Genomic DNA, 72089 nt, shown 5'->3' on the forward strand with positions numbered 1-72089 from the left:
GAAAATTGAAACAAGTGCGATCCAAAGCAACCATGCAAGAAGCAGGTGCCGCCCAAAAGGAAAAGAAATACGTGAATACAAGAAACAGTTTTGCAATAGGGAATCAACCTAAAAGGGAAGTTTCCCCAAATTCTCTCCTGCATTTTACTGAAAAAAATGCTTCAAAAATAATAATAATAATAATAAATAAATAATATTAAAAAAAACGAAAAGGAAGTGAGAAGAAAATTCAAAAAAAGAGGTTTAGTTGGAATCCCCAATATTCCTTTTAGCCAGCATTATGGCTCCAATCCCTGAGTTGAGCGTTTTTCCTTTAGCCAACATTAGGGCTCCAATCCCTGAGTTGAGCGATTTACTTTTAGCCGACATTAAGGCTCCAATCCCTGAGTTGAGCATTTTTCTTTTAGCCAGCATTAGGGCTCCAATCCCTGAGTTGAGCGATTTGCTTTTAGCCAACATTAGGGCTCCAATCCCTAAGTTGGGCGTTTTTCTTTTAGCCAGCATTAAGGCTCCAATCCCTGAGTTGAGCGATTTGCTTTTAGCCAACATTAGGGCTCCAATCCCTGAGTTGAGCAGTTTTATTTAGCCAGCATTAGGGCTCCAATCCCTGAGTTGAGCAATTTTCTTTTAGCCAGCATTAGGGCTCCAATCCCTGAGTTGAGCGATTTTATTTTAGCCGACATTAGGGCTCCAATCCCTGAGTTGAGCGATTTTCTTTTAGCCAGCATTAGGGCTCCAATCCCTGAGTTGAGCAGTTTTATTTAGCCAGCATTAGGGCTCCAATCCCTGAGTTGAGCGTTTTTCCTTTAGCCAACATTAGGGCTCCAATCCCTGAGTTGAGCGATTTTATTTTAGCCGACATTAGGGCTCCAATCCCTGAGTTGAGCGATTTTCTTTTAGCCAGCATTAGGGCTCCAATCCCTGAGTTGAGCAGTTTTATTTAGCCAGCATTAGGGCTTCAATCCCTGAGTTGAGCGTTTTTCCTTTAGCCAACATTAGGGCTCCAATCCCTGAGTTGAGCGAATTTCCCTTTAGCCGACATTAGGGCTCCAATCCCTGAGTTGAGCGTTTTCTTTTAGCCCGCATTAGGGCTCCATTACCTGAGTTGAGCGATTTGCTTTTAGCCGACATTAGGGCTCCAATCCCTGAGTTGAGCGATTTTCTTTTAGCCAGCATTAGGGCTCCAATCCCTGAGTTGAGCAGTTTTATTTAGCCAGCATTAGGGCTTCAATCCCTGAGTTGAGCGTTTTTCCTTTAGCAAACATTAGGGCTCCAAACCCTGAGTTGAGCGAATTTCCCTTTAGCCGACATTAGGGCTCCAATCCATGAGTTGAGCGTTTTCCTTTAGCCCGCATTAGGGCTCCATTCCCTGAGTTGAGCGATTTTCTTTTAGCCGACATTAGGGCTCCAATCCCTGAGTTGAGCGTTTTTCCTTTAGCCAACATTAGGGCTCCAATCCCTGAGTTGAGCAATTTTTCTTTAAGCCAGCATTAGGGCTCCAATCCCTGAGTTGAGCATTTTTACCTTTTGCGACATTAGGGCTCCAATCCCTGAGTTGCGCTTTTAGACTAGAGTTTTCCAATCCCCTCATCAATCCTATAGATTTTTATGGCAATTAACTCACGAAATTTTCCTAGTGAAACTGGGGCAGAAAATTTCGTTCGTTTGTTTTGTTGTCTCAGCAGGTCTAACCTCGAGGCGCATGGATCGAGATGACCTACGGTTTGAGTCTCAATCCAGAATAAAGAAAAGAAGAAAAGAACAAAAAGAAGATGTTCCCAAATATTGGAACAAACAAAGGACAGGTCGCTCAAAATTTGATCAAATTCCCGAGCTCCGCCAATCCCGTTTCACTTAATAATGCAGAAATAAACAAGCACCTATAACTTGCGAGCATCAAGATTCAGATCGAAGTCTACAAGCAGAATCAGCTAAGACCCAAGATCAAGTTGCAAAAGAGTTATAGATAGGAATCTTGTAACTAGCGGTTGACAGGCATAAATAGTTAGTTCAGTTTCAATTTCCTTTGGTTGTAATAAGGAGGTCGGTAAAGCAGTAGCGGCAACAGCAACAGCAGTAACAGCAAGCATTGCAATTCCATGGCAGTCCCAGCTACCAAAGTTTCCCGAACTACATTGACCCGATTCCTGTTTAGCTCAGGATATGTAGGAAATCTTTGAAGCAAAGATTCGGTCAAATCTTTCAAAAAAGGTGCTTCACACGGAGTAGTCCAACGGGCAAAAAATCGCTCATATCCGCTCACTTTATCTTTGCACGAAAACCTCGCATGTTTTCGGGCAAAGAGGGGCAGCTGTGAGCACGTGATTTTTTTTATACGACAATTACTCCAAAAGAAATCGAAAAATAAAACAAATGGTTTTGTTGTACAATTTTTTGGAGTTAACCTGGCATATTTGGCAGTTATTTGTAGTTTTGTCTGTGATTGTTTAGTTTTGTCAAATAAAAATACAAAAAAATATATGTCGCGTGTGAGTTTAGGATATCGTTCTACTATTAGGAATTAATCAAACCATAATTTGGTTTTAAAAGGAAAAATCACAAAAATATGCATCTTTTATTTTATTTGTTGTCATTGAGTGATTTTATTTTAATTAAATGTTTAATGTGTGTGATAATTGTTGTTTAAGTATTAATTAATATTTGTATAGTTTTATTTTGATTTTACAATTTAGTTAGGAATTTTATTTAAATTAGAAATTAAAAGAAGGAAAAGAAAGGAGTTTAAATTGAAGAAAACCCGGATTTGGGCTCATGTCAAACCAAAGAAAATCAGGCCCAAAGCTATACATTGACCCAGTCCTTGGCCCAGCCTCTCAGACGAAAGAAACGGCTTCGTTTCGGGAGCTTTGATCTGAGCCGTTCATCTCCCTTGATCCCACGGTCTTAAACACGCCTCATAGCCTGACCCGTTCTCGTTTGAGACCGACCCAGTCTCACATTTAAACTACACAACGTCGTTCCCATTGACGAAAGGATCTTGGCCATTTATCTCACTTGATCCAACGGCCAGGATCAAACAACCCACCCCGTATATAATTCCTCATCTCTCACCCCGCACCCCCGAGCCAGACCCCCCTCCCTCATCTTCGTCTCTTTCAGAGACTGAACCCAAACACCCTTAGAACCCTAGCGCCGCCCCTCCTTTCCCTCACCATAAGCCCGGCGGCAACGATGTCGGTGACCACCAGACTAACACCCCTTGTACACCTTGACCCCCTGGACACGGATCTACAAACCGTTGGTCTCGAACCTTCCCCCATCGTCTCGAATCTTCATTTGAAGATTCGAGCCAAACCCCAACCTATGCCAAACCCCCCCAAATACATACCAGACCCCCCCCCTGACCTCCCTCGTGACCAAACCAAGCTTGGTTTGGTCCAAATCTAACCAGAAAACCCCAAGTCCCAAATCCGCCCTAAGAACCCTAGAAATTCAGAATCTGAGGTTTTGTCCAATTAAACGAGAAGGTTGGGGTCTAATAGACCTTAATCGAAGTGTTCTCAGTTGAGAACACTTCGATTAAAGTCCGTTCAACCCCAAAAGAGGTTCGATTCAAAATCCGAGACATGGTCGTCTGATTTTCATTTCTTTAAGGTATTTTCTTTTTCTTTTCCTGGCCAGTTCATGTTGCTTGTTATGATTAAATGTTTGTTCATGTGTTCATATGTTTAGTTGATTTGTTTTTATTTTTGTGTCTACTATTCTGACCATCTTGCCCGGACCTTTTATTTGGTCAAGTTTTTCTCTATTCACTGATTGAGTGTATGTGTATTAAACTACATAACCGATTAAAATGAATTTGGTCGATCAATTAGTTTCCAGGGCAACCCTTATTTTGGGCAGTGCAATTTGAACCCCCTGTTTAATACTGTTCGATTCTGATTCATTGGGTATTGATTGAATGTATTGTAATTCGCGTAGTCGATTCGATATATGTCGTCAATTAGTTTTAGCTTTGAATGGTAATAATTTGACTCGTGTTGTTTAGTTCTCACTAAGGCATTGTTTGAATCCAACTACGAATTAAGTATAGTTGTTTATAGTATGTCAAGTTAAGTCAGAAACCACTTAAGGATTGGTTATAGCTGCAATCTTAATGGAAATTTCAGAGCTAAAGTTAAGTGGACTGCCAGTTTGAGTATGGTTGAACCATTAGAATAATCTATAGTGCAAATACACCTTGGCTGACATCTTTACAGATGAGAAGTCAGGTGTAAACTGAGTTTAATAATAAAAGGCTGAAGATGCACATGAGAATGGTAGTGGAACCTGCTGTACAGTAGGGTATCCACTGCCTTTCTGAATTTCAGCAGTTTAAAGTAGAAGAAAACCTCATGCCTAGACAATCCAAAGTGGAGATGACAGCCTTTAAGGCTTATTTTAAGCCCTGGGCAGCCTGTCTTTAAGGGCAGTTTTCTTCCCTTCTATAGAAAAAGGGGCAGACCTGGGGATCAAGAGGGGAGAACCAAAAAAGGAGTTAGAACCAAAAGGAGGATTTTTTTTGGAACTAGAAAAGAGAGCTCATTTCTGGACTTCAATCCTGGGTAGACAATAAACAAAAGAAAATCTCTGTTGCTCTATTGAAGCTGAAAATTCTGCTTTTCTTCACTTTTACTGTTTAAAATCAGCATTAACCTGCTATTGTTCTATTGAAACTTAGGTTTCTTTCTTTGAGTGTCCGAAAATCAGAAACTGTTGTTCCATTGTTGTTTCGGATTCACCTATTTCTGCCTGTGATTAACATTGGTATTTTCGGGTCTCAACTGAGCCTCCTGAGTCTGTTGTTTGGATATTGGGTACTGTTTCATTGAGTTATATCTGGTTTGTTCACTGGGGTTTATTCTGCCTTGTTGTTACTGCTGTTGTTGGCTATTGTTATTTGCTGAACATCTACTGCTGCTTCCACTGATCTTCATCTCCTTTCTTTGCTCTTCCAAATACCAGGTACACAAACTGAATACACTGGTACATCTTGTAAGCTATTCGAAGCATAAATGCGAGAAATGGGAAAGATTTGAAGCTATAGTTTAATGTAGTCTTTTCTTTCTTTTTTTATTGTCTGTATTTAAAACATTCTATGCATTGCCTATGTAAACTCTGTTTACATATTGAATCTCATTTGTATATATGTTAGCTAGTTGCATGAACTAGAATCAGTTGGTTGTTGTTTATGTATAACATGGGCTTTATCCTATAGCAGTTTAAGACGTAAACTACTTCCCCGTAGGCTTTTTGTTTAAATGGACTGACAGTGTAGTTGTAACATTCTGCTAGTTCAATTTGGTCGATTAAACAACATGTTCCAAATACGTATCAGGCCTTAGGAGATTACTCAATAGTTCAAACTATTTCATGTTAACAACTTGTTCATCTGAATTCGTAAAAATGGGTTTCATTAGGCATCACTTTCGTTTCGGATTATTAAAGTTCGAACATGTGTAGAGTCATTTAGCTAAGCCCAACATCTAAATGAGGATGGCACAGGTCCTGTTTTACCCCTTATACATCGGACTTGGGCCCATAATTGTTAACCAATTGCTCTTATTGTATCGTTTTCAGATTTAATGACTCACTTTCGAAACTCAACTATAATAACTCGTGAGCATGTAAATAAGTTAGAACTCTTTTTCTTTCATTATAGAGACGAACGAAAAAAAATAGAAAAACATAGCCACTATAGGTCATCCTTTTTGATAATGAGACGAGCCTCGCCAAATAAAAAATGCAAATTGCGGGGCCCTCAATAATTGGTCATAATAAATACTTAGAATTTGGGATGGGCCGTTTAGTGAATTTCACTGCCTTCCTCGAGGATAACAACGCGTTAGACTCTTAGGCGCGATTTTAATTAAATTACATTCTTAAATTCGGGTGCGCATCTATGTGACCCAAATCTGAATCTCAACGAAGTCAGTATGTATTAACAACCACGGGTGCATTGATTGCGACGTGGTTCGAGATGCATTTTCACGACGTTACAATTCTATTAAATAATAATAATAATAAAAGCGGTTTAAAGTTGATAAAAGCACGGGTTATAACATGTATTAAAATCAGATATTTAGCCATTATAACAATTTAAGCGACCGTGCTAGAACCACGGGATTCGGGGGTGCCTAACACCTTCCCTCGGGTCAATAGAATTCCTTACTTAGAATTTCTGGTTCGCAGACTTCATTTGGAAAGTCGAATATTTTCCTCGAATTGGGATTCAAGATAAACCGGTGACTTGGGACACCAATAGCCAAACCTTTACCAAGTGGCGACTCTGAATTAAATAAATAATCCCATTTTGAATATTGTCACTTAAAATGGAAAAACTCCCTCGCGCATTCACCCTTCGGGGCAGGCGCGCAAAAAGGAGGTGTGACAGCAGGTGATGTCAAGGGTGACACATTTTGGGATGACATTGGCGATGAAGATTTAGCTGCGCTACAGATGTCCCAAATTGTGCTTCACAAACAATTTATCATAGACGTAGAAGATGATTACATTTCTCCTGAACAGTCAGTTCGATAGAAAATACCAGGAAAATATGCCAAATCTCCATATTTGCCAGTTTTGGATTCGGGGGCATCAGGATCGGCGCACAAGCTCATTTTTTATATCAAGCATCCTTTCACGATCGAAATTGATGATTTTGATCAATTATCGCCATTGGCTAAAGAGTTTTGCGCGTTTGTTGATAATGGAATGGATACGAGGCGAAAGTATCTTCACTTTCTTTAATCTTTTATGTTCTGATTTTATACTTGTCAATGAATGTAGTTCTGATTACTTTTTATTTTTTGTGATTTTAAATGCCAAAAATATATATTCCGATGAAGTAAATAAGCTTGCGGAAGCTTTTTCTTTTGGCTTGTGTCATGTGACCACAAAGGATTGGTTCCACTCACTTGCATATTGTGGTCGACCTTTGATTGATACGGTATTTAATCAATTTCTGTTCTAATGCCTTTTTTTATTTGTTGCATATCTTTATTGTTTGAGACCCCCATAGTGTATACATAGCTTTGTATAATCACAGTATAAGATTGTATAACTTTGTATAAATATGTATACCTATGTATAATAGTGTATAAATTTCTATATTTAAAAAATCTGGTAGTGATGGTTGTTCTGTTTTATTTGTTGTCTCAGCACTTGGATGTCCTCTTTTATTATTTGAGGAAGAGGGGAAAATATGGGCTGGGTGTTGCCATACGGTTTACTACAACCAACTTTGCCTTTGATAACAAAATCAACTCCCTGTATAAAGATTTCAAAGTGAATCAAGATCCTTCAGTGATTCCTGAAGGGCATGAGATAGAAGAGTGCATTAGAGGATATTATTGTGATGCAAATGTACCGTGGCACACTGTTGACCATGTCTTATTTCCTATCTATGTGAAGCGCAGAAGAGCAAAACTGAGTCATTGGGTTTTGGGGTTGTTTACGTTCATAGATAGGTGCATCCACATTTATGACTCTAACCGTGGAGCTATTAATGATAGACTTGCTTTGGATGCTGCATTACCTTATGTAATTCTGATACCTTACTTCTTGAAGAGTTCTGATTTTTATGTCGAGAAGAAGGGCATTGATTGGAACAATGGTGCATATACCGATAAATCTCATTCTGATGCTTTGCAAATTAATCTGGTTAATAATGTGTCCCAACAGATCAAATGGTAGGTTAATCTCAATTGTTTTACTATTTTACTATTAGTGTACCTATTTGAATCTAATTTGTTTCTTTTTAATTACAGTGATTGTGGTGCTTTTGTTGCTAGCTTTGCTGAGTATTTCATCCTTGGTAAGGAAATTCGAAAAGATAATTTTGACATTGAGACACTTCGCACCAGGTGGGGATCTCTGTTGTGGGATTATGGAAGGAAAAAATAACAGTCCGGTGCAATTAGTGGTGATGAAATCACAGGGAGACTTTTCAGGAAGAGGAAGAAGGGACGACCGAGAAAGTAGTTCTGTTTTTCCCATTTAACTGTAGTTTTTCTATGTATCAGGAGTTGTTGCCTAGTTTGTCTAAGTACCATTCTGCTACTTGTGAGATAACATTAAAGGATATTATATATGTTTTTATTTTTGTGTAATTTGTGGTAGTCATTACACATTGTGGCTGTGAATAAATTACATTTTAATGAATATTTCAGTTGTTTTTGTCCTTTAACAAAGTATGTATTTTCATTATGGTTGCAGTTTTGTTAGTGTAGCAGGGTTTATATGTATACAATAATATACATAGTTATACAAACTTATACTCTCATTTATACATCTGTATACATATAATATCATTGATTGTTTGCGGTTCTGTTTTGTATTTCTACAATCTATCAATATATTTAGTACCATTAAAAACAGCAAGACACTATTATTGGATAATCAAAACATGGATAATGAAACATCTCAATTGCTTGTGAAACTTAACTACTCAACATTTGTAACTCATTAAATATGTTTCCACTTAATTCAAATTTTTTATGTTGTCTTAAAATTGCCAAATGGCTTCATTTTAGCTTGTCACTTGGCTTAACCACATGCTTCACTACTCTCCTTTTAATATAATATAGATAGATACTAGTATACATACTCGCGCGATGCGCGAAAAATATTTATTATTTTTCATACTAAATTCTACCTGCAACAAATAATAGTCTAAATAATTAGCATCGAGAAAACACTTTGGTAAGTTATACTGATCACAACTCATAAGGAAGAGGTTTTTTCCTTAAGAACTGAAAAGAAAAATTCAAAAGAAGAAAGATATAAAACTTTATTTCTATTTGGTAGTGAAATTTGTAGGAGACCAACAACTTATTCTAATAGATTGAACAAACGATACACCAAAATAAAAAACAAAAGAACGAAGTTGTCTCATACCATTCTTTCGCTGTGGCAGGCCATATAAGGTTATCACAAACTGCATGGCTCGACAAACAAATATTACTTGTGCCATTTGCTAGTATAAAACTATAAAAACATAGAATTTATTATTCTAATCAAAAAAAGTTTTCGAATACTGAATTAGTTTGAAGAGATCATAATTTTATTTACATAAATTATTCAAAGTAGACAAAAAAAGAACATAAATTATTCTACGTAGGCTTATGTTGAATGGATCTTAATCACAATATTATTTTACCATATATGTCGTTTAATTGTCAATCAATTATTCACTTCCATGTATTAAATGTGAAACTTAAAATATGAATTAATTTTCCATATTAATATTTTTCTTCAAAGTGTAAACATACTAAAAGTAATAAATGAAGTAAATACACTGATTTAATTACCTTTAGATCTAAGGCACGCGTAATCTTAATTTTCTTATGTAGCAATACTTATTATAATTTTTAAATTTCAATACGAATATACTAAAATGTTACCTTTGAATTCAAATAATTTACTAAAATGTTATACATGTACCACCAGATTATCTCAATCAAAATTTAGACTCATATATCTATATATTTTCATATAATAAGTTTTGAATGATATTTACCGTCCCAATCGAATTTAACTTTTCTATCTTTCAATTTTAATTTAAACAATAATAATTGGTTAAGAAATAATTATTTTTAAAAAAAGATATTATTGAGTTTGAATGGCATTAATTACGCTATTGATAAGCTTTAAAGGCCTGCTGATTGCTAAATATGGATAAATATAATTAGCTTTTAAATCAAAATTTAAAATTTATTTTCCTGTTAAGAAATTAATATATCAATTATGAAATATGGTAAAAACCATGAATATTGTTTGGCATATAATATTATATTTTATATGGTAATATACTTGAATTGCAATATTCTAATTTTCATATAAGGAATAATATTATATGAATATTCTTTGTCATATAATGTTATTTTTATGATAATTTTAGACTCATATATCCATATATAGTTATGTATAAATTTCAAGTGATATTTACCTTTCCATTCTAATTTAAACAAATGATTAAGGTATATATATAGATAGAGAAAGATTTTTAGTTTATGTATAAAGTTTGAATGATAATTATGTTCCCATTCGAATTCAATTAAATGAGATATTTGATTAAGAAACGGTTCTTTTAGAAAAAAGATATCATTGACTTTGAATTGCCCTATAGTTAAGGTATTGTTAAGATTTAAAAGCATGGTAAGAGCTAAATATGGATATATACAATTAGCTTTTCAATTGCCCTGTAATTATGGTATTGGTAGGGTTCATTTTTGTTAAGAAATTAATATATCAATTAAAGAATCTGATAAAAATTATCAACTATTATTTATAATAAATATCAATAATCATTCCCTTTGAATGTGGGATTTTTGTTTATCTCTCCAATCAAATCCACACCAAAATACTGAGTACATATTAACTTTATATAATGCTAATTAATATCTTTTTAAAACTAATATATATTAACTTTACATAATGTTAAGCCAAGTGACTTTTTTAAATATTTTTTGTATTTTATGTAAAAAAAAATGTGCTACTTGAATTTTTTTCAATTTTCAAAGTCATCAATCCTTAATATCTTAAATAAATTTATTTACTTTATTTATATTTTAACTTTCCCAAAGTAACAAATAGTCATAGTTATCCCAATCAACCTCTTTCTAATATTTGTATTATTTTATTATTATAACTTTCTAATTATTTTTTCACTTCTATGTTTTTAGCTAATATAGAAGGAAAATTGATGATTGGATTTATATATGATATAGATATAGATATAAATATAGATTAGATTTATTTTCTAGATTATGTCTTAAATGTGCCAAGTGGCATTTTCTCAATATGCCACTTCGCTTAACCTCATATTTCACTATCCTCCTTTTAATATAATATAGATAGATATAGATTTTGAAAGTATTTCTACTATTTGACGTTGAGTTAAAGACTATCATAATAGTGAGTAATAATTTAGTATTTATTAGAACATGTTTTCATATTTTGGTACATAAAATTTTGTAGAGGATATATTTAATTAAAGGGTAATGGACATACTATTGGATACCTAGAGAATCAAACACAAATTTTCCCAAAAAATCTTTTTATTTTATTTTTATTTTTACTAAGATAATTTAATTGTATTGAATTAATTAGTTTTAAATTTATGATGGGCTATAAATTATTTAACAAACAATAATAAAATCAAAGGTGTGTCCTTAAAATCCTAGTTAATTTTAACGTTTTAATGATTAAGCAAGAGATTTATAATTTAGATTGCTTAATATTAGGGGCTCTTACCTAAATCAAATAATTAAAAATATTTAATTGCCAAAAAACTTTTAACTACTAAATAAAGGAGGATACTTTCTTTACTTATAAATTAGAGACGTAAGTTAAGCATAGTTCTTCCATTTCAATTTGGTTATAAAAAAATCATAATAAGCGTCTAAAATTCTATAATTGAAAGGAGTTAGAAAAATTAAAGTTCTAAATATTAGGAAATTAATTAAATGGTTATTCTTTAATATAAGGAAAATAATTAAATAAATATTCCTATATATTAGGAAAATAATCAAATGATTATTTTGTTCTGTGCAAACTGTATTTTAAAGGGATAAAAAAGGCGAACGATATTTCGCTAAGGGCCTTCGTGCTTTTAATATAGTATAGATATAGATAGATATATTAATTATTAGAGTAAAATCACATTTTATGTTTAATTAAAAGTTAGATGCAATTAGTCAAATTTCATAGGGACTAAAGCTGAAATAAAATAATAATTAACTCATATTTTAAGATTTCTATTTTCCCTAATTCGACGAAGTTTCATTTGTGTTAGATTTTCATTATAATTTTAATTTTTCTTTTAATAATTATAATTTAATATAGTTAGTTACGGATAGACCTCACAGGGAATAAGAGTGTAGGATATTTATAATATAAGGGGTATAAGTGATTCATTTCTAAAAAATATATGGTGTGTATCCGAGATTGAATCATATTATAAGGGTATTGAGTTATATTATAAGGGTATTTACTATAATGGAATAATCAGTGAAGGAGGTCCTGAATAGGCAAATACGTAGCAAGATAAGATTTTACTAATTTTGTTGCGATAGTATGACTTTTTATATTTAGACTGTAATATTATTTTTTCTTTAACAGGCAAGGTGTTACAATTAGTATATAGTTGAGATAATAATAGTGCAATAACCTAAGAATTTGGGGGTGAAAAGTGCAATTATGTCACATACATCTTTTAATTGACTTTTAAAACTATATACCTTAGGACCAAATCAACGTTCGACGTTCAATTATCAAATGGACCACCCATGGGGTAGGATGAAATGTAACAACGTTCATACACTTAGGGCTCATTTGGTACGAGAGATAGGGGATAGTTAATTCCGGGATTAAATTTAAAATGGACTTATTTCACGTTTGATTGGGATAAAATCGATGTATAACTAATTTTAGAATTAATATCTTGGGATTGTAGTATTTTTTTATTCACATGGAATAAATAATTTCGGAATAACTAGTTTCCAAACCAACGACCCCTTGCATGGTAAATTTGTTTTTTTATATATAAATAAATTTGCAAAGTACTCCTTTTTTTAGGACGCTAATACAAAAGTGACAAGTCAAACAATTTTAACTATTATGATTTTTTTATTAGTTGAAAAGCACTTTTTGCGGTCAGAGATTGTGACTCATATACTTTTATGCCGTTCCTAATGTAAATAGTGATGACGGTATATAAAATGAGACGGGGAAAATATTATTTTTTGTAAACCTACCATGCAAAAAATTCATTTAAGCAAAGTTAGAATGACAGAATAATAGTGCAGTAAATCTAAAAATTCAGATGTGAAAGTGCAACATTTGTTCGGTATGTTTTAAATGAATATTCCTTAAAATATGACCCCCCCCCCCCCCCCAAAAAAAATATTCCTTAAAACCAAAGCCATATTCCGCGTTCAATTGTCAAATGGGCCACCTTTTGGGGAAGAGCGACTTCTAACAAAGTTGGTACACTTTTAAGGTAATTAGTTTTTTTAAGTTTTAGAAGACTCCTGTTGTTTAAAAAGGGGACGCTAATATTATGTAATAATTCACAAATGATCATATAATTATGTTTTTTTTTCATCAAAGTCATATGATTTTTTATTTTTTCTCACGTAAAAATCATAAAATTTTCATTAACTCACACAAAAATCATAGTGACCGAAAAACGCAATTTTCTTGTAGTATTTTCTTATTCCGTATTTTTTACTTTTTTATTTTCAGTCTAATAAATAGTAACCCCAATTAAAATAAGAGAAATATATATTTCTTAGCCGCACCCAAAAATAATAGCAAATAATCAATTAGTTTCAGCCGATTGGTTAATTTTATATTGTTCTCTTAAAATAGAAATACCCAACTCAATCGATCCAATACCCATATATATCAATTAATTTAGAATAATATTAAAAGTGAATCCCTCCCCTCCCCTCGCCCCCCCTAAAAAAAATTAGTTCGTAATGCATGAGATTCTCACAACAACAAAAAAGAAGAAGGTATAATTAGAGAGCACTTAAGACAAAAATGCTATCAATTTGAATAAAAAATAAAATAAAAGATAGAAGTATCGTGTTTTGAATGATTCACTTTTCGTATTATTTTAATTTATTATATATATATATATATATATATATATATATATATATATATATATATATATATATATACTAGTATCTATGAACATGCGATGCACGTTAATAATGACACTTGATGATTTAAATATTTATTTATATAAAGGAACAATAAAATTTAACTAATGATAGAAATTTTATGTATAATAATACAAAAATCATCTAAATGACGAAAAATATTATTACATTAGCATAATATCATGAATTTAAAATAAAAGTACATCATCAAAACTTACACAAATGATCAATTTTGCCATGTTAGTTAGATAATTATGTACTATAATTTAAAAGTATTTAATGTGATGGTATCTTAATGAACACTTCTTTGTGGACAATACTTTTTTGTGTATGTTACCTCCTAATGCTTTGGTTGTTCTGCCTTAACCAGAACTCTTGTTGTCGATCTTGATATCCCTCTTGAAAGTACAACATACAATTGTTCGTGCAAGAAAACATATTGCAGTAAATATAGTCCAATATTTAGGATGTTTGTCCTTGTGCTTTAATTATTATATTTGCAAAACATATTAAAAATTATTTTCACACAAATTTAAAGGGTATTCCTTAGTTTCGGAAGACGAAAATTGAATTCAGGGATAAGAATATACTTAGAAGCACATTAAACAGTATCATAATTTTTGCGTGTATGACGTTGTTGTCAAAATTTTTATATACCATATGTGTGCTATTACATAAGCTATTCGACGTATCTAAAATTTTCAGTAGCATGACAGACATATTTTTCTTCAAAATCAACCTATATACAATGGAAGATCAATTTTAACTTAATCTATTATATATATTGTGACACTAACATACGTAAGAAATAATAAACTTGACAACAAACATGTATGGTAGAAGGCCATTTGGTATTAAAGTATTTAAGTATTCTTCTTGGTAGTAATATTGGTATCATTTTTTGCTGAATCAAAAACAGAAAAATATTTTGTTTTTACTATAAAATTTTGCAATCAACCTTTTGTTTAATTGATCAACATATTCATTTCTGCTAGCTAAGATATTTTTTTAATTCTATCATGCAATTTGCACAAAATGCATTTTAATCTAATGATAGAAATATTTCTCTTATTAAATGCACTACTATGACCATTGAGATTGATAACCAAGTGTTTAGGAAGAACCAAATCATCTTTTATTGGATGTTCTTCTTCGTTTCCGGTACGAAGTAAGAAGACAATAAATACTGGATTTGTTCTTACTTTATATTTCTTGTCAGTTGAATCTTTTTTATTTAAGGCCAAAAGTATAACTTTGGCAAGCTAGATAAACTTGAATAAGAATTTTACTCATATAATGAATTTAAAAAATAATTGAATTGGATTCTCTTGCTAAATAATTAATTAGAAGATTTAATTATTTGATTTTAACATAAAAAATAATTTATTCTATGTTGATTCATATCTTAATATTAGTTCATCTCTTGTTTTAATTATTTAATCTTAATTATAATTCTATCCACCATAAATTTTATCTTCAAAGTATAAAAGATTGATATGACATTTCATTTTTAGATCTTTATGTCCGTAGAATCATTAATGGTATTGACTCTTACCAACCATTTCTTTTTATCTTTCTCACACATTTATATTCTTAAATATTTTCTTAGTTGTTGTTTAATAATTGGGTATTTTTAAATATTACACGAAATTAATTAAAAAAAATATTATTTGAGTAGGAAAATAGTTCAAATATAATATAAAAATATATTATCGGGGGGGGGGGTATTTTTTTCTCCTCAATTTTTACTCTTATGCAGTCCATTTAATATTACTTTTTTTTTTTCTTGGTACTGGACATTATAGAGTGGTAATGTATTCAGTGGTGTACGCAGGAATTTTTGTAAGCGGTGTCACTACTAGACGTGAAAAAAAAACAAAAACAAAATATATAATATCATATTTTAAAAAACACCAATAAAAAAATACAACTAACGGAAGCAGCCGTGTCCCTCCGATTTGAAAATTGTATTGTGCTGGTCACTTTAGTTATGACTTAGGATACTTTTTAGATGAGGCATAAAAGTATTAAAACATAAAATGAGCATGCGGAAGCCCGATCTTGCGACCTCATATAGAATTCTTCAGCCTCTGACCATTTAAGCTACAGAGGTCTTCGTGATCATTTGTGAAATTTACCCAAGATATTTGTGAAAAGTTCAAAGTGGACAACTAAAAGTGAACGGAGGGAGTATTAAATATAGGTTGTTTTTGTGCTTGCTAAAATTATTAACTTTTGACTTAAAATTATGAGAAATCAAATTTGAATTCACACGAAACGTTAATGTCTTGACTCTTGTACTCTAAATATTAATTAAACATAACACTGTTATGTGTTGGTAATAAATTTGAGTAACATAACACTATGATTAATTAAACATAACACTTTTATGTGAAGGAGTGATTTGTGTAAACAATTCCAAAAAAGCAAGTACAATGGCCTGCTTTTTGAGTAATTGTACTTCGTTATCAATGGTAAGAGCGGTTTTGAAAAATCAAACCAAAACGTCAAATTAAAGTTGTCAATTATTAGGGACCAGTGGTTGAATTTATTTGTGGAAAACCATAATTTTAGTAAATAGAAATGGTAATGCTAACTAGAATTGACGAGTGACGGCTACTTTGAGCATGCTGAAAATATCTCTCTTGGTATTTCCTTCTTCAAATTATTGTTTACTAAGAAGGTGTTTGGACATAAAAAGTGTAATTTTTGAAAAAAGTAGTAAGTGGAGTTAAAGTTGAAAATGGTATTTAGAATTTGAAATTATGTTTGGACATGTATTTTACTTAAAGAAAAATGTTGTAGTTTTGTGATTAGGATTTTTAATTTTTGATACTCATTTTCGAAAAACTTGCAAAATTTCATGGACAAATATATTTTTGAAAAATTTTTTTTATGGACAAACGGGGCCTAAGAGTAGCATTCGTTGCACTCGGTCAAAGTCAATGCTTTTATTTGAGAAATTAAATCAAGTTCATCCAGAAAATTATAAAGTATGGGTAGGTGAACTGCTTGCTTGCTTAATTTGCCAAGTGTGTTTTATTTAATCTTCTAAAACCATCTTTCTTATAAACTATTAATTGTAGTTTGTATTTAATATAATATTGCCCTTCAATTTGAAGCTTGATAATTGAGGATTTAAAAATAATAGCAAAAATCAAGATGGTTTAAAGCTTAATTTGCAGTCTTGTTGGTGATCAAGCTCCACAATTTAAATCGTAGTGTCACAAGTTGAATTTGGTGGTCTTTTTAGCTCTCTTCTTCCTCTAATATTTTTTTCTTCAAAAAAGTAAACCTTATCTCAATTGATAGCGTTTGCACTAAAATATCTAATATTATTTGCAATGACTAATATTAATTAAATATTAGTTATGACAGAAACGACGTGACCTAAAAAGAAATAAGGTTGCGGCCATTCTTGTTGCTATGATATCTCATTATTTTTTTCAAAAAGAAAAAGAACTCTTGGTTAGAACTAAGTGCAGATTAATTTTCTGAACTCATTCTGCACATCTTAGTCACATTTTCGTGACTTTATAAACTTATAATAATGAAGCGTCAAAGACTAAGAATGACTCTAGACAGAAGACTAAAATTACTCGTTTTACCGCGAAATACTATATAAGTGGTTGTTTCGTATAAGCTATAAGTAGATATAATGATACTATAAAAATTTAATACCACCTTAATATTTTGTTTGGTTAGCAAACCCGATATAAGTTATTCCGGGATTAAAATTAGTACCGGGATAACTTATACCTTGTAGAGGTAGGGATAATTAGAACCGAATATAACTTATACCTTCTTCTTAGAAATTATACAAATGTTATTTTTAATACAACATACCAAACAGTGGATAAAAAATAACACCAGGATAACTAATCCCAGCATAACCCGTATTCAAACCAAACGACCCCTAAGTGGGTAAAAATAGGGGTGGAGCTAGCTCTTCGCATACGGGTTCGGCTGAACCCAATAACTTTTGTCTAAACCTTGCATTTGTCTTTAAAAATTATTGAATTATGTACAAATTATTAATTTAGAACACAATAACTTAAAAGAACTAGAATACTGAATGCATAAGTTTCAAATCCTCGCTCTGCCTCCTTGGATAAAAACCCGAAAGGTGAAGTGTTAACCTCTGTGAAGTGGATCAGAAGGGGCATGAAGAGGTAATCATTGATTATAGTGGTTAAAAATATTTTTTTTGCACTTAATAATTATATCAACTGGTGAATACATGTTATTACGTACAATTTCATAATTTACCGTTACAAATTAGTGAGTATATTTTTTTTCTCAATTTATATTGTATCGTCATAATAAATTAATTTACGTTTAGCTAAATACATAGTTAGTGGCGGAGGCAGAATTTTCTTTAAAGGGGTTCAAAAAACAAAATTAAAAAATTAAAAGAGAATGTAGCTAGTGAAAATTAAATAAATGATCAGGTTTTGAACCCACTTAATCACTAAACTATGCTTTGGAGCTGTGTCAAGAAAATTTAAAATATAAAATATAAAGATAAAAAATAAATTTTGCATAATTTTTGACGAAGAGATAGATAAGGTCGGTGTTTCAGTGGAAAAATGTCCCTTTTCATTCTTACCACATTGATGTAAACTTCCTAACAAGAAAAAAAGAAAAAAAGGTAATAGTGACGAAAGAAACTGATATCATATGGACCAATTGAGAACTGGTGACCATTTATCTGCTTAGTCATCTTCTACTTGTCTCTTTTTATGTCATACTGTTAAAGGTCTTTTGTACTATAACTTCTATTATTCAATCTTTTTCTTTCTTTTTGCTGGTGTACATGTAACCTGTAACCTGTAACCAGTGGCAGCTACACATTTTTTAAGTTTCTAACCTAAATTCAATAATATTATTATCTCGTTTTCCACGACTCTGAATATATCTCTGTCTCTTCCTTTCTCTCTTTTCCTTGCACCATCTTCAACCATTCCCTTCATTTTCTTCTTCTCCTCCTTTTCTTTTCAATGTTTTTTATTACTAAAAATAAAGGTGGTCCTTTTGAAGCTGAGAACCAAAGAATTTTCGAAGCCATATAGATTATTCAGTTGAGAAGAAAAAAGGTGCAGTTTTTATTGTTATTTTGTTAAAGTCCCCCTTTTGTTTCCTGTTACTATTTATTTATTCTGCTAGAATCTTCTTGTGTTATCTGATTGTTGATTTATCTTTCTCTCTTTCACTGCGTATAATTCTTAATTGTTCGGTTTTGAGAAGTTTGTGCTACTACTTGTTACAGTATTAGTATCTTTTTTGTTTTTGTTTTTGGTTAGATTATATTGTGGATAATTGTTTTTATCAATTGGATTTAGATTTTGTTGCTTTTAAGTTTTGAGTTCAACTTTTGTTTTGTGAAAAAAGAAAGTTTGTTTTTGTTCTTGGTTAGATTATATTGTTGATAATTGTTTTTATCAATTGGATTAAGATTTTGTTGCTTTTAAGGTTTGAGTTCAAATTTTGTTTTGTGAAAAAAGGAAGTTTGTTTCTTGTTTTTAATTTAATGTTTGGTGTCTAAAAGTGTATCAGCCAAGTTGTCTCCTGTTTATGTAAATTGAGTTATTGTTTTTGATTTTTGCTTTTTGAGTGATTTTTTTTCAGAAATTAGTTGTTGTTAGGTCAACTTTGATGGTTGCCATGATTTGCAAGTATAACAATTTCTGAAGATCATTAGTTTTTGGCCCTTAGTTTTTTGGTGGGGTCACGTTAATAAAAAATTAAATAAATCCTTTACCTAAAAATGATATGTGAAAGAAAAGGTAAAAAGTTTCAAAGATTCTGCAGAAAGTCCCTCAAGGTTTATTCAGATTCTTCTTGTCTCTTTATCTTGAGCTGGTAATTGATAAGAGAACTTTAAGGATATTCTGTGACTTCTTCAGAAAAGGTGTCTTTTGTTATTGTTAAGCTAGCTGGATTATTTTATATCCTTATTTAAGATTCCTCTATCCAATATTCTCCTTCAAAGATGATTGATTTTCTTGCTTTGACTGTTAACTCCTCTCCTTCTACTATTACTTTTGAACGTTTAAAAAAAAAGGATAAAGAATCAAAAGGTGAACTTCTTGACTCCTTTTAGCTTGTTGTAGTGTTATCGGATTGACCGGATATGTCGCTGTAGGGGTAGACGCCAACCATCTCTTCTTTCTAGGAACACCAGTACTATTACTGGTCTTTATATACTATATGGTTACTTTTCTGTCGAGTCAGAGTATAATGTCTCTTAAGTAATGTCCCCTGCCTTGAGACCTCTCTGGTGAGTTAAAACTTGAATTGACTGGCTGATAAACAATGCTTTTTATATTGGTCCGATGTCCTTACGATGATTAAGTCATTCATAGAGGTTTTATTTTTATCTTTTCATGTTATTTGAGACAAAAGTGGGTTGCTCTAGTGGTGAGCACCCTCCACTTCCAACCAAGAGTTTGTGAGTTCGAGTCACCCCAAGAGCAAGGTGGGGAGTTCTTGGAGGGAGGGATGCCGAGGGTCTATCGGAAACAGCCTCTCTATCCTAGGGTAGGGGTAAGGTCTGTGTACACACTATCCTCTCCAGGCCCCACTTGTGGGATTATACTGGGTTGTTGTTGTTGTATGTTATTTGGTCACCAGGTAAAGATAGCTTGTAAAATGTTGTGGACTTCACTGGGGTTTTTTCTCTGATATTACCTAGCAGTAGTGTCAGGTCTCTTATCCTAAGAAATTCATTAGTAATTTGGCCGCTGCTGCATTTGCTTTTTTAGTTTGCTGCTACATTTAATTATTCATGTAGAATAGTTTCTAAGTTGGCGTTATAGTGTTCCATTGCGAGAATATTCCCTTATGATTATATTAATGTTGTTTTTCAGTTTTCTCCTGCTTGACTGGATTTGATCGATCTGCCCCTTGAATTGATTCAGAACTATCGTGATCATACTCCATGAGTAACCTCAAGCTTGGGGTTGAAGTTGTTAGTGCCCACAATCTCCTGTCTAAAGATGGGAAAGGCTCATCTAGTCCCTTTGTAGAGCTTCACTTTGATGCCCAAAAGTTTCGCACCACAATCAAAGAAAAAGATCTGGACCCTTATTGGAATGAAACTTTCTATTTCAACATTTCTGATCCTAATGACTTGTCCAGCCTCGCACTTGAAGCTCTTGTTTACAACAATAACAAATCAAGCAATTCTAAATCATCTCTTGGGAAGGTTAAGATCAATGGATCGTCCTTTGTTCCATACTCTGATGCTGTTCTGTTGCATTACCCTTTGGAAAGGGCAGGCTTTCTCTCCCGTGCCAGGGGAGAGCTTAGCCTGAAAGTCTTTATAACTGATGATCCATCAGTTAGGGTATCAAACGTGTTCCCTGCAATGGATTCTTCAACACATATCAGTTCCCTTTCAAGCCTAAGTGATGAACCTACACAACAAATTCCGGAATTCACACCTGAACCCGTTGCTAATGATAGAAAAGAGGCTAGACGCACATTCCACCACCTGCCAAACTCAAAGCACCAGCAACAGGAGCCGTATTCTTCCTTTTCAGGTTCCCATCAATCAACAAGATTTGGGTCTGATCAGATGAAATCTACCTCTCAGGGGCCGAAAGTAGTGCGGATGTACTCGGGTTCATCTTCACAGCCAGTTGAATATTCACTGAAAGAGACAAGCCCTATCCTTGGAGGAGGGCGTATAGTTGGGGGCCGAGTTATTCGAGGTGGCAGGCCATCCAGCACATATGACCTTGTTGAGCCTATGCAGTTCCTGTTTGTAAGAGTTGTGAAAGCACGAGATCTGCCTTCTAAAGATATCACGGGAAGTCTTGACCCTTATGTTGAAGTAAGAGTTGGGAACTACAAAGGAGTCACACAGCACTTCGAGAAGAATCAAGATCCAGAATGGAATACAGTTTTCGCTTTTGCTAAAGAAAGAATGCAGTCTTCTGTTCTGGATGTTGTGGTTAAGGATAAGGATATGGTAAAAGATGACTTTGTTGGGATTGTTCGAGTTGATCTGCATGAAGTTCCAACCCGAGTTCCTCCCGATAGTCCATTGGCTCCAGAGTGGTATCGCCTGGAAAACAAGAAAGGCGAGAAAAAGAAGGGGGAACTGATGCTTGCTGTGTGGATTGGTACACAAGCTGACGAAGCATTCCCTGATGCTTTCCATACAGATGTAGCTAGTCCAATAGATATGTCAGTGCCCTCCTCACAAATCCGCGGAAAAGTGTATCATTCTCCTAGGCTGTGGTATGTTCGTGTCAATGTTATTGAAGCACAGGACTTAGTTGTGTCAGAGAAAAACCATTTTCCTGATGTCTATGTGAAGGCTCATATTGGTAACCAGGTGCTGAAGACAAAACCAATTAGAACTCAAACAATGAATGCTCTGTGGAATGAGGATCTGATGTTCGTTGCTGCTGAACCATTTGATGAACATCTGATTCTATCAGTTGAGGATCGTGTTGCTTCCAATAAAGGTGAGGCCCTGGGAGTGGTCATTATCCCATTAAACACTGTTGAAAGGCGTGCAGATGATCGATTTGTTCGATCAAGATGGTATAACCTCCAAGAACCCGGTTCAGTTGAGATCGAAGAGCCAAAGAGGAAACACAAGTTTTCCAGTAGGATAAATCTTCGTGTATCACTAGATGGAGGATACCATGTACTTGATGAGTCAACTCATTACAGTAGTGATCTTCGACCGACAGCAAAGCAGCTTTGGAAGCCATCAATTGGTATATTAGAATTAGGTATCCTGAATATTGATGCACTACACCCATCAAAAACAAGAGATGGGAAGGGTACAACAGACACATATTGTGTGGCAAAGTATGGTCACAAGTGGGTGCGGACCAGGACAGTTATTGACAGCTTAAACCCGAAGTTTAATGAGCAATACACTTGGGAAGTCTATGATCCAGCTACTGTTCTCACAGTTGGGGTTTTTGACAATGGACAGCTTGGAGAAAAAGATTCAAATGGCAAAAGAGACATGAAAATTGGGAAGGTTCGTATTCGGATGTCAACACTTGAAACTGGTCGAGTATACACGCACTCTTATCCATTGCTTGTCCTTCACCCGTCAGGTGTGAAGAAGATGGGAGAATTGCATCTTGCTATACGATTTTCATGTGCATCGATTGTCAACATGATGTTTCTGTACTCTAGACCCCTTTTACCAAAAATGCATTATGTGAAACCATTGTCTGTAGCACAGCAAGATCTGCTGCGATATCAAGCTGTAAATATTGTGGCTGCACGGCTAAGCCGTGCAGAACCTCCTCTCAGGAAAGAAGTGGTTGAATACATGAGTGATGCAGATGCGCACCTCTGGAGCATGAGGCGCAGCAAAGCAAACTTTTTCAGGCTGATGTCCGTCTTCAATGGATTATTCTCTGTTGGGAAATGGTTCGGAGATGTTTGCATGTGGAAGAATCCTATCACGACATCATTAGTACATGTTCTCTTCCTTATGCTTGTCTGTTTTCCAGAATTAATCCTCCCAACAATTTTTCTGTACATGTGCCTAATAGGGCTTTGGAACTATCAGTACCGGCCGAGGTACCCTCCTCACATGGACACAAGAATTTCACATGCTGTTTCAACTCACCCTGATGAGCTTGATGAGGAATTTGACACATTTCCTACGTCACGGAGTTCAGAACTTGTTAGGATGAGGTATGATCGTCTGAGAAGTTTGGCCGGTCGAATTCAGACAGTAGTAGGAGATATGGCCACCCAAGGGGAGCGAATCCAGGCACTGCTGAGCTGGCGAGACCCACGTGCCACTATACTATTCATTATATTCTGCCTGCTTGCTGCCATTGTGCTGTATTCTACACCTTTTCAGGTGTTTGCTGTCCTGTCTGGCTTTTATGCAATGCGGCATCCCAGGTTCCGCCACAAATTGCCATCAGCACCCCTAAATTTCTTCCGCCGACTTCCAGCTAAGACTGATAGTATGCTATAGGTTGCTGGTGTTATGTCGAAAGTTTTCTGTGATACTTTCTGAAATCTGATTTTAGTCATCGTCCTTGAGGAAAATTTTGCCTTCCGGCCATGGAGTTGAACAGAGCTCGGGGCCTGAAAAATAAGACCTGGAAACCAAAGAATGGTCTAAAGTTTGATTTGTCTGTATATGTTGTGCAACAAGTTAGTTGCATTCTCAGCACATTTTGCAGCTTTGCCAAGGCTCTTGTAATGTAAGATGGATTAGGCAAAGATGCTGAGAACTGCAGTGTTTGTATATCAAATTTGTACTGTTTATTTTCTATGAAGTGCATACTGTCCTGTTGATAGTAACATCTTTTCCTTGGATCTTGATATCATTTGAGATAACATTCGTGTTTGACCATTTACCAAAGCAGTGAAATTAAGTACTGTATTTAGGATGAAAGTCCATCAATTCCAACTGGAAAAAAGGATTTTTAACTTAAACAGCACAGAGATAAGAAAATTCGACGAATTGAAGGCTTATTTTCTATTGTACTGTACTATATTTTTTTTTCCAACAGCTAAATGGGTCAGCATGCATTGAGAAACATCAGTGAGTGATGCATCACTACCATGTTTAACTTCGTCGTGATCTCCACGATTTCAGTAGTAGTATAATTGATATCACAGCAACATATGATTATTTGTAACAAGATCCAGAGATGGAGCCACGATTTGAAGTTTATGGGTTTTGAACTTATCATCGAACCCATAGCACGTCTTAGCTACTAGGTTTGCAATTAAATAGTTATACATATTTAATAGATTTTTTAATACAAATACAAGGTCTAAACAAAAGTTACTGGGTTAGTCAGAACCCGAAAGTAGTTCTCTACCTCCGCCCCTGACAAGATCAATACTAATGGTTATAAGAACATAAATGAAAAACAGATGCATATACCGGTTTCCATGTTTAGTCACCAGATGAAACGACATGTTATTCTATTACTGTGCAGAAAAATACAATATTGTTTTCAGCAACTAAGGAATCTAAGACAACAGAATAACCCTCAAGTTCTTGTCCTGTTATGTTGTGGTACAATATTGCCTTGCTACAGTAGGAAACATGATTAGGTTTAAGCCGTGGAGGTAAAGTTGCAGAGACTGAAAACTCCAATTTAGATGTCTTAACATTTGAATACAATACCAGAGAAAAGAAGAGAAAAAAGCTGTGGCCGTCGAGGAAAGTAAAGAAATTATTATCACATATGTCCAATTTTACTATAGCCTAATAACTGGAAAAAAATATATAAGAACTCCAATAGACCATTTGACTGCTAATTTCCGTAAGTGCATACTTAATCATAAGAAACCTTTCATGCCTTGAGCAGAATATTGGCATTTTGTGTGGGCAAAACACTATATAAACCAGTTAGATTATCCTAAGTCTTCACACAACTAACATTTGAATACAATACCAGAGAAAAGAAGAGAAAGAAAAACCATGAAGAACTCTAGCATGGGAACATCACTTCTGGTGTTGCTGGTTTTTGCTACTCTTACTTACTGCTCAGATGCAAGATTACAGTCTTGTCAGCCAAGTGGAAAAATCAGAGGCATAAAGCCACCTCCAGGACAATGTAATCCCGAAAATGACTCGGATTGTTGCAAACAAGGCAAGATGTACACCACTTACAAATGTTCGCCTCCTGTGATGGGTAATACCAAGGCTGTGTTAACCCTGAATAGCTTCCAAAAGGGTGGAGATGGCGGTGGACCATCGGAATGTGATAACCAATACCACTCTGATGACACTCCAGTTGTTGCCCTTTCAACCGGATGGTACAGCGGAGGAGATAGGTGCCTTAACTATATCACTATAAGTGCTAATGACAAAAGTGTGAAGGCTAAAGTTGTAGATGAGTGTGACTCTACCATGGGATGTGATGATGAACACGATTATCAGCCTCCATGCCCAAATAACATCGTTGATGCCTCTAAAGCAGTGTGGGAAGCACTGGGTATTCCTGAAGGTGACTGGGGCGAATATGACATTACTTGGTCTGATGCTTAGTGCATTATGTTGTAGTATCTATGGTATTGTAAGAATATGAGGATCGTGTATATAATTAGATTATGTGTAATATGTGTACTTAATTCTCATGTTATTGTTCTGATTTTACAGTTAATGAAATTCTGTTCATATCAACTTTTGAACTCATTGAAATATGAATTAGTTTCATGCCTATAAAAGAGACATGGTCAGTGAAATCTGAAAAACATCACCTGGTTCAGTAGCTAATCTAACCTACAACAGTTTGACCTAGATCAATCATTCAATCAATCAGTCAACTAGGCTTCAAAACCAATTTGGTTGAGCTCAGCTATACAAATCCTGTATATCATTCAATGGTTGCATCAGTTAGACTATTTTTACACTGGCTCGTACTTCATCAGTTTGATCCAGCTATACTTTGTAGATACACAGCGTTATGAATTGGCCTCAAATGGGTAAAAACTGAGCTGCTTTAACTTTTATAATGATCTCACTTCCTGGCAAAATAATGTGGAATTCAGAACTTCCAGAATGAAAATTTTCATTTAGCTCTAGAGTTGCTTTCAGGGTCCTCTGCTCCTCACATTAGTTGTGTTAACTTATGTTCGTCTTTCGAGAACAATTTGATATTTTGTAGCACTGCTGCCCATACAAATAGTCAAGACGACAACTCGACAAGCCAGTCCCATCCTACGGATAACACCTTCATGACGCTGCAGAGCAGGTCTGGACCGTTTGGTGATGATCTGAGAGAAGGTCACAAGCAGGTTTTTCAGGTTGCAGAATCTGTCGCAAGGGGCCTTTCCAATTTTGAATTGGAATACATGATTCAGGATGAATTCAACTCTGTCCAATAAAAATGGTTGCTGCCTCAAAGCTGGCTTGGTGTTCCTGAAAATGAATTGAGCAAGTTGATTATAGTTTCGCCCGATGCATAGAATCTAGAACTTGATTTTTTCATGTTGGAATTCCATCCATTTCATTTACAAAAACATATTTCTTCTATGTATGTGAAGTTTTTGGCTACAGTTCTTTGTAATAATTGATTATGATATTAACGACGAAAATTTTCTCTTTGAATCTTTGTAATAATTGATTATGATTTTCTCTTATACCCAAAAGATGAAAGTAGCAGAAATGAGGATGTTGGGGTGGATGTGCGGGCACACTAGGATAGATAAGATTAGGAATGAAGATTTTTGGGGGAAGGTGGGCGTGGCTCCTATTGATGACAAAATGCGGGAAGCGAGGCTCAGATGGTTCGGACACGTACAGAAGAGGAGCTTGGATGCCCCGGTAAGGAGGTGCGAGCGGTCGGCGTTGGTGGGTACAAGGAGAGGTAGAGGGCGGCCTAAAAAGTATTGTGGAGAGGTGATTAGGCGGGATATGGCGAGGCTTCAGATCTTCGAGGACATGACATTCGATAGGAAGTTTGTGGAGGTCAAGCATTAAGGTTGTAGGTTAGGAGGTAGTTGAGCATACTTAGTCTACCAGTGTGAGGCTAGACCGATAGGATTTAGTCTTAGACCTCTAGTGGACAGTGTTGTGTTTACACTACTCTTTCATTTTCATAGTGTCGGGCCTTATTTACTGGTTATTATTTCTGCTTTCCATCTATTCACTGGTTCTTGTGATGTTATTATTTCCATGGTTTTTTGTTGCTGGTACTGATATATTGTCTCTTTTCATCTTTTCGTCTTCTTGAGACGAGGGTCTATCGGAAACAGCCTCTCTACCCCATCGGGGTAGAGATAAGGTCTGCGTACACACTACTCTCCCCAGACCCCACTTGTAGGATTATACTGGGTCGTTGTTGTTGTTGTTGTCGATCAGTGTATTAATACTTTATGTGATTATATGAGAAATAGCACCTTAAAACCTTAACGCTTTATTCAATTTCCCTAAGCCTGTTCAACCTACGGTTTCAACTAAGTTACTGATCCATTTATGAAAGCAGTGACAAAGGTATTCAGGTGGAAATCCTCCAATAGATCAACTGGCAAAGAGGATTTGTCTTTCTGACAGCACATGAACTATCAAAAGTCGAAGAATTGAAGGCCTTTTTCTATTCTACTGTACTATGTATTCTTTAAAAACAGGCGGATGGAGCATTACAATTTTTAAATTAGTCTTAATCTCCTCTACCATTATGGACGTCACGGGAAAAGATGATTGTAACAGAATCAAGACTCTTGTTGTTGTAGTATGTTATACATACAGATGCTATAGAATACAGGTTTTCATGTTTAGCAACCAGATGAAACAATCTGTTGTCCTATACTGTTCAGAAAATACAGAAGTGTTTTCAGCAACTAAAGAATCCAAGACAATAAAATAACTCATCAAGTTCTTGTCTTATTAGGTACTGGTAGAATGCCTTTGATAGAATAGAAAAACATGATTAGGCATAAGCCGTGAAGGTAAAGTTGCTGAGACTGAAAACTCCAATTTAGATATCTATTAGTAGGAAAAAATAAGCTGTGACTGTCACAGAAAGTAAAGCAGTTCTAATCACATATGTATATATGCTTAATCATAAGAAACCTTTCATGCCTTGAGCAGAATACTGGCATTTTTTGTGACCAAAACACTATATAAACCAGTTAGATTATCCCAAGTCTTCAAACAACTAACATTTGAATACAATACCAAAGAAAAGAAGAGAAAGAAAAAACATGAAGAACTCTAGCATGGGAACATCACTTCTGGTGTTGCTGGTTTTTGCTACTCTTACTTACTGCTCAGATGCAAGATTACAGTCTTGTCAGCCGAGTGGAAAAATCAGGGGCATAAAACCGCCTCCAGGACAATGTAATCCCGAAAATGACTCAGATTGTTGCAAACAAGGCAAGATGTACACCACTTACAAATGTTCGCCTCCTGTGACGGGTAATACCAAGGCTGTTTTAACCCTGAATAGCTTCCAAAAGGGTGGAGATGGCGGTGGACCATCGGAATGTGATAACCAATACCACTCTGATGATACTCCAGTAGTTGCCCTTTCAACCGGATGGTACAGTGGAGGAGATAGGTGTTGCGGAAGCCAAATGTATATAGTGTGAATAAGTCACAACTACTATACCAAAAATTATGACAGCCACCAAATAATAAATAAGACAATAAAACAACAATAAAAGGGAACACCAGAATTTACGAGGTTCGGCTAATTTTGCCTACTCCTCGGACACAACCAATATTTTATTTCACTCCAAAAATACAAGTGAAATAATACTAAAGAGAGAAGATACAAATGCCTTAAACAGATGAGAAGGCAAATGAGAGGTGTGTTTAAATCCTAAACATTAAGCCTTCTTTTATAGGGGGAAAATCCCCCCAACTTTTGTTTTCCCACCGATGTGGGACAAATAGTTTTGCCCAAATTCAACAAATCTCCACCTTGGCAAAATTCCACATCTTCAATTTTCTCTCAATAACAAATTTTGATTGTGTCTTCATCTTCAATCTTCAGTTTTCAACAATGTTGATCAAATCCAAACAATGTTGAAACTTGACCGCAGTCACCACCTTTGTCAGCATATCAGCAGGATTATCCGTAGTATGAATTTTCTTCACTGTGACTCCACCTTCTTCTATGATTTCTCGTACGAAATGATACCGAACATCAATGTGCTTCGTCCTTGCATGATAAACTTGGTTCTTCGCTAATTGAATAGCACTTTGACTATCACAAAAAATTGTGATACCTTTTTGTTCAACACCAAGCTCCTTTAGCAATCCTTGAAGCCAAACTGCCTCTTTCACAGCCTCTGTAATAGCCATGTACTCTGCCTCTGTTGTAGACAAAGCAACTGTTGACTGCAAAGTAGACTTCCAACTAACTGGTGCCTTTGCAAAAGTAAACACATAACCAGTAGTTGATCTTCGTTTGTCCATATCACCCGCAAAATCTGAGTCACAATATCCAACTACAGACTGATTGTCTTCCTGCTCAAAAACTAACCCGACATCTACAGTATTATGAATATACCGTAGAATCCACTTCACAGCTTGCCAATGCTCCTTCCCTGGATTGTGCATATATCTGCTAATAACTCCAACAGCTTGTGAAATGTCAGGCCTTGTGCAAACCATTGCATACATCAAGCTACCAACAACATTTGCGTATGGTACCTTTGACATATACTCTCGTTCAGCTTCATCCATTGGCGACATAGTAGTACTTAGCTTAAAATGGGAAGCAAGTGGAGTACTAACTGGCTTAGTCTTGTCATCTATGCCAAAACGTTGAAGTACTCTCTTCAAATATTCCTTTTGAGATAAACAGAGTTTCTTTGAACGTCTATCTCTAATTATCTCCATGCCAAGAATTTTCTTTGCCTCACCCAAATCCTTCATCTCGAACTCCTTCTTCAGTTGAATCTTCAACTTATCAATTTCTTCCAAATTCTTGGAAGCTATCAACATATCATCAACATATAGGAGAAGATATACAAAGGAACCATCTTTAAGCTTGTGCAAATACACACAATGATCGTATTTGCTTCTCTTGTACCCTTGCCGCAACATAAACTCGTCAAATCGCTTGTACCATTGTCTAGAAGATTGTTTCAATCCGTACAACGATTTTTCAAGTTTGCACACCATATTTTCTTTTCCAGCAACTTTGAATCCTTCTGGCTGAGTCATGTAGATTTCCTCCTCCAAGTTTCCATGTAAAAACGCAGTTTTTACATCCATCTGAACTAGTTCCAAATCCAATTGTGCTACCAAAGCCAACATAATTCTAATGGAGGAATGTTTTACAACTGGAGAAAACACTTCATTGTAATCAATTCCCTCCTTTTGAGCATATCCTTTGGCCACCAATCTTGCTTTGTAGCGAACATCTAATTGGTTAGGAAATCCTTCTTTCTTTGCAAATACCCATTTGCACCCAATTGCTTTCTTTCCCTTCGGGAGATTGGCCAATCTCCATGTATGATTCTGATGAAGGGACTGTATTTCATCATTCATGGCAATCCTCCACTTATCTTCTTCTGAACTTTGGACAGCGTCTTTATAAGTGGTAGGAACATCATCAGCTACAATTGAGGTTGCACAAGCAACCGTCTCAATGAGACGAACAGGTTTCGTTATTGTTCTTTTTGGCCTGCTGGTTGCTATTGATTCAAGTTGTTGTTGAGATTCCTGAGTTGGAATCTCCTCTACTGGCTCTCCTTCCAGAGGGTAATCTTCATTTGTTTCCTCCTCTGCTTCTTGTGTAGGAAAAATAAATTTTCCCTCAAACTCCACCTGCTTAGAAGCACCTTCATTTTGTTTGGTATCTTCTGTTACCTTATTTACCATAGCAAATTCATCAAAGGTAACATCTCTGCTGAATATTACTTTCTTTGTCATAGGACACCATAAGCGATATCCTTTGACTCCAGAAGTAATTCCCATAAAAATAGCCTTCTTTGCCCTTGGATCCAATTTTGACTCCGTCACATGATAATATGCAGTTGAGCCAAACACGTGCAAAGAGTTATAATCTACAGCAGGTTTTCCATACCATTTTTCAAATGGTGTTTTGCCATCAATAGCAGCAGATGGTAGACGATTAATGAGGTGGCATGCATATGTAATTGCCTCAGCCCAAAATTCTTTGCCCAAGCCAGCATTGGACAACATACACCGTACCTTCTCCAGCAAGGTCCGGTTCATACGTTCTGCCACTCCATTCTGTTGTGGTGTATGTCTAACAGTGAAGTGTCGGACGATGCCATCATTTTCACAGACCTTATTGAAATGATCATTTTTGTATTCACCTCCATTGTCTGTGCGAATACACTTGATCCTCCTGCCTGTTTGATTTTCCACCATCGTCTTCCATTTGAGAAAAATTCCTAGCACTTCATCTTTGTTTTTCATTGTATACACCCACACTCTTCGAGAAAAATCATCAACAAAGGTTACAAAATAGTGTTTCCCACCCAATGAAGGTGTTTTGGAAGGACCCCAAACATCAGAGTGTACATAATCCAAAATGCCTTTAGTATTATGGATCGCTGTACCAAATTTAACCCTTGTCTGTTTCCCTTTGACACAATGCTCACAAAACTCCAAGTTGCAAGCCTTTACTCCTTTTAACAATCCTTGATCTGATAGAGTTTTCAAGGATTTTCCTCCAGCATGTCCCAAGCGCATGTGCCATAGCTTGGTTGCTTCTGCCTCTTTGTCGTCACTGGATGTCACTGTCGCTGTCCCAATAACTGTACTGCCACGATAGCGGTACATATTATTATTCTTCCGATTAGCCTTCATTACCACTAGTGCACCGGAGCATACTCTCATCACTCCATTTTCTGCAATGATTTTGAACCCTTTTGATTCTAGGGCTCCCACAGAGATGAGATTCTTCTTCAAATCCGGTACATATCGAACATCTGTTAATGTTCTGATCATTCCATCATGGTTCCTTAATCGTATTGAACCAATGCCATATGAGGTAAGAGGGCTGTTATCCGCTGTGTGGATGACTCCATATTCTCCTTCTTGAAATTCCACGAACCAGTCCCTATTGGGACACATATGATAGCTACAAGCCGAGTCCATCAACCATATGTCTGATGATGTTGATGACTCTGTTGTAACTAATGAGAAGTCTGAATCATCACAATCAGCTACATTTGAATCCATAATGGCCTTTCCATTGTTATGTTTGGCCTTATTCTTCAACTTCGGACAGTCTTTCTTCCAGTGCCCTTTTTCTCGACAAAAGGCACATTCATCTTTGCTGGGTCTGGATCTTGACTTGGATCTTCCCTTCTTTGTCCTCGTTTGATTTTGAGGACGACCCCTCACAAACAGTGCTTCTCCTTCTCCGCCCTTCTGTTTTTCTCGCTTTCTTTGTTCATAGCTGTACAAAGCTGAACAAACTTCTCTGAGAGAAATTTCGTCATTTCCATGGAGTAGAGTAGTTTCAAGGTGCTCGTACTCATCAGGAAGTGACGCCAACAACATTAAGGCCAAGTCACCATCATCATAAGTTGTATCCATATTTTGCAAATCTGTGACCAACTTATTGAAACTGGTGATATGTTCATTCATCGTGGTACCAGGAACATAGGTGAAGTGAAACAGTCTCTTCTTCATGTACAATTTATTTTGACTGTTTTTCTTCAAAAATTTATCCTCCAGTGCTTTCCATAATTTACTTGCAGAAGTTTCCTTTGTGTATGGATATTTCTGCTCTCTAGCAAGGTAGGATCGAATGGTACCGCAAGCAACACGGTTGATAATTCTCCAATCTTCTTCTCCAATAACATCTGGTTTCTTTTCTTCAATGGCCAGATCTAGCCCTTGTTGAAAAAGGACATCTAGAACCTCGCCTTGCCACATCCCAAAATGTCCGGACCCGTCAAATATTTCGACCGCAAATTTCGCATTTGACACAATTCTTGTCATAAGCGAAGATGCCAATGATGACGTATTGTTGACACTTGATGTAGATTCTTCTTGTTTATTGTCTCCCATCTTTGACACAAATATTATTTAATAGCTGACGACACAAATCAAGATTATTTCCTTTCTGATGTAGAAGATCAGACTAAGCTGCAACTACAGAGCATACTCAGACAGAACCTTGACTCAGTTACCAAGATAAATCTTTTCTGATGTGGAAGATCAGACTATGCTGCAACCACAGAGCATACTTAGACAGTACCTTGGCTCTGATACCAATTGTTGCGGAAGCCAAATGTATATAGTGTGAATAAGTCACAACTACTATACCAAAAATTATGACAGCCACCAAATAATAAATAAGACAATAAAACAACAATAAAAGGGAACACCAGAATTTACGAGGTTCGGCTAATTTTGCCTACTCCTCGGACACAACCAATATTTTATTTCACTCCAAAAATACAAGTGAAATAATACTAAAGAGAGAAGATACAAATGCCTTAAACAGATGAGAAGGCAAATGAGAGGTGTGTTTAAATCCTAAACATTAAGCCTTCTTTTATAGGGGGAAAACCCCCCCAACCCTTCTTTTCCCACCGATGTGGGACAAATAGTTTTGCCCAAATTCAACAATAGGTGCCTTAACTATATCACCATAAGTGCTGATGGCAAAAGTGTGAAGGCTAAAGTTGTAGATGAGTGTGACTCTACCATGGGATGTGATGATGAACACGATTATCAGCCTCCATGCCCGAATAACATCGTTGATGCCTCTAAAGCAGTGTGGGAAGCATTGGGTATTCCTGAAGGTGACTGGGGCGACTTTGACATTACTTGGTCTGATGCTTAGTGCATCAAGTTATAGTATCTACGGTATTATAAGAATATGAGGATCGTGTATATAATTAGATTATGTGTAATATGTGGCATAAATACTAGTACTTAATTCTCATGTTATTGTTGCGAAATTACAGTTAATGAAATTATTCTCTTTATATCAACTTCTGAAGTCATTGAAATATGAATAAGTTTCATGCCTATGAAAGATATATGGTCAGTGAAATCTGAAAAACATGACTTGGTTCAGTAGCTAATTTAAACCTACAACAGTTTGAGCAAGATCAATCAACTAGGATTCAGAACCAATTTAGTTGAGCCAGCTATACAAATCTTGTATATCCTTCAGTGGTTGCATCAGTTAGACTATTTTTACACTCGTACTTTATCAGTTTGATCCCAGCTATACTTTGAACAAACACAGCGTTATGAATTGGCCTGAAATGGGTAAAAACTGAGCTGCTTTAACTTTTTTAATGATGGTCACTTCCTGAATAAGAAAAAAGAAGGAATTTGCTGATTATTACATTTATAATGCGGAATTCAGCTCTTCCAATATAAAGAATTTCATTTAGCTCTAGAGTTGCTTTCAGGGTCATCTGCTTCTCACATGAACTAGTTGTGTTAACTTATGTTCGTCTGTCGGGAACAGTTTGATAATTTGTAGCACTGCTGCCCATACAAATAGTCAAGACGACAACTCGACAAGCCAGGTTCCATCCTATGGGTAGCACCTCAGATACAACATTCTTTTGCCAGTTGACCTTCACGGCACTATATGTTGGGAAAAACCCCCTACCAAAATAATATTCACGGTAATAAAAGCGGAATAATAATGTAGCACCGAGATACGGTAATTAACAAGAATAAAAGAGTAACAACGACATCAAGATTTTTACGTGGAAAACCCTTTTAATAAGGGAAAAAACCACGGCCCCGAGAGGAGCAACTGATATCACTATAGTAAGGAATTTTACACTTTGTAGGTCGGAGATAAATACTCCAAAGACCACTACAACACTCAAAAGAAATAACCCTCTTTTGATATTCTCACCTCACTACAATATCGCTCACTCTCTATTTTCCTCACAGACTATTTTCTTATACCTTGTCTGTGAAACCTCACTCTTTCTTTCTCTCTTTGTTGGTGTGAAGAAATGAGAGTTGAAGCTCTCCTTTTATAGCCAAAGCTTCACCCTCTAAAGCCTACAATATTTGACAATTTACACACACTTTTCACAATTCAACAAAGTTGGCTACCAAACCAAAGAAATTCAACAAGGTTGGCTACCAAACCAAACTAATTCAACAAGGTTGGCTACCAACCAAACCAAGTCAACAAGGTTGGCTACCAAACCAAAGAAAACTCTTATTAGGCACATGCCTAATACTTCTTCAATGAGATGGACATCATCAATCTCCCCCTCCAGTCTCATTCATCTAGAGGAGGTAGCACTGTCTTCTAGTTTGAGTGCATGCCGACAAGTTCTTTGCATAGCTCGAACTTGTTCCTTGGTACCACCTTGGTCAGCATATCTGCGGGATTCTCACTTGTAGAAATCTTCAAGACTTTTAGAGATTCATTATCTACCATTTCTCGAATCCAATGATATCTCACATCAATGTGTTTGGTCCTTGCATGGTACATAGAGTTCTTGCTAAGGTCTATTGCACTTTGACTGTCACAATAGACGACATACTCCTTCTGATGCAATCCAAGCTCTTGAAGGAACCATTTGAGCCATACCATCTCCTTGCCAGTTTCTGTAGCGGCAATGTACTCTGCTTCAGTTGTTGAAAGTGCAACACACTTCTGCAACTTAGACTGCCATGATATAGCTCCCCCTGAAAATGTAAATAAATATCCAGTAGTAGATTTTCTGTTGTCAATGTCACCTGCCATATCAGCATCTGTATAGCCCTTCAAGATTGGATCAGATCCTCCAAAGCACAAACAATCTCCCGTGGTACCTCTCAGGTACCTGAGTATCCACTTGACTGCTTCCCAATGTTCCTTTCCAGGATTTTCAAGAAACCTGCTGACAACACCAACTGCGTGAGCAATATCAGGTCTAGTACATACCATTGCATACATCAAGCTTCCGACTGCTGAAGAATAAGGAACTTTAGCCATGTTCCCTTTCTCCTCCACTGTTGTAGGACACATCTTCTTACTCAACTTTAGATGACCAGCAAGAGGTGTACTGACTGGCTTAGCATTCTTCATGTTGAAGCGTTCTAGTACACGTTCAATGTACTTCTCCTGAGATAGCCACAACTTTCTACTTGTTCTCTCTCGAACTATCTTCATCCCTAGAATTTGTTGTGCTGGGCCCAAGTCCTTCATATCAAATGACTTGGACAGATCTCCTTTCAACTTTGCTATCAACCCCTTGTCTTTTCCTACAATTAACATGTCATCCACATACAACAACAATATAATAAAGTTATTCTCAGAAAATCTTTTGAAGTATACACATGGATCAGAATAGGTCTTTAGGTATGTTTGACTTTTCATGAATGAGTCAAACTTCATGTACCACTGCCTTGGTGCCTGCTTCAATCCATAAAGACTCTTATTCAATTTGCACACCATGTGTTTCTTTCCAGCTACTTCAAATCCTTCTGGCTGCTCCATATAAATCTCCTCTTCCAAATCTCCATGAAGAAATGCAGTTTTCACATCCAACTGCTCCACTTCAAGATCTAGGCTAGCTGCTAAGCTCAAAATTGTTCGAATAGAAGTCATTTTGACAACAGGTGAGAAAATTTCGTCAAAATCAATACCTTTCTTTTGTTCGAAGCCTTTAACCACCAATCGAGCTTTGTATCTGACCAGCTTGCCATTTCCATCTTTCTTGAGTTTAAAGACCCATTTGCATTTGAGTGGTCTTTTACCCTTTGGAAGTTCAACCAGCTTGTATGTGCCATTTTTCTGTAGAGATTCCATCTCTTCTTGCATAGCTTTCATCCACTGGTTCTTTTCTGGATGGGACAACACCTCCTTAAGACTTTCTGGCTCCCCCTCATCACTGATGAGGACATACTCTGTGGAAGGGTACCTGCATGACTCTACCCTTGGCCTCTCTGATCTCCTCAGAGGTTGAGGTTGTTCTTCTCCCTGAGTGGGGTGCTCCACTTCCTCGACACCTTCATCAAGTTGCTCCCCCTGCTCAATAACCTCACCAGGTTGCTCCCCCTGCTCGGCAACCTCGTCGGTCGTACTTTCTGCACTTGTGGGATTGTTAGAAGTAGAAGGAATAGTAACAAAGTTAGGAATTATACCATTCTTCGCCTTTTCTGACATATCAGCAGCAGTTCCAACTTCACTTTCTCGGAAGACTACATCTCTGCTTCTGATGACCTTCTTCTTTACAGGATCCCACAGTCTGTACCCGAACTCTTCATCTCCATATCCGATAAATATGCAGGGAACAGATTTATCATCCAGCTTTGTTCTCTGCTCTTTTGGTACATGTGCAAAAGCTCTGCAACCGAACACCTTCAGATGCGAGTAGGACACCTCCTTGTTGGTCCAGACTCTCTCTGGGATTTCAAACGCCAACGGAACTGATGGACTCCTATTGATCAGGTAACAGGCTGTCTGAACTGCTTCACCCCAGAATGACTTAGGCAGTTTAGCCATTCTGAGCATGCTTCTCACCTTCTCCACAATGGTGCGGTTCATCCTCTCGGCTACGCCATTGTGCTGTGGGGTTCCAGGAACTGTCTTTTCATGTCTGATCCCATGACTTGAACAATACTCTTCAAATTCCCTTGAAGTGTACTCACCTCCATTGTCACTTCGGAGACGCTTTAGCTTTCGACCCGTCTCCCTTTCTACTAGAGCATGAAACTTCTGGAAAACTTGAAACACCTGATCTTTGGTTTTCAAAATATAAACCCATAATTTTCGTGAAGCATCATCAATAAAAGTAACAAAATATTTGTTACCGCCCATTGATTCAATTTCCATTGGGCCGCAAACATCAGAATATACTAAATCAAGTATATTCAATTTTCTTTCAGACGATGTCTGAAATGAGACTCTATGCTGCTTACCAAATAAACAGTAGTCACAAGGTTTTACAGTTGTACCTTTGGCATAAGAAATGAGTGATTTCTTGGCAAGAATCTGCAATCCCTTCTCGCTCATATGACCCATTCTTTTGTGCCATAAATCTACAGAAATCTCATCTTGTGCCGCGTTCAATTCACCTTGGCATATTTCTGCATTTGTCCTGTACAACGTGCCACGAGCAACTCCCTTTGCAATCACCAATGATCCCTTAGTGAGTCTCCACTTTTGATTTGCAAAATAACTCTCGTATCCATCTCGGTCTAAAGCAATTCCCGAGATCAAGTTCATCCGCAAATCAGGTACATGCCGCACATCCTTTAGAACCAATGTGCATCCGACATTTGTCTTGATACAAATGTCACCAATCCCCGCAATCTTTGAGTAACTTGTGTTACCCATTTTCACTGTGCCGAAATCACCTGCTACATATCTGCAAAAAAGATCTCTTACCGGTGTGGCATGGTGAGATGCCGCTGTGTCAACCACCCATTCCGACTCTGGACCTGACAGGTGCATGCATTCCTCTTCCTCATTTATAAAGAGGACAACATTATCATTATTTTGCACCATGGCGGCTGTGTTGTCGTCATTCTTCTGGCCACTGGTTTCACCTTTGCCCTTCCTTGGATTTGGGCAATCTCTTTTGAAGTGACCTGGTTGATTACAGTTGTAGCAATTTCTGACTCTTGATTTGGATCGGTTCTTTGACTTCCCACGAGCTCCGGATCTACCATAGTTGTTCGAACTCCTTTGATAACTCCTGCCTCTACCTTCTGTGATGAGAGCCTGTCCTTGATTTTCAGGCTTCTTTCTCATCTTCTCATTGAGTAGAAGAGCCGATGTGACATCTTTCAACTCAATAGTAGTCTTACCGTGCAGGATGGTTGTTGCCAAATTATCGTACGAAGATGGCAACGAGTTCAATAGCAAGATGGCTTTATCTTCTTCCTCGATTTTCACTCCGAGGTTGGCAAGCTGTGTGATTAGTCCGTTAAACACATTTAAATGTGACAAAAAATTCGTACCTTCACTCATGTGTAGGGCGTATAACTGCTTCTTCAGGTACAATTTATTTGTCAGCGTTTTGGACATGTATAGGCTTTCCAACCTTGTCCAAATTCCACGTGCAGTGTCTTCATCAATGATGTTATTTACCACATCATCTGATAAGTGCAACCTGATTGCACTAGCAGCTCTTTCATCCAAGTCAGCCCAATCCTCAGCTTTCATGGTATCAGGCTTTTTGGAATCAACATCTAGAACCTTGTGTAATCCTTGTTGGATGAGCAGATCTCTCATCCTTCTTTGCCATGTTGAGAAACCGTTATCTCCATTGAATTTTGCTACCTCGTACTTTACTCCGGACATTTATTTTTCACCGAGTATAGTACTACCGATAGTGAATAGTATTTCAGTGAACGAGCAGAACCTGTGCTCTGATACCAGTTGTTGGGAAAAAACCCCCTACCAAAATAATATTCACGGTAATAAAAGCGGAATAATAATGTAGCACCGAGATACGGTAATTAACAAGAATAAAAGAGTAACAACGACACCAAGATTTTTACGTGAAAAACCCTTTTAATAAGGGAAAAAACCACGGCCCCGAGAGGAGCAACTGATATCACTATAGTAAGGAATTTTACACTTTGTAGGTCGGAGATAAATACTCCAAAGACCACTACAACACTCAAAAGAAATAACCCTCTTTTGATATTCTCACCTCACTACAATATCGCTCACTCTCTATTTTCCTCACAGACTATTTTCTTATACCTTGTCTGTGAAACCTCACTCTTTCTTTCTCTCTTTGTTGGTGTGAAGAAATGAGAGTTGAAGCTCTCCTTTTATAGCCAAAGTTTCACCCTCTAAAGCCTACAATATTTGACAATTCACACACACTTTTCACAATTCAACAAAGTTGGCTACCAAACCAAAGAAATTCAACAAGGTTGGCTACCAAACCAAACTAATTCAACAAGGTTGGCTACCTAACCAAACCAAGTCAACAAGGTTGATTACCAAACCAAAGAAACTTTTATTAGGCACATGCCTAATACTTCTTCAATGAGATGGACATCATCACTATAGAGCACAAAAATGACCTTGAAAGGAGCTAGTCTTCAATTTTTGACTTTTGGGGCAGGTCAACTGACCAATGGCACGGGGCAAAAATTTTAACTTTTGACCTTGAAGGTCTGCCCATTGGTCAGGTGACCTGTCGCAAAGGCCAAAAGTTAAAGACCACCCCTTATGGTGTCCTATTTTTGCCATTTTCTGCAGGCTTACTGATGATTTTGGAGAAGGTAACAAGCAGGTTTTTGAGGTTGCAGAATCTGTCGCAGGGGGCTTTTCCAATGTTGAATTGGATTAAACGATTCAGAATGAATACAAAATCAATAAGGAGAAGGAGGCCTTCAGGTCCAAAAAAGATGTTGCCTCAAAGCTGTCTTCAAGTTCTTGAAAATGAATTGCCCAAGTTTATTATAACTTGGTCCGATACATAGAATCTAGAACTTGCTTTCCTCATTTTGTAGTTCCATCCATTTCATTTACAAAAGCATTTCTTCTATGTATGTAAAGGATTGGCTACAGTTCTTTGTAATAATTGATTATGATATTAACGATGAAAATTTTCTATTTGATCACTGTATTAATACTTTATGTGATTATATGAGAAATAACACCTTAATACCTTAAGGCTCTATCAATTTCCATAAGCCTGTTCAACCTACGGTTTCACTGATCCATTTATGAAAGCATTTACAAAGGTATTCAGGTGGAAATCCTCCAATTAATTAATCAGTTGGCAAAGAGGATTTCTGACAGCACATAAACTATCAAATATTAACGAATTGAAGGCCTTTATTCTATTATACTGTACAATATATTTTTTCCCAACAGGGGAATAGAACAGTATACTTGGAGAAACACTAAGTGATCGTATATCATTTTATAATTACTCTTTATCTCCTCTATCATAATTGATGTCACGGGAAAAGATGATTGTTACAGAATCAAGACTCTTGTTGTTGTAGTATGTTGTACATACAAGATATACAGATGCTAGAATACATGTTTTCGTATTTAGCAACAAGATGAACCAATATGATGTTATACCGTGCAGAAAATACAAATGTGCTTTCAGCAACTAAGGAATCCAGGACAATAAAATAACTCATCAAGTTCTTGTCTTATTAGGTAGTGGTAGAATGCCTTGCTAGGATAGAAAAACATGATTAGGCATAAGCCGTGAAGGTAAAGTTGCAGAGACTGAAAACTCCAATTTAGATGCCTTGCTAGGGATTGGATATCTATTGTTATAGTTTTAATGCGAAACTGAGAATTTCATGGCCCCTAAGAAATCTGATGCAATTGCAGAATTGAGCCTTGAGAAGAAGCTGAGTTGGCAGAGTTAGTTAGTACTGGTAGAAGTTAGTTACAGTTTGTTATAAGAATTTAGCGGAAGTGAGTGGTAGTTAGCAGTATAGATTCCTTCATTCAACTGAAGTATAAGTATCATGACAATTGTATTGTACATATTCATTCAGATATAATAACATCTCTCTTCTCTCTATACTCTCTCTTACGAGTTAGCTAAATATCTCGAATCAGTCCCTGATTTAGCCTCATCTTCCTCGAGCTGCAGCTCCTAGATTAGTTCTTTTCATCTTAATTCTTCTTTGTTGCATCAATTGGTATCAGAGCTACTCGATTCTTGGCATAGACATGGGTCGGGATAAAAATCAAGACAAACTTATTGACGGAATGGATGGTCTAGGCATCAGAAATTCAAGAACAGTTGCAGAAATTAATGGAGGGTATGACTAGCTTGACTAATCGAAATACACAAACTAATAAGGAGTTATTTGAGATCAAGGAGGCCATTGGGTTCATTAAATAGAAGGGCAAGGAAACAGAGCAATTGGGAATTGAATCTCCATTTGACGGTGGCTATTCGATGGGCCAGAGTCATCTGAATCGACCTTGAGAATTTCAAGCAGGCTCTATGTCACACCCCAACCTTGGGAGGTGTGGCTGGCACCCGATGCCCGAAGGCCCGAGCGAACCAACCATGAGATATGATCTGAAATATAATAACCTGTAGGCAGAAGAGCCCAACACGACATATATATATGTATATATATATAACCTAGGCCAACAAGGCTGCAACAACAGTATAACAGCTATCCAGGAGGCCGATAGAGCCATACGAAAAATATATATATACAATGACCGCTATTATGCAAGCCTCTAAGAGTGTAAGACAATCTCAACAGGGCGGGACAAAGCCCCCGACATGCCCAAAACCACATATATAAATCTGTAATAGTACCTATGGACTCAAAGTCAGCAACTCCGAAGAAGTGGAGTGCGAAACCCAACGCTGATCCTGGGGGTCCTACTAAGGAGGCACGCCGCTCTGTCTATCCGAACATGTGGGCATGAACACAACGCATAAAAATGCGTCAGTACGAAATATGTACTGAATATGTAGGGCGACAAGTGTAACATGAAAAATGTAATTAACAAGAGAAGAGATATAGAGGCAATTTGAATTCTGAAACTAGCCTCGGTAGGAAACTAAAATTCAACATGGATGTAAATGTATGCTCGTGAAATCATCATTCACTATTGCTACTTATAATATATCACATTATATAATAATAAATCCCTCTGTGGGGCTATAATATCCATAACATACCCGGCCATAATAAAGGCTCGGTAGAATCGTACCCGGCCACGTGAAGCTCGATAAACCCAACTGATCAGTGGTTACACAATATGTGTCATACCCGGCCGTCTATAGGGCGGCTTGGTAATGAAAGTAAATACATACATATACTAAATCATGTATTATATAGGTGCAATGCGAAACCAACCTTAAAAGACATATTCTAAGAAGAATCAAAGTGGCCTACCATCATTATTCCTCGACTATCATGGTTGTTGCTAAAATATTTAATTTTTTTTTACTACGAGCCAGCAAGTACTAAGAACATGAGAGTTATTTATTATGAATACCTTTGAAGTGAGTGTTACTTATTCATGATTTATATGAACGTCGAAAGGAGAACGAGTAAAAAGGCTCTAGTTCTTTTTAAGCAAGAAACAAAGAAATTTGAGAATTCATAGATATCCTCTAGAGTAAGCAATCTATGAGAAAGGATCATGTCTAAGCATCTTTATAAGTTGAAGGTGAAATAACTCGAATCCGACAAGACAATTCGATAAACGTTTATTCGAATTCTAGTCATGCCGAAAAGTATAGCGAAAGCCTTACATACCTTGTCAATGGAGTTATATACTGTTTCCGAGACCTCTAAAGCCTTAGGAATGATTTCCTACATAATACGAACCATTCAAAATCAAATTCAAGCTCATAGCTTATATAATTCTTCATTTAGACATTTACGCGAACAACTTGTGGCCATGAATTTGTAAACTCTTTTGTAGATTAATTTCCCCCCAACACACCACTAAATTTTACTTTACTACATCTCCTCATCGACAAGATTCCATCCATGTCTTCACAGATCCAAACAACACAATAAAACCATATAGAATAGCCCCAACAATCAAGCCATATTAAGAGAGGTTTCTTAAAAAATTCAAGAACATTTCTGTAGAGGTTTCAACTATTTCTTAGGAATTCTTATGGTAGAAGTTTACAAAGATCAAAGAGGAAGTTAAATCATACCTTATGTGACCAGAATTACTCAAAATTTGAAATTACTTCAAGGCGGAGTCTTGCTATAAAAAGTGAAACACTGAAGAATTCACGATTCCGAAGTTACTATGGTGTTGTCCATATTGAGGATGACTAAATTGTTGTTATCATTGGCTAGATGGATGGGAGGAGTTTTAGAGGAAATACCTAGGTGTTAGGTTCTGTTTTGGAGAGGATAAAACGCAGGGGTTTCAGTTTTAAAGAATGACTTAAATAATTTTTTTTTAACTAAACCCAACTAAGCACATTGTTCCCGTAACAGTGTGTACCCTTGTACGAAAAGGTTAATATCTCTCTACTCTGAAGTAGTATTAACAAACGGTTTATTGAGTTGGAAACTAGACTCATAGACCTTCGATTAGGTAGGTAAAACACACCATAACTCCCAGTATATTGAGAGAAAAGCTCATCAACATTTTATCCAAATTCCAGTGAAATTTAAACCCGTAACTTGCGGCGAACTTTGTCGAATTTTTAATCACAACTCAAATACTTCCAATCTTAATGTATAACTATCACATCATTTAAATATCTCATAGAAATTATCTTCCTATCGAATTAGCCCATTTACAACATGATAACGCCGAATACACAAGGTGTAACATTCTCCCCTCCTTAAGAACATTCGTCCTCGAATGTTAATGGTTAACCTAACTTCTAAATTTTTTTTTAAAAATTTTGCCAGAGTTTCCCCTATGAATAGGACTATCCAAAACCTGTCATCAGCCCAAACATACATATTTAAGGCCACACAGGGCTACACATTATCATAATAACATCAACTTGGCCTCACACGACCATTTACTTATACAATAATGATAATAAGAAGGTTAGCCGTAACTTAATTACCTCAGTTGTCACTGGTTGATATCTGTGCAACACCTGCCATATTTGTCTCAAGCATATCACCTGAAGACTCAAATAAATGAGGGTATCTGGACTTCATGTCCTCCTCGGCCTCCCATGTCATTTCCTCTACATTATTGCTCCTCCAAAGTACTTTTACTGAGGCTACCTCTTTAGTCCGTAGCTTACGGATTTGACGGTCAAGAATGGCAACAGGTATTTCGTCATATGACAAGTTCTCGGAAACTTCAATATCCTCAATAGGGTTGATGCAAGAAGGATCACCTAAGAATTTGCGAAGCATGGAAATGTGAAATACCGGATGGATTGTTTCTAATTCCGGTGGCAGGTCAAGTTTGTAGGCTACTCGCCCAATTCTCTGAACAATCTGATATGGCCCGACATATCTAGGGTTGAGTTTTCCCTTCTTGCCAAATCTCATTACACCCTTCATAGGCGACACTTTCAAGAATACCCAGTCTCCCACAGCAAATTTCAAGTCTCGACGTCGGTTATCTGAATATGATTTCTGTCGACTTTGAGCTGTACGCAACCTTTCCTGGATCAACTTTACCTTTTATACAACTTGCTGTACCAATTCGGGTCCTAGCAATTTTGTCTCGCCAACATCAAACTAGCCAATAGAAGATCTGCATTTCCTCCCATATAGTGCCTCATAAGGTGCCATCTGAATACCGGCGTGATAACTGTTATTATAGCCAAACTCAATAAGCGGTAAATGATATTCCCAACTTCCCTTGAAGTCTAAGACACAAGCTCACAACATATCTTCGTGTCTGAATAATGTGTTCGGCTTGTCCGTCGGTCTGCGGATGAAATGTTGTACTAAGGTTAATAAGAGTACCCAAACCTTCTTGAAAAGACCTCCAGAAATTAGCTGTAAATTGGGCCCCTCTGTCAGATATAATAGAAAACGGAACTTCATGTAGCCGAACTATTTTCTTGATATACAGCCTCACATAGTCTTCAGCTGAATAGGTGGTCCTAACTGGGAGAAAGTGAGCTGATTTCGTCGGCCTATCCACAATGACCCAAATAGAATTGAACTTACGGCGAGAATTGGGCAATCCTGTAATGAAATCCATATTAATCGATTCCCATTTCCAAGCTGGAATCTCAATATTTTAAAGTAGCCCTCCAGGTTTCTGGTGTTCTGCTTTAACCTGCTGGCAGTTGGGACACTGAGCCACAAATGTGGCTATATCTTTCTTCATGCGGTTCCACCAGTATAGCTGACGAAGATCATGATACATTTTGGTTGAACCAGGATGAACTGAGTACCGAGACTAGCGCATCTCTGTCATAATTTGCTTACGAAGCTCCCAACATTAGGTACACACCATCGGCCTTTATATTTTAGAATTCCATTATCAAATTGCTCGAACAACTGCTTCTTCTGAAAAGGGATGCTCTCTTTAATCTTGACTAGCTCCGGATCCTCAAATTGATGCATTTCTACCTCAGCTACTAGTGATGACCCCGCAATATTTTGGATTACTACACCCTGGTCACCTGTATAAATATAGCCGCACACTTAGGTTAGCCAATCGATATATCTCCTTAGTCATTTCTAATTTCCCAACTTCTACATGCTTCAAGCTGCCCATGGATTTGCGACTCAATGCATCAGCTACCATATTCGCTTTGCCCTGATGGTACAAAATATCCACATCATAGTCCTTCAGCAATTCAAGCCATCTCCTTTGTCTCAAGTTCAAGTCTTTCTGCTTAAATATATATTGTAAACTTTTGTGATCTGTATAGAGATCCACATGAACACCATAAAGATAATGACGCCATATTTTCAAGGAAAATATAACGGCTGCTAACTCAATATCGTGAGTCGGATAATTGTATTCGTGCTTCCGCAACTGCCTCGAAGCATATGCAATAACTTTTCCATGCTGCATTAGAACACATCCCAATCCCACCCTGGATGCATCATAATATACCACATAACCTTCAGATCCCTCAGGAAGTGCTAGAACAGGTGTCGATGTTAAGCGTTTCTTCAACTCATGAAAGCTCCTTTCACATGCATCAGACCATTGGAACTTAACGGCTTTATGTGTCAATTTGTCATGGGAGCAGCAATAGAAGAGAAGTTCTCAACAAATCTCCGATAATAACCAGTTAAGCCCAAGAAACTACGAACTTCCGTAGGAGTTGTGGGTCTAGGCCAATTTTGTACTGCTTCAATTTTCTGACCATCTACCTTAATACCTTAATCGGAAATGATATGCCCAAGGAAAGCCACTGAATTCAACAAAAATTCACATTTGGAGAATTTAGCATATAATTTCTGATTTTTCAAAGTCTGCAACACCACACACAAATGATACTCGTGTTCTGCTTTTGATCGAGAATATACCAGAATATCATCAATGAAAACAATTACAAATATATCTAGAAATGGCTTGAAAACCCGATTCATTAAATCCATGAAAGCTGCTGGCGCATTAGTAAGACCAAAAGACATCACAAGGAATTCATAATGGCCATATCTAGTCCGAAAAGCCATTTTCAGAATATCTCTCTCCTTAATTCGCAATTGGTGATAGCCGGATCGAAGGTCAATCTTTGAGAAATATTTGGCACCTTGCAACTGATCAAACAAATCATCAATTCTGGGTAAGGGGTACTTGTTCTTGATAGTCACTTTATTGAGCTGACGATAGTCAATACACATTCTTAACGAACCATCCTTCTTACGAACAAACACCACTGGTGCACCCCAGGGAGATGTGTTGGGCCTGATAAAGCCCTTATTCAGAAGATCCTTCAACTGGGCTTTCAATTCTTTTAACTCAACCGGAGCCATTCTATATGGAGGAATAGATATTGGCTGAGTATCTGGAAGAATATCAATAGCAAAGTCGATTTCTCTTTCTGGAGGAAGACCAGGAAGTTCATCAGGAAATACATCGGGAAATTCATTCAAGACGGGAACCGATTGAAGAGTTGGAGATTTCACCTCCATATCATGCACTCGTACCAAATGATAGATGTACCCTTTCAAAATCATCCTTCGAGCTTTAAGGTAAGAAATAAACTTTCCCTTAGGCGCTGCAGCATCACCTTTCCATTCAATAATAGGCTCACCTAGAAAATTAAAACGAATAATCTTTGTCCAGCAATATACATTAGCATAACAAGAAGCCAACCAATCCATACTCATAATGATATCAAAATCAACCATTTCTAGCTCATGCAAATCAGCTAACGTATGGCGATCATGAATCTTCACGTCACAACTTCGATATACCCGTCTAACTACAACAGACTCACCCATTGGCATAGATACCTCAAATGACTTATGCAACAATTCACGCTCTTTATCCCATTTACTAGCAATAAATGGGGAGATATACAACAATGTAGAACCAAGATCTATCAAGGCATACATATCGATAAAAAAGATGGATAGTATACCTGTAACCACGTCCGGAGATGACTCTAAATCCTGACGACTCGATAAAGCATATATGCGATTCTGCTGACCTCCTGAACCAGAAGCGCCAAATCTTCCCCTACCCCTTCCAGCTGATGTCTGCATACTCAGCCTAGGAGGACGTACCGAAGAAGAAGAAGCCCCTACAGATGCCTTCGGCTAAGCCATACCCCATCCACTTGTCATCAGACAATACGTCATAATATGACCTGGCTGTCCACATGCATAACATGCATCAGAACCCTGGCAACATGGTCTAAAATGATTTCGGCCACATTGATCACATCTAGGAAACCGAGGCCTCATCTGACTGAACTCGCCTCTAAACTGTAGACCTGGGGTATGTGAACTCTGACCTGGACCAGAATAAGTGGTCCGATCATGTCGCTATCCCTGAAACTATGGCGGCGCACTGGCTACCGGATAAGATTGACGCCGGGGAAACTGTGAAATAAATCCACCTCGAAACTCTCCTGTGTTACCTGCAAATCGCGCCCTCTTCTGTTGACCTCTATCATGTTCTCGATTGGCTCGTTGTTGCCTCTTGCGATCCTCTAGACCCTGCGCATATGCTTGAATACGAGCAATATCCATTCCTTGGTTTAGAGAAGCTGTAGTGCACTCATTTATCAAATGTGCCCCCAAACCACTAACAAACTGGTGTACCCGATCACTCATATCAGCAACAATCGTAGGAGCATACCTAGCCAAAGAGTTGAACTACATGCTATATTCCCGAACGCTCATATTACCTTATTTTAAGTGTAAGAACCTATCTCGTCGGGCTCTTCGAAGCTCGATTGGCAAATATTGCTGTAAAAATGCCTCAGAGAACTCCTTCCATGTCATTGGTGGCACATTAGGCCCCCGAGTCTGCTTCCAAGTCTTATACCATGTCACAGCAACATTACGTAGTCTATAAGAAGTAAACTCCACTGACTCAATATCCGTGGCATGTATAATTTGTAAGGTCCGTTGCATAAGATCCAGAAAATCCTATGGGTTAGCATTAGGATCAACCCCTGTAAATACTGGAGGATCCAAGTTGATAAAGTCCCGAACTCTCGCACTCACGAACCTATCAACAATACCGAGGGTCTGATGTTGGGCTTGGGAGGCCACTATTCGAGTCAGCAATTGTACAGTACTCCGCATGTCTAGGTCCTGATCAGGAACAACTAGGAGAGAGACTGGAGGTATGTTAGCTCCTTTACGCCCTTCCGGGGGTGGTGGGGGTGCTGCCCCGGAAGCCTGAGAATCAGCCTCATTCTGTGGCTCATGTTGATCTACATTAGCAGGTGGCACCTGACTTGTGCCCTCTCCCGCCTCCTCATCCAACCTTTGAATAAATTTCATAGCCACTTGTTGTCTCGTAGTATTAGGCATCACTGAGAAGGTAAACAAAAAGAGAATTAGGAATGAACACTTATGATTAGGCTCTATTGCACAATCTAAATCAAGAAGAAAGTAATAATCCTAAATTCCCAATAGCCTCATGTTTATAAGTGTGGTGCACAACACACCATAAACAAGACTATACTAGACACGGCTTGCAGACTCCCTAGGATTGACCTGCTCTGATACCAAGTTTGTCACACCCCAACCTTGGGAGGTGTGGCTGACACCCAATGCCCGAAGGTCCGAGCGAACCAACCATGAGATATGATCTGAAATATAATAACCTGCAGGTAGAAGAGCCCAACACAACATATATATATATATATATAACCTAGGCCAACAAGGCTGCAACAACAGTCTAACAGCTATCCAAGAGGCCGATAGGAGCATACAAAAAATATATATATACAATGACCGCTAGTCTACAAGCCTCTAAGAGTGTAAGACAATCTCAACACGGCGGGACAAAGCCCCCGACATGCCCAAAACCACACATATACATCTGTAATAGTACCTATGGACTCAAAGTCAGCAACTCCGAAGAAGTGGAGTGCGAAACCCAACGCTGATCCTGGGGGTCCTACTGAGGAGGCACACCACTCTGTCTATTCGAACCTGTGGGCATGAACACAGCGCATAAAAATGCGTCAGTACGAAATATGTACTGAATATGTAGGGCGACAAGTGTAACATGAAAAATGTAATTAACAAGAGAAGAGACATAGAGATAATTTAAATTCTGAAACTAGCCTCGGTAGGAAACTAAAATTCAACATGGATATAAATGTATGCTCGTGACACCGTCGTTCACTATCGCTACTTATAATATATCACATTATATAATAATAAATCCCTCTGTGGGGCTATAATATCCATAACATACCCGGCCATAATAAAGGCTCGGTAGAATCGTACCCGGCCACGTGAAGCTCGGTAATCCCAACTGGCCACGTGAAGCTCGGTAATCCCAACTGATCAGTGGTTACACAATATGTGTCATACTCGGCCATCTATAGTGCAGCTCAGTTGTCACACTTCCTTTTTCCGCGCCCGCGAGGGTACAGGGGAGTTTTCTCCAATTAAAGGACAGTCGAAACGGGATTTGTTTGTTTGTTTCAGAGTCGCCACTTGGGAATTTTAAGGCGTCCCAAGTCACCAATTTTTATCCCTGAATCGAGCAGAATATGACTCTGTCTATTTAACAGTCTGCGCACCAGAAATCCGGATAAGGAATTCTGTTAACCCAGAGAAGGTGTTAGGCATTCCCGAGTTCCGTGGTTCTAGCACGGTCGCTCAACTGTTATATTCGTCTTGATTATTTTGATTTGTTAAATACATTTTTATTGCATGATTTTATTGTTACCGCTTCTATTTAGATTTAAAGACCCTTCTTTGAATCGAATCACGCGTACGTATATTCGTGTTATAAATTATATTTTAACGTGAAAAATCATGTTACGCGTACGTATACACAATGATATTGATAATATAATAATTATTATAATTATTTTCGAAATTATGCTTTAATAAAATCAAGAACATTCGCCCCTTTTGTATAATTAAGTAGTGAACCTCACATCTCGGGTTTTTATGAAATTAATAATGATATTCTCCGAGGAATCCCTTTTATTAAATATTCGATCGAAGTTGCGCGAACGCATAATCCGAATTGCTTTTAGAAATATAATCAGGTTACGCGAACGTATCCCTAATCACAAAAATATTCTTGATAAGGTTCTCTACAAATTGTTATTATGTGTTGACCGCGAGTCTTGTTTTACACATATGAATCATATACCTCAAATTTTAAAGAATTAATGACGTGAAAAAGAAAACAGACAATACGTATCTAAAACTAACATTTTTTCGTGGATACAACATTTGGATGTCCATAAATCGAATCGTGTGTAAAATTGGGAAAGAACTTAAAATGGTAAACAAATTAATATTTTCCGCAGAATCTTCATTGTTTCATTTAAGGCGAACTCTTCTTCTATATATCTTTTACATAAAATGCCACGATTCGTTTATAAATCCTATGTCCTTCTCATGTATTTGTTTTAGTCCAAAGTTGCAATGGTTTGGTTAATGTTTGCAATGGAAGACAAGAGTCAAGTTGATAAGAAAGAGAACTATTATACAAATTGATTCAATAAAATTTCATCACATGCAATATAGTTGTACGTTTGAACCATTCCTAATATTGTATCAACTCACCTTCCACATATGATTATATATATACTCATCATCATGCCATATATGAACATACAACTTATATCAATCTAAACCAAAATCAGATTTTTTACAAGATATACTAATAATGTAATTTCTTGATACTTCCATTCTACTTTACATTTAGCTAACAATATTACGGGATGTAATTAATGGCCCATTTTATGCCATGTTCCCTACCTTGATATTTCAATCATGACTTCACTTAATGAAAATTCCGAAATAGATGATATTATTACAACACTTAAACGAATTTTAAGAGGTAACAATTATCTTATATTCATTACGCCAAACGTACTATTATATTAATCAACTGAAACAAAAACCAAATTTTTTAACTAATGAACTTGAACGAATGGAAAACAGAATTATAATTCCCGAACTTCATTAATTTGTCATGTTGAAGCTTTTCGTGACATGAATTTACAGATATGTACCTGATATTGGAAGCAAAAGAAAATGAAGATGAGAATCAGCAGCAGTAATAACAGTACAACAGCAACAACTGCCCAGCAACAGTAACAACCCAGTAACAGACCGGTGGAGTAGTAATCCCAAAAACAAAAGCCTTAAGCTTTAAATGAAACAACAACCATCAATACTAATTTCAAACAAAGAAAGAAAGCAGTAGATTTTTTTTAGTTTTTATTTTTATTTTGAAAGCTTAAATGTTTTTCGGAATTTTTCTCTCTTCTATTCTCTGTCCGTTTTTTCTCTCTATCTGTGTGTGTATTTTTTTCTCGTTTATCTCTCTTTTTTTCATTATGTCTTGTGTTCAAGACTTCTTCTTATAACCCATCCCATAAACCTTTCAATTAATTAAAATCCATACTTTTTCTCTACCCAACTCATTATCTTTCCACTCATCCCCATTACATTAAATAAACATATCACACCACCCCATTATATTTTGTCCCCCATGCTTCATTTAAAATAATGCAAGATTCCCCTTTAAATTAAATCTTGTCCCCCCTTTATATTAAATAATCATATCACAACCCACCCCATTTCATTTTGTCCCCCATGCTTCAAATAAACAATTACAAAATGTACAATTCCTAAACTACCCCTTCCGACCTTACTGAAATTACCAAACTACCCCTGAACGTATTACAAATTTACCAAACTACCCATCAGCTATAACACATCAATTAATCAAACTTAACCAAAATATAGACAATATGATCAATTTCTAACAATGTTCAAACAACAATATGAACACGGATGAACATCATAACAACAATATCACATGAACACGATTTTAACAACATTTCAACAACAAATCACATGAACACAAATTGAACAACAAAGAACAACTAAAATTTGATTGAACAATATTTTAGCAACAAACAATTCTATTTTCGGATTCAACAACTACAACAAACAAGTATATTTAGATTTCTAACTTCAATCATATTGAACTTAAAATCAATTCTAACAACATTACAACCAACAATTCCTATATTAAACTTTATGAGACAAATTCAAGAAATAATCACAAATGGTAAACAAGAAATCAAGCTATACAAATTTCGGATTCAAGAACAATCAAACAAAGTATGAACATGAATTAAATCTATTTTAAACAACAAACATGATGGATTTAAACGATTAAACCAACATATTTCTCTAACACAACTAAATTCTTTAAACAAATAACAAGATCGACGAAGAAACAATTATGAACTTAAACTTGAACTTAACAATATTAACAATTTCTAACAATACATAAACACATGAAACAAATTGAAGAAATAGTTAATTAAATTTCAATTTGAATCTAACAAACATCAAACTAACAAATACTTACTTAAACAATAATACAAACATGAAATAAACATGAAAACAACTAATTAAACTTCTATTTTGAAATCTGAAAATTAATTTAACAAACAACATGAACACACTAGAAAATTATTTCAACGACGAACAAATCAAACAAGAATTAAATTACTTCTTTATTTTGGATCCGAAAAATACCAAACAAAATATGGACAAAATTTGAAACATAAACCAACTAACCGATTCAAAAACAACGACGAAGACGAAGATGATGGAGAGGCATGAAGCAGTAGGGAGCTGCTGCGACGAGCAGCAACAACATCGCGGCAGCAGCTATGGCGGATGGCAGCAGCTGGTCGAGGAGATGGAAGATGCAGCAGCGGAGTAGAATAAGAAGCCGCGACAGCAGCGGCGTGGGCAGCGATGGGGTTTGTTTGCTCGATGATGGGGTGTTTAGCGATAATAGAAGCTTGACGAAGCATCACTAGCAACGTCCATGGTGGGTTGTGAAACTTCACGAGATGGAGAGCTGCTGGACATCAAGCAGCAGCGTGAGGTGAAGGAAGAAGAAAAAAAAACAGCAACGTTTGGAGCTTTGACGAGGAAGAAGAAGGCGCAACGTTGTAACCATGGGAGCTCGACGTGACCGGAGGAGCTTGGGCGTTCATGGCTTGGGTAGGCGGACTGGAGGGTGGTCGATGTTGGGCAGCCATGGTTGGAAAGTTTGGAACTTTGGGGAAGAAGAAGATAGGGAGGGGGGCGGATGGGTTAGTATAATTTTAGGGTTTTCTTCTTCTTTTTTTTTTGTTTTGTAAAAAATGAAAGACAAAGGGGGTTTTGGGTCTTTTGGGTTATGGACTGGGTCGACCCAGTTCGAAATGGACTGGGTCGTAGGGAAGATTGGGCCATTTTTTGGGCTTGTGGCTTAAATTTGAAGAAGAGGCCCAATTCCGACTTTCTTTATATTTTCGCTCTCTTTTCTTCTTTTATTTTTCTAAAACTAAATTATAAAAATACTTAAACTATTATTAAGAACTAAATTAAGTTATAAAAGCGCAAATTAACTCCCAATAACAATTAACGCACAATTAAGTATTAATTAAGCATAAAATTGTATATTTGGACATTAAATGCTAAAAATGCAAACGATGCCTATTTTTGTAATTTTTAATTTTTGTAAAAACAAATTTAATTACTAACAATTGTAGAATTAAATCCTACATGCAAAATGCGACGTATTTTTGTATTTTTTATTAATTTAACAAATAAGCAAACACAGACAAATACAAATAATTATCCAAAAATATCACAAAAACACTCAAAATTGCACATCAAGAAAAATCATTTTATTTTGCATTTTTTTGGGAGTAATTCTCATATAGGGCAAAAATCACGTGCTTACAGCTGCCCCTCTTTGCCCGAAGACACGAAGGGTTTTCGTGCAAAGATAAAGCGAGCGATTTTTGCCCATCCGAGTACTCCGTTGAAGCATTTTTTGAAAAAGATTTGACCGAACCTTTGCTTCAAAGGTTTCCTACATATCCTGGGCTAAACAGGAATCAGGTCAATGTAGTTCGGGAAATTTTGGTAGCTGGGACTACCGTGAGACTGCAATGTTACTGTTGTTGCATGCTATTACTACTGCTTACCGATCTCCTTGTTACACCTTGCTTAAAAGAAAACAAGAAGCTAAGCTATACTGCAATTTTTCTTGTTGCCTTGCTTTCTTGTCTGCTTGCATTTTTCCGGTGCTTTTCTTCTTTTTGACACATGCACTTGAGTTTGTGTTGTGACCTCTTGTTGCAACCTTCTGCTTCCCGGTGCTGGGGATTTTTATTGTTTCCTGCTGGGGATTTCTATTGTAACCCTCTGTTTTATTGTCCTCTGACTTGATCTTAAAATGTATGCCTCTGTTGTATGGGCGGGCTCCCAACTTCAATACTTGAAAATTAAAGACTGAAATGTATGCCTCTGTTATCTGGGCGGGCTCCCAACTTCAATGCTTGAAATGTAAAGACTGAAATGTATGCCTCTGTTATCTGGGCGGGCTCCCATCTTCAACACTTGAAAATTAAAGACTGGAATGTATGCCTCTGTTCTATGGGCGGGCTCCCAACTTCAACAACAACTTTAAAAATAAATGCCATTCCTTTCTTTAGGTTGGCAAGATTTCAACAACTTTTAAAAACGCCTTTCCTCTCTTCAGGCGGGCTCCTGACTTCAACAACAACTTTGAAAATAATCGTCATTCCTCTCTTCAGGCGGGCTCCTGACTTCAACCAATACATCGCCATTCCTTTCTTTAGGTTGGCAAGATTTCAACAACTTTTAAAAATGCCTTTCCTCTCTTCAGGCGGGCTCCTGACTTCAACCACAACTTTGAAAATAATCGCCATTCCTCTCTTCAGGCGGGCTCCTGACTTCAACCAATACATCGCCATTCCTTTCTTTAGGTTGGCAAGATTTCAACAACTTTTAAAAACGCCTTTCCTCTCTTCAGGCGGGCTCCTGACTTCAACAACAACTTTGAAAATAATCGCCATTCCTCTCTTCAGGCGGGCTCCTGACTTCAACCAATACATCGCCATTCCTTTCTTTAGGTTGGCAAGATTTCAACAACTTTTAAAAACGCCTTTCCTCTCTTCAGGCGGGCTCCTGACTTCAACAACAACTTTGAAAATAATCGCCATTCCTCTCTTCAGGCGGGCTCCTGACTTCAACCCATACATCGCCATTCCTTTCTTTAGGTTGGCAAGATTTCAACAACTTTTAAAAATGCCTTTCCTTTCTTCAGGCGGGCTCCTGACAACAACTTTGAAAATAATCGCCATTCCTCTCTTCAGGCGGGCTCCTGACTTCAAACCATACATCGCCATTCCTTTCTTTAGGTTGGCAAGATTTCAACAACTTTTTAAAAATGTCTTTCCTCTCTTCAGGCGGGCTCCTGACAACAACTTTGAAAATAATCGCCATTCCTCTCTTCAGGCGGGCTCCTGACTTCAAACCATACATCGCCATTCCTTTCTTTAGGTTGGCAAGATTTCAACAACTTTTAAAAAAACGCCTTTCCTCTCTTCAGGCGGGCTCCTGACAACAACTTTGAAAATAATCGTCATTCCTCTCTTCAGGCGGGCTCCTGACTTCAAACAATACATCGCCATTCCTTTCTTTAGGTTGGCAAGATTTCAACAACTTTTTAAAACGCCTTTCCTCTCTTCAGGCGGGCTCCTGACAACAACTTTGAAAATAATCGTCATTCCTCTCTTCAGGCGGGCTCCTGACTTCAAACCATACATCGCCATTCCTTATTCTCCAGGTGGACGCCTGACTTCTTCTTCAATTTTTTCATCCTCATTCTCCAGGTGGACGCCTGATTTCTTCTTTTCTTTTCTTTTTCCTTCGCTCTGCTTTGTTCTTGCTTGCTGGGGATAATACCACTGTGGGAGTCTCCTTTCTTCCCCTCCTTCAAATTCAATTTTTTTTTTCAGAATTTATTTTCTCTCAACACTGCTGGGGATAAAAGTGTTATCTTCTTGGGATAACGTTGTTGAGGATAATGCTGCTGGGGAATTTTATCCCTTCAAATCGATGCTTCATTCTTCTGGAAGCTGCTGGGGATGATAATGGTTTTTGCTTTTCTGAGCACAAATGTCATCCCTTTGTTCTGTCTGCTGGGGAACAACTTCTTTTATTAAAACTTGTTATGCTGGGGGTAAAACTGGTTCAAAGACCACTTCCCTTGAGACTGGTGCTATATTCATTCTACCCCGAATGGGTATCTGACTTCCAGAAAATTTTCCAAATGAAAGGAAAATTTTCTGCCCCAGTTTTACAGTCTCCCTTATGGCATGCATTTCTGTCATCAATGCCATTCCATTTACCTGTTTCAAATCAAACAAAATTTGTTAGTTTAAAACGTGGTGGTTGGTTGTGATACTCCCACTGGGATAGTTTTCCCTTTTCCCTTCCTTGCTCTGCGTTCCACAACTTGTTGGGGATGATATTATTTGCTGGGGATAATCCTTTTCTGCTGGGGATATCCCTCTTCTTTCGTGGCATGGCTCGGAAACTTGCATTTTCCCGACCTTTTAGTCTCGCATGAATTTCCCAAATCATGCTTATTGTTTTTCTTGTTTTGTCCACGGGCTCTGGTCTTGAGGTTTAATAACCTTTGATTTCGGCAAGGATATCCCTCTTGACACTCGTCAATCCTTTTGCTGGGGATATCTTTCTTGACACTGGCCTCGCGCTTGTTCCTTCCTGACTATATCACTTGGATGTACTAGTCAGATCTTATCTTGGAAAGCTGATGGTCTACTTTGAAGTCATTTCCCACTGGTCTTGACCAAACAGACTCTACTGGGGAAATTTCTATGAAAGGAAAAGATAAAAGGGAACAGAATAAAAGACAAAGGAAAAAAATGACTCTTTAACAAAAGAAACTATAAATAAAAACCTATCAAACGAAAACACTGACTCTAATGGTCATGACATGCATATGTGGCCTATCCTTCATCATCAATCGTCTTTCGAGGTCTTCCCTTGACTATCCCCCATCTGATTCCCAATCTTATTCGACTTGTAGTGCCCGAAGGGTTTTCACTATCAAGCCTCTCTCATTTTGATTTTTCTCTCAGCTTGCGTCGCCTTATGGTGTCCGTAAAAATTTTCACCGATAAGACTCTCTCATTTGTATCACTTTCCAGCTGTGGATTTGGAGTGTTGCCGGTATGACTCTCTCTGCTGGAGATTAGAGTCCTTTCTGCTGTGGAACAGAATGTTATGTTCGTCGGTAAGATTCTCATTTGTCTGACTTGGCATCTTTTGCAGACTGATCAGAAGGTCTTTCTTTGGACCGTAATGTGGGTTTTTTGGATAGGCTTAGAAAGAAAAGGTATTAAAGGCTCAAAAACAAATCAATTTGGGGTTCAAAATTACAACCTTCGAAATCATATTTGTTTATAACGAGTACAACTCTTGCCCCAGTTTCTTGCTTGGGGATTACTTATTTATTATTTTTAATTTCTTTTTACACCATGACCGAGCCGTGAGGCGCCTACGTATCCTCTTTGAGGAATCAGGTTAAACGTAGTTCCCAATTCATCTTTTTTCATTTGACTTTCTTTTGTTTTTTTTTCATTTTTCTTTTTCTTTTTCGTTTTTTTTTTGATTTTTTCTTTACCTTCCAGGCTCGTATTTCCTAGTCGTTGCTATTGATTCCGAACGAGGGGTATGAAAGAAAATAAATAAGGCTCAAAAGGGGTAACAAAGGATAAAGTGTTTAGGTAGCAGAATAAAATGCCTTCGTCATTCCAGTCTTCAAAACATGCCAAGTGCAAACAACACAATTGAACATAGATTTATAGTCTCTTCCGATGGTGCTGGACTTGACAATTATGTTAAACACTTACTTTTTCATTTGTCATTTCTAAAGCACTGCTGGGCGACACTCTCACTCTCATGCACGACCCTCATGCCAATTTGGCGAATCTTGCATTTAACGGTTTTCTTTATGTTTTACTTGCCCCAGTTCCACATGACTCGGGCTTCAAATAATCTCAAACCGTTCTTATTTCCTTTAAATGCTTTGATCACCTTCCCAGGGTTTTATGATTAACTTTATAGACTAGGCCCAAACTGTGTGCGCATGTCATGTCCCTAGAATCGGCATTGAACGAAAATGACAAAAGGACTAAATAAAAAGATGACTGGAAATAATAAAAGACCGGCTTTTGTATTAAACTTCCGGCGAAATGGTTAGAAAAACAAACAAAACAACCAGAATAAAATCTTAACACAACATCAACGAGACTTAAACAAACTGATACGACAAAAATGGAAAGATAAGAAGGTTTGACACAAGACAATATTCGGATTACAACCCTAAGAATAATCCGGATAACAGAAATGACAACAAAATAAACCACCAACAGCTTCTCTCTTGCTAACCAAGGAACGGAGCGTCCTCCCATTTTATCAAAATTGGCATCTTAGCCACTAAGCTTTGCATTAGTATTGCCAAGACCATTATCAGCTTCCATATCATCAACCTCCGTCAACAAGTTCTCGATAGGGTTCGAGTGCTCCATGTTACTGTTATCGATCACAATCCGCCCTTCTTGGATCATTTTCTCTACTTCCCTTTTCAAATTACGACAACTCTCAATGTTGTGCCCTATGACATTGGAGTGGTACGCGCATTGCGCTGCCGGATCAAAGTTTCTTGCATGTGGATCTGGAGTATATGCGGGGAGCGGCTCAATCAAGCCAGCATGCTTTAGCCTTTCAAACAGACTTGCATAAGATACTCCGATAGGGGTGAGAGCCTTTCCTCGTTTGAGCAACCTTTCGTTCCTAAATGCTTGATTGGGCCGGAAACCTGATCCAGGGGGCTTCCGGTAGGCTTGTGAGGGTGGATAGGCCTTCTGTGGAGCTGGGTATTTGGAAAGTGAAGCCCATCTTTGGGAATCTCGTGGAGAGAAGTAGCATTGGGGAGGGGAGTAGCGTGGACGAGTGATGGAACTACTCGGGTAGCTAGGAAAGCTGTCATAAGTGGGTTGGGATGGAGAGTATGGGGGATGGGTAATGCCAGAGTTTGAAAAGCTTGGCGGTGGTGGGGGTGGTGCTTTCCCAGTTATCCATGCCTGATACATGTCTGCCACATGTTGTCTCAGCATTTTCACTTCTTCTACCAACCCGTTGTTCTGTTCGACCAATTGTTGTCGGTCATCAGTACCGACCCACCCTGTTCTGAGGTTCTGTGTCATTTGCTTTGCAGGGAGGAGTTACCACAACCAACCACTTTTCTATATATGAACACAGCAAAGGGAAGCCATCACGTTAGTGTCAGGGCATTTGACAGATAATCATATATTAGAGATGCAATGCACCTAAGCAGTTAAACCGTTCTATCAGAGATGCGATGCACTTGCGCTTTCCTTTATTTTTCTTTCTTCCTTTTTTTTTCTTTTTCAGTGGTGGTCGAATCTTATGGAGATTGCCTACGTATCATGACCCCGCATGAATCAGACCTTGCGTAGTTCGGACCAATAAAAGATAAGCAATACTAATCATTTTTTTTTCAATTTTCATATTGGGTTTCAAAGGTTTAAAAATGACCTACAAACTTGAAAATCAAACGACCCACATATTATAATCAAAAGTTTTACAAACTCCAAAACAAACGGCCAGCTTCCTTTCTCCGTTTGACAAATGCAACCAAACGGTTATTTTTGCAAATGTGGCCCCGTCCAAATTTTGAGGCCGGAGAGGATTATTTTATGACACTTTACACACTTGTCCGTTCTTTTACGAAAATAGCCTTTCGACAACTGAAAGATACTCTGAGGCTATTTCGGCAAGAACGGTTTAAGACGCGGCCGAAGCTGGCTCGGCTTATTATGACAAAATTCAAACGGTATTCACCTGACCGCCGACTATTTTTTTTATTTTTTTTTCAAATTACAATAAAAACCTGGTGTTGCAAACACGGCCCTTCAGCGCCTCGGGGACGAAGATTTTTAAGGCTGTGTGGGTCAACTAGACCAAAATCCTAAACATGACCCAAAAGGTGGTTGTTTATGCAAAGTCGGCCTTCTGGCGTCCCATTCGGGAACATTCGGCTATGTCTTGATAAAACAACGTCACCCGACTTCTTTATGACTCTTAAAATTTGACATATTTTTTTTGGCTATTTTGTTTTAGCAAAAAGTGGAGGCTGGACACTGCCCGACTTATTTATGAAAAAAAATTAAAATTTTGACATGTTTTTTATTTATTTATTTATTGGTTTTTGGCTATTTTAGCAAAAATGGGGGTTGGACCCGATGAGGGTTGCCTACGTATCTCACATCCGGTGAGAATCAAACCCGCGTAGTTCGGGCAGGTCATGAATAAAGTAAATAAACTGATTTTAAATTATGATTATTTTTTTGTTTTTTTTGTAAAAGAACTGCTTTAAAAGAAGAAAGGAAGTATTTTTATATTTTTTTTTGGATTTTTGATTGATTTTCTTTTTGAAAGAAAGACTTCTAAGAATTCCTTTTCTTTTGATTTGAACTTTGAGAATTTCAAAAGTAAAAGGAAAATATATTTTTTTTTTGTTTTTTCTTATTCTAAAGAAGAAAGAAAATATTTTTTGGAATTTTACCTCTAATAAAAGAAATGCTTTCTAAATTTTTTTTTTTGAATTTTGAATTTTCTTTTCAATTTTTAAAGAAGAAGGAAAATATTTTCGGATTTTTTTTATTTTATTATATATATATTTTTTTTTAATAATTAAAAAGACTTTCTAAAGAAGTCAATAATGGAAAATATTTTTGGATTTTTTGTTTTGAAAATTGGGAGTCTAAACAAAACTTTTCTAGACTTTTTTGGCAGGACAAATATTTTTGCAACAAATAAAGATATATATACATTTTTTGAAAATAAAGAAAAACTTTTTGAATTTATATATATATATATATATATATATTTGCAACAAATAATAAAACCACTTTCAACGCCCGACTCTTTTTATTTTATTATTTTGAATTTTTCAGAAACGAATAAAAAAACTATTTTAAAAGTAAGACTCTTTTTCATTGTCATTTTCAGGGGAAGACAAACTATTTTCCTTTATATATATATATATATATATATATTTTTTTTTTTTTGAAAAATAAGACAGAACAACGATTTTTTTTCTTTCTATTTTTTCTTTGGTTTTAATAAAACAAACTAATAAAATATTTTTTTTCATTTTCTCAAAATTTCGGCAGAGTTTTGACAGTATTTGGGCATTGGTTTTTTTTTTCAAAAATAAACAGTCAATTCCCTAACCGCTATTTCTTTTTTTCAATTTTAAAATATTATTCATGATATTCAAAAGTCAGTCAACACACAAATCCGGATCAAATAAATGCGCAAGTAGCAGCAAGTAAGATGCATCAGGATGGTCATTTTTTTGGTACACCTGTCCTAGACAGACCCAACCCCTGTGTTGAGTCTCCAAAGTCAAATGCACGTGATGCAAACAATCGCTCCTACTAGGGATCCGGCATGAAGTTGAGTTATTCTAAGTGAAAAAACTTGAGGCATATTGATCTAGCCCTGGCTTACCCAAACGGACAGTTTGAGCCGAAGCGGGGGCAACGTACCGGGAGCACGAAAGTCTACCCGGCCTAGTTACTTGTCCCAACTTCGTCTTATTTGGTATGACTTTAACAGAAAGGTGGGTCACGCGCACGTGTGCACCATAAATTTAGAAGACTCAGAAAGAAGGGGGTTTCGTAGCAGTTGTATATATTCATAATTCAAATAATATTAAAGCGGTAAAAGTGTCATTTAGCACATTGGGCATATATCATGTAAAAAAATCAGATAATAAATAAAGCCAACTATAACAATTATTTTAAGCTCGAATTCTTGAACCCTGAACCAGTGGTTCTGGGTTTTGACTCCCCAGCAGAGTCGCCAGAGCTGTCACACCTCCTTTTTCCGCGCCCGCGAGGGTACAGGGGAGTTTTCTCCAATTAAAGGACAGTCGAAACGGGATTTGTTTGTTTGTTTCAGAGTCGCCACCTGGGAATTTTAAGGCGTCCCAAGTCACCGGTTTTAATCCCTGAATCGAGGAGAATATGACTCTGTCTATTTAACAGTCTGCGCACCAGAAATCCGGATAAGGAATTCTGTTAACCCGGGAGAAGGTGTTAGGCATTCCCGAGTTCCGTGGTTCTAGCACGGTCGCTCAACTGTTATATTCGGCTTGATTATTTTGATTTGTTAAATACATTTTTATTGCATGATTTTATTGTTACCGCTTCTATTTAGATTTAAAGACCCTTCTTTGAATCGAATCACGCGTACGTATATTCGTGTTATAAATTATATTTTAACGTGAAAAATCGTGTTACGCGTACGTATACACAATGATATTGATAATATAATAATTATTATAATTATTTTCGAAATTATGCTTTAATAAAATCAAGAACATTCGCCCCTTTTGTATAATTAAGTAGTGAACCTCACATCTCGGGTTTTTATGAAATTAATAATGATATTCTCCGAGGAATCCCTTTTATTAAATATTCGATCGAAGTTGCGCGAACGCATAATCCGAATTGCTTTTAGAAATATAATCAGGTTACGCGAACGTATCCCTAATCACAAAAATATTCTTGATAAGGTTCTCTACAAATTGTTATTATGTGTTGACCGCGAGTCTTGTTTTACACATATGAATCATATACCTCAAATTTTAAAGAATTAATGACGTGAAAAAGAAAACAGACAATACGTATCTAAAACTAACATTTTTTCGTGGATACAACATTTGGATGTCCATAAATCGAATCGTGTGTAAAATTGGGAAAGAACTTAAAATGGTAAACAAATTAATAGTTTCCGCAGAATCTTCATTGTTTCATTTAAGGCAAACTCTTCTTCTATATATCTTTTACATAAAATGTCACGATTCGTTTATAAATCCTATGTCCTTCTCATGTATTTGTTTTAGTCCAAAGTTGCAATGGTTTGGTTAATGTTTGCAATGGAAGACAAGAGTCAAGTTGATAAGAAAGAGAACTATTATACAAATTGATTCAATAAAATTTCATCACATGCAATATAGTTGTACGTTTGAACCATTCCTAATATTGTATCAACTCACCTTCCACATATGATTATATATATACTCATCATCATGCCATATATGAACATACAACTTATATCAATCTAAACCAAAATCAGATTTTTTACAAGATATACTAATAATGTAATTTCTTGATACTTCCATTCTACTTTACATTTAGCTAACAATATTACGGGATGTAATTAATGGCCCATTTTATGCCATGTTCCCTACCTTGATATTTCAATCATGACTTCACTTAATGAAAATTCCGAAATAGATGATATTATTACAACACTTAAACGAATTTTAAGAGGTAACAATTATCTTATATTCATTACGCCAAATGTACTATTATATTAATCAACTGAAACAAAAACCAAATTTTTTAACTAATGAACTTGAACGAATGGAAAACAGAATTATAATTCCCGAACTTCATTAATTTGTCATGTTGAAGCTTTTCGTGACATGAATTTACAGATATGTACCTGATATTGGAAGCAAAAGAAAATGAAGATGAGAATCAGCAGCAGTAATAACAGTACAACAGCAACAACTGCCCAGCAACAGTAACAACCCAGTAACAGACCGGTGGAGTAGTAATCCCAAAAACAAAAGCCTTAAGCTTTAAATGAAACAACAACCATCAATACTAATTTCAAACAAAGAAAGAAAGCAGTAGATTTTTTTTAGTTTTTATTTTTATTTTGAAAGCTTAAATGTTTTTCGGAATTTTTCTCTCTTCTATTCTCTGTCCGTTTTTTCTCTCTATCTGTGTGTGTATTTTTTTCTCATTTATCTCTCTTTTTTTCATTATGTCTTGTGTTCAAGACTTCTTCTTATAACCCATCACATAAACCTTTCAATTAATTAAAATCCATACTTTTTCTCTACCCAACCCATTATCTTTCCACTCATCCCCATTACATTAAATAAACATATCACACCACCCCATTATATTTTGTCCCCCATGCTTCATTTAAAATAATGCAAGATTCCCCCTTTAAATTAAATCTTGTCCCCCCTTTATATTAAACAACTATATCACAACCCACCCCATTTCATTTTGTCCCCATGCTTCAAATAAACAATTTCAAAATGTACAATTCCTAAACTACCCCTTCCGACCTTACTGAAATTACCAAACTACCCCTAAACGTACTACAAATTTACCAAACTACCCATCAGCTATAACACATCAATTAATCAAACTTAACCAAAATATAGACAATATGATCAATTTCTAACAATGTTCAAACAACAATATGAACACGGATGAACATCATAACAACAATATCACATGAACACGATTTTAACAACATTTCAACAACAAATCACATGAACACAAATTGAACAACAAAGAACAACTAAAATTTGATTGAACAATATTTTAGCAACAAACAATTCTATTTTCGGATTCAACAACTACAACAAACAAGTATATTTAGATTTCTAACTTCAATCATATTGAACTTAAAATCAATTCTAACAACATTACAACCAACAATTCCTATATTAAACTTTATGAGACAAATTCAAGAAATAATCACAAATGGTAAACAAGAAATCAAGCTATACAAATTTCGGATTCAAGAACAATCAAACAAAGTATGAACATGAATTAAATCTATTTTAAACAACAAACATGATGGATTTAAACGATTAAACCAACATATTTCTCTAACACAACTAAATTCTTTAAACAAATAACAAGATCGACGAAGAAACAATTATGAACTTAAACTTGAACTTAACAATATTAACAATTTCTAACAATACATAAACACATGAAACAAATTGAAGAAATAGTTAATTAAATTTCAATTTGAATCTAACAAACATCAAACTAACAAATACTTACTTAAACAATAATACAAACATGAAATAAACATGAAAACAACTAATTAAACTTCTATTTTGAAATCTGAAAATTAATTTAACAAACAACATGAACACACTAGAAAATTATTTCAACGACGAACAAATCAAACAAGAATTAAATTACTTCTTTATTTTGGATCCGAAAAATACCAAACAAAATATGGACAAAATTTGAAACATAAACCAACTAACCGATTCAAAAACAACGACGAAGACGAAGATGATGGAGAGGCATGAAGCAGTAGGGAGCTGCTGCGACGAGCAGCAACAACATCGCGGCAGCAGCTATGGTGGATGGCAGCAGCTGGTCGAGGAGATGGAAGATGCAGCAGCGGACTAGAAGAAGAAGCCGCGACAGCAGCGGCATGGGCAACGATGGGGTTTGTTTGCTCGATGATGGGGTGTTTGGCGATAATAGAAGCTTGACGAAGCATCACTAGCAACGTCCATGGTGGGTTGTGAAACTTCATGAGATGGAGAGCTGCTAGACATCAAGCAGCAGCGTGAGGTGAAGGAAGAAGAAGAAAAAAACAGCAACGTTTGGAGCTTTGACGAGGAAGAAGAAGGCGCAACGTTGTAACCATGGGAGCTCGACGTGACCGGAGGAGCTTGGGCGTTCATGGCTTGGGTAGGCGGACTGGAGGGTGGTCGATGTTGGGCAGCCATGGTTGGAAAGTTTGGAGCTTTGGGGAAGAAGAAGATAGGGAGGGGGGCGGATGGGTTAGTATAATTTTAGGGTTTTCTTCTTCTTCTTTTTTTTTGTTTTTGTTTTGTTTTTTTGTTTTGTAAAAAATGAAAGACAAAGGGGGTTTGGGTCTTTTGGGTTATGGACTGGGTCGACCCAGTTCGAAATGGACTGGGTCGTAGGGAAGATTGGGCCATTTTTTGGGCTTGTGGCTTAAATTTGAAGAAGAGGCCCAATTCCGACTTTCTTTATATTTTCGCTCTCTTTTCTTCTTTTATTTTTCTAAAACTAAATTATAAAAATACTTAAACTATTATTAAGAACTAAATTAAGTTATAAAAGCGCAAATTAACTCCCAATAACAATTAACGCACAATTAAGTATTAATTAAGCATAAAATTGTATATTTGGACATTAAATGCTAAAAATGCAAACGATGCCTATTTTTGTAATTTTTAATTTTTTTATAAACAAATTTAATTACTAACAATTGTAGAATTAAATCCTACATGCAAAATGCGACGTATTTTTGTATTTTTTATTAATTTAACAAATAAGCAAACACAGACAAATACAAATAATTATCCAAAAATATCACAAAAACACTCAAAACTGCACATCAAGAAAAATCATTTTATTTTGCATTTTTTTGGGAGTATTTCTCATATAGGGCAAAAATCACGTGCTTACATCGGTAATGAAAGTAAATACATATATATACTAAATCATGAATTATATAGGTGCAATGCGAAACCAACCTTAAAAGACGTATTCTAAGAAGAGTCAAAGTGGTCTACCATCATTATTCCTCGACTATCATGGTTGTTGCTAAACTATTTAATTTTATTTTTACTACGAGCCAACAAGTAATAATAACATGAGAGTTATGTATTATGAATATCTTTGAAGTAAGTGTTACTTATTCATGATTTATATGAACGTCGAAAGGAGAACGAGTAAAAAGGCTATAGTTCTTTTTAAGCAAGGAACAAGAAAATTCGAGAATTCATAGATATCCTCTAGAGTAATCAATCTATGAGAAAGGATCAGGTCTAATCATCTTTATAAGTTGAAGGTGAAATAACTCGAATCCGACGAGATAATTCGATAAACGTTTATTCGAATTCTAGTCATGCCGAAAGGTATAGCGAAAGCCCTACATACCTTGTCGATGGAGTTATATATTGTTTCTGAGACCTCAAAAGCCTTAGGAATGATTTCCTACATAATACGAACCATTCAAAATCAAATTCATGCTCATAGCTTATATAATTCTTCATTTAGACATTTACGCGAACAACTTGTGGCCATGAATTTGTAGACTCTTTTGTAGATTAATTTCCCCCCAACACACTACCAAATTTTACTTTATTATATTTCCTCATCGACAAGATTCCATCCATGTCTTCACAGATCCAAACAACACAATAAAACCTTATAGAACAACCCCGACAATCAAGCCATATTAAGAGAGGTTTCTTAAAAAAGTCAAGAACATTTCTATAGAGGTTTCAACTATTTCTTAGGAATTCTTATGGTAGAAGTTTACAAAGATCAAAAAGGAAGTTAAATCATACCTTATGTGACCATAATTACTCAAAATTCGAAATTACTTCAAGGTGGAGTCTTGCTATGAAAAGTGAAACACTGAAGAATTCACGATTCCGAAGTTACCATGGTGTTCTCCATCTTGAGGATTACTAAATTGTTTTTATCATTGGCTAGATGGATGGGAGGAGTTTTAGAGGAAATCGCTAGGTGTTAGGTTCTATTTTGGAGGGGATAAAATGCAGGGGTTTCAGTTTTAAAGAATGACTTAAATAAATTTTTTTAACTAAACCCAACTAAGCACACTATTCCCGTAACAGTGTGTACCCCTGTACGAAAAGGTTAATATCTCTCTACTCTGAAGTTGTATTAACAAACTATTTGTTACGTTGGAAACTAGACTCATAGACCTTCGATTCGGTAGGTAGAACACACCATAACTCCCAGTATATTGAGAGAAAAGCTCATCAACATTTTATCCAAATTCCAGTGAAATTTAAACTCGTAACTTGCGGCGATCTTTGTTGAATTTTTAATCACAACTCAAATGACCTCCAATCTTAACGTATAACTATCGCATCATTTAAATATCTCATAGAAATTATCTTCCTATCGAATTAGCCCATTTACAGCATTATAACACTGAATACACAAGGTGTAACACTCTACTCCAACTGGTAATTTCTTTACCCGATTTTCCAGATTAGATTTTCCTCGATTATCTGGGTATGATTTGAGGTCTTGGTTGTATAAGGTGGATCAGGTTTTTTCTATGGAAGAAATCTCTTTTAGTGAGAGAGTGAAGGTGGTTTCAATTCATTTTGATGGGGAAGCCATTGCTTGGCATAAATCTTATATGAGGCCACGGAATACAAGTGTGTTCCCTACTTGAATTGAATACGTGTTAGCTTTGAATGAAAGATTTGGAGAAGATGTTGAAGACCCTATAGAATCAATTAAGAATTTAAGGCAAACTAGAGGTGTAATAGAGTATCAAGCTGAGTTTGATAGACTTTTGACTAAGGTCAATATATCAAATCAGATTGCTATTAGTTGTTTCTTGGGGGGGTTTGAAACTAGAGTTGAATAAATCTGTTAAGATTCAGTCGCCAAGGACCTTGATGCAAGCCTACAGGATTGCTAGATTACAGGAGGGTGTTTTCGAAACACAAGCTGAGTCTTGGGGAGTTAAGCCTTCCTTCAAACCACAGAACTCTATATTACCTACCCCTTCCTACTCTAAACATCATAATCACCAAAAACCTCCCATATCAAATCCTACATTTTAAGAAACCTTTTGAACCAAATTCTAGTAAACCTAACAGATTTCCTGGTAGAAGGCTAACTGCTGCAGAAATGGATGAAAAATGGGCCAAGGGGCTGTGTTTCTTTTGCGACGAAAAATATGAACCAGAGCATGTTTGCAAGGCAAGAAAATAGATATTCATGGTAGATATGAATGATGAATATGAAGTTACTGGTGAAGATGATAGCAAGGTTTAGAGATCAATATAGAATCAGATGAACTAATGACAATCTCTCTGCAGGCATTTACTGGAGTAACAAGTTATCAGACCATAAGGGTCACTGGTTATCATAAAAAGAGACCTTTACAAGTGTTGATTGATACATGAAGCACCCACAATTTTATTGATAAAGAGGTGGCAAGGAAATTAGGGTGCAAGCCTAGTCCCATAGCTGAGCAATCCATAAGTGTAGCTGATGGAAAACGAGTGCAAATTGCGTCAGTATGCAGGAACTTGCAATGGCTGCTACAGGGCACTACATTCTCTTTAGACTTTTTACTCCTGCCCTTGGGTAATGTTGATATAGTATTGGGAGTACAATGTCTGAGTACTCTTGGCAGAATCTTATTTGATTTCAAAAATAGAGCAATTGAATTTGTCTATCAATGAAAGAAACATGTGCTGAGAGGGGCTAGCAGCAACCTGAAATCAACTAAAACCAGCACTCTGAATAAAACGCCTGTGGACGATGCTCAGTTTTTTATGATTTCCTTAATCACAAATGCGGCAGAGGGTATTCATTGTGATAGCATACAAGCTTCTCAAGGTAATGAGATATCTCCTGTTTTGTCTACCTTATTGGAGTAATATACTAGCATTTCTGAAATTCCTACTGTATTTCCTCCCCATAGAGGTTCCTTCGATCACAGAATTCCTCTCATAGATAAAGCAATACATGTTAGTAAGAGGCCTTATAGGTATCCTGGAATAAAGAAGGATGTCATCGAGAAGCTTGTGCAGGAAATGTTGGATCAGGGAGTGATACAACATAGTACCAGTCCTTATGCTTATCCTGTTGTTTTAGTGGGGAAAAAAGATGGTAGCTGGAGGCTTTGTGTTGATTACAAAGATCTAAATCAGCTGACTATTAAGGATAAATTCCATATACCAATTATTGAAGATTTATTAGATGAATTGGGGTGTGTTGTGGTTTTTTCTAAAATTTATCTTAGAGCTGGTTATCACCAATTAAGGATGGTTGTTGCTGATGTTCATAAGACTGCTTTCAAAACTCATAAAGGACACTATGAATTCTTAGTTATACCATTTGGCTTAACTAATGCTCCATCATCCTTCCAAAGTCTTATGAATTCTATCTTTAAACCCCTTCTCGGGAAGTCAGTCTTGGTCTTCTTCGATGACATATTAATTAACAATAAAAATATGTAATCATATTATGCATCTAAAGGCTGTGTTTGAGTTAATGGTGCGACATCAGTTGTATGCTAAGCTATCCAAATGTGCTTTTGGGGTACATGAAGTGGAATACTTAGGGTATTTTATTAGTGCAAAAGAAGTGGCTACAAACCCTAAAAAGATTTCAGCTGTTAAACAATGGCTTGTTCCCACTACTGTGAAACAACTGAGAGGATTTTTAGGATTAGTAGGTTATTACAAGAGATTCATCCGAGGTTTTGGTACAATTTGTAAACCTCTAAACGAACTGCTCAGAAAAGATAACTTCAATTGGACAGATGAAACTACAACAGCCTTTGAAAAACTGAAGAATGCCCTAGTGGCTACACCTGTTCTAGCCATGCCCGATTATACAAAGCCCTTAATTATTGAGACTGATGCAAGTGGAATAGGCATTAGTGCTGTCTTGATGCAACATGGGCATCCAATTGCCTATATTAGTAAGTCACTAGCTCTTAAACATCAATCTATGTTTGTTTATGATAGGGAGCTATTAGCTCTCATCTTTGCTATCACGAAGTGGTCACACTATCTCCTAGGAAGGCACTTTATTGTCAAAACTGACCAGAAGGCCTTGAAATACCTGCTGGAGCAAAACATACATACAGAGTTCTAAGTAGCTAGAATCTTTAAGCTCATGGCTTTTGACTTTTCTATTGAGTATAAGAAGGGAAATGAGAATAAGGCCGCTGATGCTTTATTTAGAAATGAGGAAGCTAAACTTCTAGATATTTCATTGTTGTCCCCTAATGATCCCTTATATGCTCAGATTAAAGAAATTTGGTCTTCAGATGCTGCATTACATGAGCTAATTACAAAATTACAAGTTCAACCTTTCAGATCTTATACTTGGATTAATTATCAGTTGAGGTGGAAAGGCAGATTGGTTGTAGGTGCAGACCATCAACTCAGACAATCTATTATTAGGTTGTGGCACTCTACTCCCCAGGGAGGTCATTCAGGCATGGATGCAACAATCAAGAGGTTGAAGTCTCTATTTTTCTGGAAAACGCTTTCCCAGGATATTAGAGAATTCATTAACAAATGTGACATTTGTCAAAGGCATAAGTATGATGCATCAACTTATCCTGGACTGCTGCAACCTCTTCCAATCCCTGGAGGTGTTTGGACTGATATTTGCCTTGATTTTATAGAAGGTCTTCCTAAGTCTAATGGCAAAGAGGTGATT

General features: G+C 36.6%; 4 protein-coding genes across 4 annotated transcripts in view; 3 read left to right on the plus strand and 1 right to left on the minus strand.

Moving 5' to 3' along the window:
• Window positions 1-18563: 18563 nt before the first annotated feature.
• LOC104244648 (FT-interacting protein 7-like) lies at window positions 18564-23975 on the plus strand. Its single transcript, XM_009800114.2, has 2 exons — window positions 18564-18769; window positions 20543-23975. The coding sequence occupies exon 2, from the start codon at window positions 20614-20616 to the stop codon at window positions 23641-23643; it is 3030 nt and encodes a 1009-aa protein (XP_009798416.1). The 5' UTR covers window positions 18564-18769; window positions 20543-20613; the 3' UTR covers window positions 23644-23975.
• Window positions 23976-25091: 1116 nt separating this feature from the next.
• Window positions 25092-33919, plus strand: LOC104244649 (uncharacterized). The gene is made up of 3 exons (XM_009800116.2): window positions 25092-25674; window positions 28422-28693; window positions 33706-33919. The coding sequence occupies exons 1-3, from the start codon at window positions 25111-25113 to the stop codon at window positions 33917-33919; spliced, it is 1050 nt and encodes a 349-aa protein (XP_009798418.1). The 5' UTR covers window positions 25092-25110.
• Window positions 33920-44568: 10649 nt separating this feature from the next.
• Window positions 44569-53930, minus strand: LOC138876554 (uncharacterized). The gene is made up of 10 exons (XM_070155675.1): window positions 53681-53930; window positions 49115-49424; window positions 48809-48952; window positions 48457-48739; window positions 46957-48195; window positions 46801-46841; window positions 46120-46613; window positions 45436-45654; window positions 45238-45329; window positions 44569-45123 (listed from the first exon to the last, which is right to left on the minus strand). Exons 1-10 carry the CDS (start codon window positions 53928-53930, stop codon window positions 44569-44571), a joined length of 3627 nt encoding a protein of 1208 aa, XP_070011776.1.
• A 17607-nt stretch (window positions 53931-71537) lies between these two features.
• The window catches only part of LOC138876556 (uncharacterized), a 1557-nt gene continuing 1005 nt past the window's right edge, over window positions 71538-72089 (plus strand). The window contains exon 1 of the mRNA XM_070155684.1: window positions 71538-72083. Coding sequence (XP_070011785.1) covers window positions 71538-72083 — 546 coding nt within the window. The remainder of the gene's footprint in view (window positions 72084-72089) is intronic.

Source organism: Nicotiana sylvestris, chromosome 1, assembly GCF_000393655.2.
Source record: "Nicotiana sylvestris chromosome 1, ASM39365v2, whole genome shotgun sequence".
Lineage (NCBI taxonomy): Eukaryota > Viridiplantae > Streptophyta > Magnoliopsida > Solanales > Solanaceae > Nicotiana > Nicotiana sylvestris.

What these genes read in the sequence shown, in the direction of transcription:
- LOC104244649 (XM_009800116.2), top strand. Translation starts at nt 25,111, where the DNA reads ATGAAGAACTCTAGCATGGGAACATCACTTCTGGTGTTGCTGGTTTTT. An exon ending in ATGACATTACTTGGTCTGAT is followed by an intron (nt 25,675 to 28,421) that starts GCTTAGTGCATT and finishes GCAAGATTACAG; the next exon opens with TCTTGTCAGCCGAGTGGAAA. An exon ending in TGGTACAGTGGAGGAGATAG is followed by an intron (nt 28,694 to 33,705) that starts GTGTTGCGGAAG and finishes ATTCAACAATAG; the next exon opens with GTGCCTTAACTATATCACCA.
- LOC104244648 (XM_009800114.2), top strand. Translation starts at nt 20,614, where the DNA reads ATGAGTAACCTCAAGCTTGGGGTTGAAGTTGTTAGTGCCCACAATCTC.
- LOC138876554 (XM_070155675.1), bottom strand. Translation starts at nt 53,930, where the DNA reads ATGCTTCGTCAAGCTTCTATTATCGCTAAACACCCCATCATCGAGCAA. An exon ending in CGAAGAGCCCGACGAGATAG is followed by an intron (nt 48,740 to 48,808) that starts GTTCTTACACTT and finishes CTCTTTGGCTAG; the next exon opens with GTATGCTCCTACGATTGTTG. An exon ending in TTTTCATTGATGATATTCTG is followed by an intron (nt 46,842 to 46,956) that starts GTATATTCTCGA and finishes TGTTGAATTCAG; the next exon opens with TGGCTTTCCTTGGGCATATC.